Source organism: Somniosus microcephalus, unplaced genomic scaffold, assembly GCF_052327205.1.
Source record: "Somniosus microcephalus isolate GS21.2 unplaced genomic scaffold, FLI_Smic_1.0 unresolved_chr9, whole genome shotgun sequence".
Lineage (NCBI taxonomy): Eukaryota > Metazoa > Chordata > Chondrichthyes > Squaliformes > Somniosidae > Somniosus > Somniosus microcephalus.
Window position 1 is genome coordinate 15,130,982 of NW_028225187.1, and position 72,089 is coordinate 15,203,070.

Below are 72,089 nucleotides of genomic sequence, written 5' to 3' on the forward strand. Positions count from 1 at the left end.
ATAGGGGCATGAATTTAGATATATAAAGAGAAAGGTCAAGGCAATAGAGCAGTGCGGCGATTTGGCTAAAAATAAGCAGAGTGTGACAGGAAGGGACAGAGAGTTTAACGGTAGCAGTGCAGCAGAGAATAAGGTCAAAGCAGGGAATAATGGTAAAAAAATTAAATTAAAGTCTCTTTATCTGAATGCATGAAGCATTCGTAACAAGTCAGACGAACTAGTGGCACAAATAGAGATAAATGGGTTTGATCTAATAGCCATTACAGAGCCGTGGTTGCAAGGTGGCCTTGGTTGGGAACTAAATGTTCCAGGGTGCTTGACGTTTTGAAAAGACAGGCAGAATGGAAAAGGAGGGGGAGTAGCCCTGATAATAAAGGATGACATAAGGACAGTTTTGAGAAAGGATCTCCGCTCAGAAGATCAGGAAGTAGAATCAGTATGGGCGGAGATAAGGAATAACAAGGGGCAGAAAACACTGGTGGGAGTAGTATATCGGCCCCCTAACAGTAGCTGTACCATTGGACAGAATATTAATCAAGAAATAGTAGGCGCTTGTAACAAAGGTAATGCAATAATCTTGGGGGACTTTAATCTTCATATAGACTGGACAAATCACATTGGCAAAGGTAGTCTGGAGGACGAGTTCATGGAATGCATTCGGGACAGTTTCCTAGAACAATATGTCATGGAACCAACCAGGGAACAGGCTATTTTAGATCTTGTATTGTGTAAAGAGACAGGGTTAATTAGCAATCTCATAGTAAAGGATCCTCTGGGGCAGAGTGATCATAATATAATAGAATTTCACGTTAATTTTGAGAGTGACTTGCCCCTAAATCCGAAACTAGAGTCTTAAACTTAAATAAAGCCAATTACATAGGTATGAGGGGCGAGTTGGCTAAGGTAGATTGGAAAAATTGATTAAAAGGTATGGCGGTCGATAAGCAGTGGCTAGCATTTAAAGAAATATTTCATAATTCTCAACAAAAATACATTCCATTGAGAAACAAAAATTCCACGGGAAAAGTGATCCAACTGTGGCTAACTAAAGAAGTTAAGGATAGCATTAGATTGAAAGAAGAAGCTTATAATGTTGTAAAGAATAATAGTAAGCCTGAGGATTGGGAGTTTCAGAAACCAGCAAAGGTTGACCAAAAAATTGATAAAAAGGGAAAAAATGGAACGAGAGAAAACTAGCAAGAAATATAAAAGCAGATTGTAAGAGCTTCTACAAGTATGTAAAAAGGAAAAGAGTAGCAAAAGTAAACGTTGGTCCCTTAGAGGCTGAGACAGGAGAAACTATTATGGGGAATAAGAAAATGGCAGAAACGTTAAGCAAATATTTTGTATCTGTCCTCACACAAGAAGCATACCAAAAATGCTGGGGAACCAAGGGTCTAATGAGGGTGAGGAACTTAACGTAATTAATATAAGTAGAGAAAAAGTACTAGAGAAACTAATGGGACTAAAAGCCGACAAATCCCCTGGACCTGACGGCCTACATCCTAGGGTTCTAAAAGAGGTGGCTGAAGAGATAGTGGATGCATTGGTTTTGATCTTCCAAATTTCCCTAGATTCTGGAATGGTCCCAGCACCGCTATTCAAGAAAGGAGGGAGAGGAAAAACAGGGAACTACAGGACAGTTAGCCTGACATCAGTCCTCGGGGAAAATGCAGGAATCCATTGTTAAGGAAGTGGTATCAAGTCACTTAGAAAATCATAACATGATTAGGCCGAGTCAACATGGTTTTATGAAAGGGAAATGGTGTTTGACAAATTTATTAGAGTTCTTTGAGGATGTAACGTGCAGGGGAACCAGTAGATGTAGCGTATTTGGATTTCCAAAAGGCATTCGATAAGGTGCCAGATAAAAGGTTATTACACAAGATCATGGGGTTGGGGGTAATATAGTCGCATGGATAGAGGATTGGTTAATGGACAGAAAACAGAGAGTAGGGATAAACGGATCTTTTTCAGGTTGGCGGGCTGTAACTAGTGGGGCGCCACAGGGATCAGTGCCGGGGCCTCAACTATTTACAATCTGTATTAATGACTTGGATGAAGGGACCGAGTGCACTGTAGCCAAGTTTGCGGATGATACAAAGATGGGTGGGAAAGCAAGTTGTGCAGAGGACTCAAAGAATCTGCAAAGGGATATAGATAGGCTAGGTGAGTGGGCAAACTTTTGGCAGATGGAGTATAATGTGGGAAAGTGCGAGGTTATCCACTTTGGTAGGAAGAATTGAAAAGCAAAATATTATTTAAATAGCGAGAGACTACAGAATGCTGTGGTACAGAGGGATCTGGGGGTCCTCGTTCATGAAACACAAAAAGCTAGCATGCAGGTACAGCAAGTAATGAGGAAGGCAAATGGAACATTGGCCTTTATTGCAAAGGGGGATGGAATATAAAAGCAGGGAAGTCCTGTTACAACTGTACAGGGTATTGGCGAGACCACACCTGGAGTACTGCGTACAGTTTTGGTCTCCTTATTTAAGGAAGGATATACTTGCATTGGAGGCAGTTCAGAGAAGGTTCACTAGGCTGATTCCTGCGATGAAGGGGTAGTCTTATGAGGAAAGGTTGAGCAGGTTGGGCCTATACTCATTGGAGTTTTGAGAGGTGATCTTATTGAAACATGTAAGATTCTGAGGGGGCTCGACAGGGTAGATGCTGAGAGGACATTTCCCCTCGTGGAGGTATCTAGAACGCGGGGGCATAGTTTCAGAGTAAGGGGTCGCTCGTTTAAAACCGAGATGAGGAGAAATTTCTTCTCTCAGAGGGTTGTGAACCTTTGGAATTCTCTTCCCCAGAGAGCTGTGGAGGCTGGGTCATTGAATATATTGAAGGTGGAGATTGAGAGATTTTTGAACGATAAGGGAGTGAAGGGTCCTGGGGAGCGGGCAGGGAAGTGGAGTGGAGGCCAAGATCAGATCAGCTGTGATCTTATTGAATGGCGGAGCAGGCTCGAGGGGCCGAATGGCCGACTCCTGCTCCTATTTCTGATGTTTTTGTGTGTGGGTGTGGGTGAGGGGGGGAGCAGGACTTCAGTAAGGCTTTTGACAAAGTCCCGCATGGGAGACTGGTCAGGAAGGTAAGAGCCCATGGGATCCAGGGCAATTTGGCACGTTGGATCCAAAATTGGCTTAGTGGCAGAAGGCAGAGGGTGATGGTAGAAGGTTGTTTTTGCCACTGGAAGCCTGTGTCCAGTGGGGTACCGCAGGGATCGGTGCTGGGTCCCTTGCTGTTTGTCGTGTACATTAATGATTTAGATATGAATGTAGGAGGTATGATCAGTAAGTTCGCAGATGACACGAAAATTGGTGGAGTGGTAACTAGCGAGGAGGGAAGCCTCCAGATGGGCAAAACAGTGGCAAATGGAATTTAACCCTGAAAAGTGTGAGGTGATGCATTTTGGGAGGACTAACAAGGCAAGGGAATCCACAATGAATGGTAGGACCCTAGGAAGGACAGAGGATCAGAGGGACCTTGGTGTGCATGTACATAGATCCCTGAAGGCAGCAGGACAGGTAGATAAGGTGGTTAAAAAGGCATATGGGATACTTGCCTTCATTAGCCGAGGCATAGAATATAAGAGCAGGGACGTTATGATGGAGCTGTACAAAACGCTAGTTAGGCCACAGCTGGAATACTGTGTGCAGTTCTGGTCGCCACATTATAGGAAGGATGTGATTGCATTGGAGAGGGTGCAGAGGAGATTTACCAGGATGTTACCTGGGCTGGAGCGCTTCAGCTATGAAGAGAGACTGGACAGGCTGGGGTTGTTTTCCTTAGAGCAGAGAAGGCTGAGGGGGGGGCCTGATTGAGGTGTACAGAATGATGAGGGGCATAGATAGGGTAGATAGAAAGGAACTTTTCCCCTTAGTAGAGGGGTCAATAACCAGGGGGCATAGTTTCAAGGTAAGGGGCAGGAGGTTTAGAGGGGATTTGAGGAAAAACTTTTTCACCCAGAGGGTGGTTGGAATGTGGAACTCACTGCCTGAAAGGGTGGTAGAGGCAGGAACCCTCACAACATTCAAGAAGCATTTGGATGAGCACTTGAAACGTCATAGCATACAAGGCTACGGACCAAGTGCTGGAAAATGGGATTAGAATCGACAGGGCTTGATGGCCGGCGCGGACACGACGGGCCGAAGGGCCTCTCTCTGTGCTGTATAACTCTATGAATGTGGATATTATGGGCTGTGTGTGTGAGGGGGGGGGTGAATGTGGATATTATGGGCTGTGTTTGTGAGGGGGATGAATGTGGATATTATGGGCTGTGTGAGAGTGGGGGGGGTGGTGGTGAATGTGGATATGTAAACGTTGGTCCCTTAGAGGCTGAGACAAGCGAAATTATAATGGGGAATAAGGAAATGGCTGAAACGTTAAACAAATATTTTGTGTCTTGTCCTTGCAGTAGAAGACACAAAATGGTGGGGAACCAAGGGGTCAAATGAGGGTGAGGAACTTTAACGTGATTAATATAAGGAGAGAGAAAGCACTGGAGAAACTAATGGGACTAAATGAAAAACAGGGGAGCCGAGGGTGACGGGGAAAATGGAGCTGAGGCCAAGATCAGATCGGCCATGATCTCATTGAATGGCGGAGCAGGCTCGAGGGGCCGAATGGCCGACTCCTGCTCCAGTTTCTTGTGTGTGTGTGTGTGAGAGGGAGGAATGTGGATATTATGGGCTGTCGGTAACGGGTTGCGTCTGTTGCAGGAACGACCCATGGAGGAGGGGCAGCGGGAGTCGGCGCCACGGCCGAGGAAGATGCTCCCGGCGGAGATCCGGGCCATTTTCCGTCCCCCCGGGAGCGGGGGCATCCGCAGACGCTGCCGGCCGGGTCAGCGGGGGCTTCATTTGTTCGGATTGCGGCAAGACCTTCGAGCACTCGTGCCACTTCGAGCGCCACCTGCGGGTCCACACGGGCGAGCGCCCTTTCAAGTGCCCGACCTGCGAGAAGGACTTCAACCACAAGTCGAACCTGGTGCGGCACGAGCGCACCCACACGGGCGAGCGGCCGTTCCCCTGCCGGACCTGCGGCAAGGAGTTCAGCCAGCCCTCCAACCTGGTCAAGCACCAGCTGACCCACACGGGCGAGAAGCCCTTCTCCTGCCGGACCTGCGGCCGGGCCTTCAGCCGGCTCTCCAACCTGGCCACCCACCAGCGGGTTCACACCGGCGAGAAGCCCTTCTCCTGCCCCGTCTGCCACAAGGACTTCAGCCAGTCCTCCATCCTGCGGCGACACCAGCGCACCCACGCCCAGGAGAAGAAGCACCGGGGACGCTGCCGCCGGGCCGCCGCGCACGGGGACGGCGCGGGAAGGCACCTGCTGCTGCGGGCAGGCGACACGGACAGGTAACACCGCCGCGGGGCAATGGGAGGCGACCGACGGGCGAGAGACCGGGGAACGGCGATTGAGGGAGGGGGAATGGGAGGCGACCGACAGGAGAGAGACCGGGGAACACAGACTGAGGGAGGGGGACATGGGAACACAGACTGAGGGAGGAGGGGACAAAAGAAAATTAGGCTGCACTTAGTCAGAGTATTGAACAAGGCTTTAATCGACTGTTTCACAGCATGGAAGTCTAGTTGTCCTTCACTAGTTCCTGTTTACAAAATGTCCCTGAGCAAGCTGGGCCTGTGCCCGAGTATTTATACTCTCCCTGGACAGCGCCACCAGCAGGCCGCCCAGTATATTTCACAAGTCCTTTCTACATGAATGGCACGATTTATGTCGGGGGGGATGGGGAACACAGACTGAGGGAGGGGGGAATGGGGAACACAGACCGAGGGAGGGGGGAATGGGGAACACAGACTGAGGGAGGGGGACCGGGGAACACAGACTGAGGGAGGGGGGACCGGGGAACGAAGACTGAGGGAGGGGGGACCGGGGAACACAGACTGAGGGAGGGGGGAATGGGGAACACAGACTGAGGGAGGGGGGGACCGGGGAACACAGACTGAGGGAGGGGGGAATGGGGAACACAGACTGAGGGAGGGGGAATGGGGAACACAGACTGAGGGAGGGGGACTGGGGAACACAGACTGAGGGAGGGGGACCGGGGAACACAGACTGAGGGAGGGGGAATGGGGAACACAGACTGAGGGAGGGGGGGAATGGGGAACACAGACTGAGGGAGGGGGGAATGGGGAACACAGACTGAGGGAGGAGGGACTGGGGAACACAGACTGAGGGAGGGGGGAATGGGGAACACAGACTGAGGGAGGGGGAATGGGGAACACAGACTGAGGGAGGGGGGAATGGGGAACACAGACTGAGGGAGGGGGGAATGGGGAACACAGACTGAGGGAGGGGGGAATGGGGAACACAGACTGAGGGAGGGGGGAATGGGGAACACAGACTGAGGGAGGGGGAATGGGGAACACAGACTGAGGGAGGGGGGAATGGGGAACACAGACTGAGGGAGGGGGACCGGGGGAACACAGACTGAGGGAGGGGGGAATGGGGAACACAGACTGAGGGAGGGGGGAATGGGGAACACAGACTGAGGGAGGGGGAATGGGGAACACAGACTGAGGGAGGGGGGAATGGGGAACACAGACTGAGGGAGGGGGAATGGGGAACACAGACTGAGGGAGGGGGACTGGGGAACACAGACTGAGGGAGGGGGGAATGGGGAACACAGACTGAGGGAGGGGGAATGGGGAACACAGACTGAGGGAGGGAGGAATGGGGAACACAGACTGAGGGAGGGGGAATGGGGAACACAGACTGAGGGAGGGGGGAATGGGGAACACAGACTGAGGGAGGGGGGAATGGGGAACACAGACTGAGGGAGGGGGGAATGGGGAACACAGACTGAGGGAGGGGGAATGGGGAACACAGACTGAGGGAGGGGGAATGGGGAACACAGACTGAGGGAGGGGGGAATGGGGAACACAGACTGAGGGAGGGGGAATGGGGAACACAGACTGAGGGGAGGGGGAATGGGGAACACAGACTGAGGGAGGGGGGAATGAGGAACACAGACTGAGGGAGGGGGGGAATGGGGAACACAGACTGAGGGAGGGGGAATGGGGAACACAGACTGAGGGAGGGGGGAATGGGGAACACAGACTGAGGGAGGGGGGAATGGGGAACACAGACTGAGGGAGGGGGGAATGGGGAACACAGACTGAGGGAGGGGGGAATGGGGAACACAGACTGAGGGAGGGGGAATGGGGAACACAGACTGAGGGAGGGGGGAATGGGGAACACAGACTGAGGGAGGGGGAATGGGGAACACAGACTGAGGGAGGGGGGAATGGGGAACACAGACTGAGGGAGGGGGAATGGGGAACACAGACTGAGGGAGGGGGAATGGGGAACACAGACTGAGGGAGGGGGAATGGGGAACACAGACTGAGGGAGGGGGGAATGGGGAACACAGACTGAGGGAGGGGGGAATGGGGAACACAGACTGAGGGAGGGGGAATGGGGAACACAGACTGAGGGAGGGGGGAATGGGGAACACAGACTGAGGGAGGGGGGAATGGGGAACACAGACTGAGGGAGGGGGGAATGGGGAACACAGACTGAGGGAGGGGGGAATGGGGAACACAGACTGAGGGAGGGGGGAATGGGGAACACAGACTGAGGGAGGGGGGGAATGGGGAACACAGACTGAGGGAGGGGGAATGGGGAACACAGACTGAGGGAGGGGGAATGGGGAACACAGACTGAGGGAGGGGGGACGGGGAACACAGACTGAGGGAGGGGGAATGGGGAACACAGACTGAGGGAGGGGGGGAATGGGGAACACAGACTGAGGGAGGGGGGAATGGGGAACACAGACTGAGGGAGGGGGGAATGGGGAACACAGACTGAGGGAGGGGGGAATGGGGAACACAGACTGAGGGAGGGGGGAATGGGGAACACAGACTGAGGGAGGGGGGAATGGGGAACACAGACTGAGGGAGGGGGGAATGGGGAACACAGACTGAGGGAGGGGGGAATGGGGAACACAGACTGAGGGAGGGGGAATGGGGAACACAGACTGAGGGAGGGGGGAATGGGGAACACAGACTGAGGGAGGGGGGAATGGGGAACACAGACTGAGGGAGGGGGAATGGGGAACACAGACTGAGGGAGGGGGGAATGGGGAACACAGACTGAGGGAGGGGGGAATGGGGAACACAGACTGAGGGAGGGGGGACCGGGGAACACAGACTGAGGGAGGGGGAATGGGGAACACAGACTGAGGGAGGGGGGAATGGGGAACACAGACTGAGGAGGGGGGAATGGGGAACACAGACTGAGGGAGGGGGGAATGGGGAACACAGACTGAGGGAGGGGGAATGGGGAACACAGACTGAGGGAGGGGGAATGGGGAACACAGACTGAGGGAGGGGGAATGGGGAACACAGACTGAGGGAGGGGGGAATGGGGAACACAGACTGAGGGAGGGGGGAATGGGGAACACAGACTGAGGGAGGGGGGAATGGGGAACACAGACTGAGGGAGGGGGAATGGGGAACACAGACTGAGGGAGGGGGGAATGGGGAACACAGACTGAGGGAGGGGGGGAATGGGGAACACAGACTGAGGGAGGGGGGAATGGGGAACACAGACTGAGGGAGGGGGGAATGGGGAACACAGACTGAGGGAGGGGGGAATGGGGAACACAGACTGAGGGAGGGGGGAATGGGGAACACAGACTGAGGGAGGGGGGAATGGGGAACACAGACTGAGGGAGGGGGGAATGGGGAACACAGACTGAGGGAGGGGGGAATGGGGAACACAGACTGAGGGAGGGGGAATGGGGAACACAGACTGAGGGAGGGGGGTGGGGAACACAGACTGAGGGAGGGGGGACTGGGGAACACAGACTGAGGGAGGGGGGAATGGGGAACACAGACTGAGGGAGGGGGGAATGGGGAACACAGACTGAGGGAGGGGGAATGGGGAACACAGACTGAGGGAGGGGGGAATGGGGAACACAGACTGAGGGAGGGGGGAATGGGGAACACAGACTGAGGGAGGGGGGAATGGGGAACACAGACTGAGGGAGGGGGAATGGGGAACGAAGACTGAGGGAGGGGGGGAATGGGGAACACAGACTGAGGGAGGGGGAATGGGGAACGAAGACTGAGGGAGGGGGGAATGGGGAACACAGACTGAGGGAGGGGGGAATGGGGAACACAGACTGAGGGAGGGGGAATGGGGAACACAGACTGAGGGAGGGGGGACTGGGGAACACAGACTGAGGGAGGGGGGAATGGGGAACACAGACTGAGGGAGGGGGAATGGGGAACACAGACTGAGGGAGGGGGAATGGGGAACACAGACTGAGGGAGGGGGAATGGGGAACACAGACTGAGGGAGGGGGGAATGGGGAACACAGACTGAGGAAGGGGGAATGGGGAACACAGACTGAGGGAGGGGGAATGGGAACACAGACTGAGGGAGGGGGAATGGGGAACACAGACTGAGGGAGGGGGGAATGGGGAACACAGACTGAGGGAGGGGGAATGGGGAACACAGACTGAGGGAGGGGGGAATGGGGAACACAGACTGAGGGAGGGGGAATGGGGAACACAGACTGAGGGAGGGGGGAATGGGGAACACAGACTGAGGGAGGGGGGAATGGGGAACACAGACTGAGGGAGGGGGAATGGGGAACACAGACTGAGGGAGGGGGAATGGGGAACACAGACTGAGGGAGGGGGAATGGGGAACACAGACTGAGGGAGGGGGGACTGGGGAACACAGACTGAGGGAGGGGGAATGGGGAACACAGACTGAGGGAGGGGGAATGGGGAACACAGACTGAGGGAGGGGGGAATGGGGAACACAGACTGAGGGAGGGGGGAATGGGGAACACAGACTGAGGGAGGGGGGACTGGGGAACACAGACTGAGGGAGGGGGAATGGGGAACACAGACTGAGGGAGGGGGGAATGGGGAACACAGACTGAGGGAGGGGGGAATGGGGAACACAGACTGAGGGAGGGGGGAATGGGGAACACAGACTGAGGGAGGGGGGGAATGGGGAACACAGACTGAGGGAGGGGGGAATGGGGAACACAGACTGAGGGAGGGGGTAATGGGGAACACAGACTGAGGGAGGGGGAATGGGGAACACAGACTGAGGGAGGGGGGAATGGGGAACACAGACTGAGGGAGGGGGAATGGGGAACACAGACTGAGGGAGGGGGAATGGGGAACACAGACTGAGGGAGGGGGGAATGGGGAACACAGACTGAGGGAGGGGGGAATGGGGAACACAGACTGAGGGAGGGGGAATGGGGAACACAGACTGAGGGAGGGGGGAATGGGGAACACAGACTGAGGGAGGGGGAATGGGGAACACAGACTGAGGGAGGGGGGAATGGGGAACACAGACTGAGGGAGGGGGGAATGGGGAACACAGACTGAGGGAGGGGGGAATGGGGAACACAGACTGAGGGAGGGGGGAATGGGGAACACAGACTGAGGGAGGGGGGAATGGGGAACACAGACTGAGGGAGGGGGGAATGGGGAACACAGACTGAGGGAGGGGGGAATGGGGAACACAGACTGAGGGAGGGGGGAATGGGGAACACAGACTGAGGGAGGGGGAATGGGGAACACAGACTGAGGGAGGGGGGAATGGGGAACATAGACTGAGGGAGGGGGGAATGGGGAACACAGACTGAGGGAGGGGGAATGGGGAACACAGACTGAGGGAGGGGGGAATGGGGAACACAGACTGAGGGAGGGGGGAATGGGGAACACAGACTGAGGGAGGGGGGAATGGGGAACACAGACTGAGGGAGGGGGGAATGGGGAACACAGACTGAGGGAGGGGGAATGGGGAACACAGACTGAGGGAGGGGGAATGGGGAACACAGACTGAGGGAGGGGGAATGGGGAACACAGACTGAGGGAGGGGGAATGGGGAACACAGACTGAGGGAGGGGGAATGGGGAACACAGACTGAGGGAGGGGGAATGGGGAACACAGACTGAGGGAGGGGGAATGGGGAACACAGACTGAGGGAGGGGGAATGGGGAACACAGACTGAGGGAGGGGGAATGGGGAACACAGACTGAGGGAGGGGGAATGGGGAACACAGACTGAGGGAGGGGGAATGGGGAACACAGACTGAGGGAGGGGGGGAATGGGGAACACAGACTGAGGGAGGGGGGAATGGGGAACACAGACTGAGGGAGGGGGGAATGGGGAACACAGACTGAGGGAGGGGGGAATGGGGAACACAGACTGAGGGAGGGGGGAATGGGGAACACAGACTGAGGGAGGGGGGGAATGGGGAACACAGACTGAGGGAGGGGGAATGGGGAACACAGACTGAGGGAGGGGGGAATGGGGAACACAGACTGAGGGAGGGGGAATGGGGAACACAGACTGAGGGAGGGGGGAATGGGGAACACAGACTGAGGGAGGGGGGGAATGGGGAACACAGACTGAGGGAGGGGGGAATGGGGAACACAGACTGACGGAGGGGGGAATGGGGAACACAGACTGAGGGAGGGGGGGAATGGGGAACACAGACTGAGGGAGGGGGAATGGGGAACACAGACTGAGGGAGGGGGGAATGGGGAACACAGACTGAGGGAGGGGGGAATGGGGAACACAGACTGAGGGAGGGGGGGAATGGGGAACACAGACTGAGGGAGGGGGGAATGGGGAACACAGACTGAGGGAGGGGGGAATGGGGAACACAGACTGAGGGAGGGGGGAATGGGGATCACAGACTGAGGGAGGGGGGAATGGGGAACACAGACTGAGGGAGGGGGGAATGGGGAACACAGACTGAGGGAGGGGGGAATGGGGAACACAGACTGAGGGAGGGGGAATGGGGAACACAGACTGAGGGAGGGGGGACTGGGGAACCCAGACTGAGGGAGGGGGGAATGGGGAACACAGACTGAGGGAGGGGGGAATGGGGAACACAGACTGAGGGAGGGGGAATGGGGAACACAGACTGAGGGAGGGGGGAATGGGGAACACAGACTGAGGGAGGGGGGAATGGGGAACACAGACTGAGGGAGGGGGGAATGGGGAACACAGACTGAGGGAGGGGGGAATGGGGAACACAGACTGAGGGAGGGGGAATGGGGAACACAGACTGAGGGAGGGGGAATGGGGAACATAGACTGAGGGAGGGGGAATGGGGAACACAGACTGAGGGAGGGGGGGACTGGGGAACACAGACTGAGGGAGGGGGGAATGGGGAACACAGACTGAGGGAGGGGGAATGGGGAACACAGACTGAGGGAGGGGGGAATGGGAACACAGACTGAGGGAGGGGGGACTGGGGAACACAGACTGAGGGAGGGGGGAATGGGGAACACAGACTGAGGGAGGGGGAATGGGGAACACAGACTGAGGGAGGGGGGAATGGGGAACACAGACTGAGGGAGGGGGGGACTGGGGAACACAGACCGAGGGAGGGGGACTGGGGAACACAGACCGAGGGAGGGGGAATGGGGAACACAGACCGAGGGAGGGGGGAATGGGGAACACAGACCGAGGGAGGGGGAATGGGGAACACAGACCGAGGGAGGGGGGAATGGGGAACACAGACTGAGGGAGGGGGGAATGGGGAACACAGACTGAGGGAGGGGGGAATGGGGAACACAGACTGAGGGAGGGGGGACTGGGGAACACAGACTGAGGGAGGGGGAATGGGGAACACAGACTGAGGGAGGGGGGACCGGGGAACACAGACTGAGGGAGGGGGGAATGGGGAACACAGACTGAGGGAGGGGGGAATGGGGAACACAGACCGAGGGAGGGGGAATGGGGAACACAGACTGAGGGCGGGGGGGGGCTGGGGAACACAGACTGAGGGAGGAGGGCGGAGGGAGACCAAGGGGGGGAATGGGAGAACATCAGAATTAAGAGCAGGAGAAGGCCATTTGGCCCCTCGAGCCTGCTCCGCCATTCAATAAGATCGCGGCTGATCATCGACCTCAACTCCCCTTTCCCCGCCCGATCCCCGTATCCCTCGATTCCCCGAGAGTCCAATCATCTCTCGACCTCTGCCTTGAATATACTCAACGACTGAGCCTCCACAGCTCTCTGGGGCAGAGAATTCCAAAGATTCACCGCCCTCTGAGTGAAGAAATTCCTCCTCATCTCAGTCCTCAATGGCCGACCCCTTATCCTGAGACTGTGACCCCTGGTTCGAGACTCTCCAGCCAGGGGGAAACAGCCTCTCAGCATCTACCCTGTCAATCCCCCTCAGAATCTTGTGCGTTTCAATGAGATCACCTCTCATTCTCCTAAACTCCAGAGAGTATCGGCCCAATCTACTCAATCTCTCCTCATAGGACAGCTCTCTCATCCCAGGAATCAGTCTGGTGAACCTTCGTTGCACCGCCTCCAAGGCAAGTAGATCCTTCCACCTTCTCGAGGACAACTAGGGAAGGGCAATAAATGCTGGCCTTGCCAGCGACGCCCACATCCTATCAACGATTAAAAAAATGAGACCAAAACTGTGCACGGTGCTCCAGGTGTGGTCTCACCTGTACAATTGTAGCAAGACTTCCTCACTCTTATACTCCATACCCTCTTGCAATAAAGGCCAACATGCCATTTGCCTTCCTAATTGCTTGCTGTACCTGCATGCTAGCTCTCTGTGTTTCCTGTACGAGGACACCCAAATCTCTCTCAACACCGACATTTGAAAGTTTCTCACCATTTAAAAAATATTCTGTTTTTCTATTCTTCCTACCAAAGTGAATACCCTCACATTTCCCCACATTATACTCCACCTGCCACCTTACTGCCCACTCACTCAGTCTCTCTATATCCCTTTGCAGACTAGAGTCATAGAGTTGTACCGCACAGCGAGAGGCCCTTCGGCCCATTGTGTCCGCGCCGGCCATCAAGCCCTGTCTAATCTAATCCCATTTTCCAGCATTTGGTCCATAGCCTTGTATGCTATGGCATTTCAAGTGCTCATCCAATTCAATTCAATTCAATTCAATTTTATTTGTCATATATGCAGCAGACGTGTGTACTGCACAATGAAATGTTGATTTTCACGAGTCCTCCCGACATTGGATTTAATATGGTATAACAATGATAAAATACTCATAGAAAGACAGTTATAATAAATAAAACAACAGTAATAAATAATAATAAATTAATCGTTCATGAGTCTTATGGCCTTGGGGTAGAAGCTGTTTCGAAACCTGTTGGTACGAGACCGTATGCTTCGGTATCTCTTACTGGACGGGAGCAGGGCGAAGAGGTTGTGGCTGGGGTGGCTCGCGTCTTTAATGATTCTCAGGGCCTTCCCCCGGCACCTCTCGGGGTAGGTATCCTGCACAGCAGGTAGTTTAATTCCTATAGTGTGTTGTGCAGCTTTCACTACCATCTGTAGAGCCTTGCGGTCTGTCAAATGATTCTTGAATGTTGTGAGGGTTCCTGCCTCTACCACCCTTTCAGGCAGTGAGTTACAGATTCCAACCACCCTCTGGGGGAAAAAGTTTTTCCTCAAATCCCCTCTAAACTTCCTGCCCCTTACCTTGAAACTATGCCCCCTTGTTATTGACCCCTCTACTAAGGGAAAAAGTTCCTTTCTATCTACCCTATCTATGCCCCTCATCATTTTGTACACCTCAATCAGGCCCCCCCTCGGCCTTCTCTGCTCCAAGGAAAACAACCCCAGCCTGTCCAGCCTCTCTTCATAGCTGAGGCGCTCCAGCCCAGGTAACATCCTGGTGAATCTCCTCTGCACCCTCTCCAAAGCAATCACATCCTTCCTATAGTGTGGTGACCAGAACTGCACACAGTACTCCAGCTGTGGCCTAACCAGCGTTTTGTACAGCTCCATCATAACCTCCCTGCTCTTATATTCTATGCCTCGGTTAATGAAGGCAAGTATCCCATATGCCTTTTTAACCACCTTATCTACCTGTCCTGCTGCCTTCAGGGATCTATGTACATGTACACCAAGGTCCCTCTGATCCTCTGTCTTTCCTAGGGTCCTACCATTCATTGTGTATACCCTTGCCTTGTTAGTCCCCCCAAAATGCATCACCTCACACTTTTCAGGGTTAAATTCCATTTGCCACTGTTCCGCCCATCTGACCAACCCATCTATATCGTCCTGCAGACTGAGGCTACCCTCCTCGCTATTTACCACCCCACCAATTTTCGTGTCATCTGCGAACTTACTGATCATACCTTTTACATTCACATCCAAATCATTAATGTAGACCACAAACAGCAAGGGACCCAGCACCGATCCCTGCGGTACCCCACTGGACACAGGCTTCCAGTCACAAAAACAACCTTCGACCATCACCCTCTGCCTTCTGCCACTAAGCCAGTTTTGGATCCAATGTGCCAAGGCACCCTGGATCCCATGGGCTCTTACCTTCTTGACCAGTCTCCTATGCGGGACTTTATCGAAAGCCTTACTGAAATCCATGTATACCACATCCACTGCACTACCCTCATCCACACACCTAGTCACCCCCTCGAAAAATTCAATCAAATTAGTCAGACATGATCTTCCCTTGACAAAGCCATGCTGACTATCCCTGATTAATCCTTGCCTCTCCAAGTGGAGACTAATTCTGTCCCTCAGAATTTTTTCCAATAATTTCCCTACCACTGATGTTAGGCTCACTGGCCTGTAATTCCCTGGTTTATCCCTACTACCCTTCTTGAATAATGGTACTACGTTAGCTGTTCTCCAGTCCTCTGGCACATCCCCTGTGGCCAGAGAGGTTCTGAAAATTTGTGTCAGAGCCCCTGCAACCTCCTCCTTTGCCTCACACAGCAGCCTGGGATACATCTCGTCCGAGCCTGGGGATTTATCCACTTTTAAGCCTGCTAAAACCGCCAGTAATCCTCCCTCTCGATGCTAATATGTTCAAGTATATCACAGTCCCCCTGCCCGATTTCTATGTATACATCGTCCTTCTCCATAGTGAACACAGATGCAAAAAATTCATTTAAAACCCCACCTACATCTTCTGGCTCCACACACAGATTACCACTTTGGTCCCTAATGGGCCCTACTCTTTCCCTAGTTATCCTCTTGCCCTTAATATACTTATAAAACACCTTAGGATTTTCCTTTATTTTGCTCGCCAGTGTTATTTCATGGGCCTTCCTCGCTCTCCTAATTTATTTTTTAAGTATCCCCCTGCACTTTTTATACTCCTCTAGGGCTTCCTCTGTCTTTAGTCCTTTGTATCTGCCAAAAGCCCCCCTTTTTTCCCTAATCCATTCTCGTATATCCCTTGACATCCAAGGTTCCCTGGGTTTGTTGGTCCCACCCTTGACCTTTACGGGAACATGTTGCCATTGTACTCTCTCTATTTCCTTTCTGAAAGACTCCCATTGCTCCGATGTGGATTTTCCTACAAGTAGCTGATCCCAGTCCACTTTGGCCAGATCCTGCCTTATCCTATTAAAATTGGCCTTCCCCCAATTTAGAAGCTTTATTTCCGGTCCATCTCTGTCCTTTTCCATGACTACCTTAAATCTCACCGAATTATGGTCACTGTCACCAAAGTGCTCACCTACTAACACTTCTACCACTTGCCCGGCCACATTCCCTAGAATTAGGTCCAGTACTGCCCCCTCTCTTGTAGGACTTTCTGCATGCTGGCTCAAAAAGCTCTCCTGGATGCACTTTAAGAATTCTGCACCCTCTAAGCCTTTCACACTCTGACTATCCCAGTTAATATTGGGGAAGTTGAAATGCCCCACTATTATTACCCTATTGCACAGTTCTCTGAGATTTGCCTACATATCTGTTCCTCCATCTCCCCCTGACTGTTTGGGGGCCTATAGTACACTCCCAGCAACGTGCTTGCCCCCCTTTTTGTTTTTAAGTTCTACCCATATGGCCTCATTAGAGGAACCTGTTAATATATCAGTAGGAGACTCTTTGTGTTCTCCTCACAGCTTACTGTCCCACCTAGCTTTGTATCATCAGCAAACTTGGATACATTACACTCGGTCCCTTCATCTAAGTCATTAATATAGATTGTAAATAGCTGAGGCCCCAACACTGATCCTTGCGGCACCCCACTAGTTACAGCCTGCCAACCTGAAAAAGATCCGTTTATCCCTACTCTCTGTTTTCTGTCCGTTAACCAATCCTCTATCCATGTTACTATATTACCCCTAACCCCATGAGCCCTAATCTTGTGTAATAACCTTTTATGTGGCACCTTATCGAATGCCTTTTGAAAATCCAAATATACTACATCTACTGGTTCCCCTTTATCTACCCTGCTAGTTACATCCTCAAAAAACTCTCAAATTTGTTAAACACGATTTCCCTTTCATCAAACCATGTTGCCCTGTTACCACTTCCTTAACAATGGATTCCAGTATTTTCCCGATGAATGATGTGAGGCTAACTGGCCTGTAGTTCCCCGTTTTCTCTCTCCCTCCTTTCTTAAATAGCGGGGTTACACTTGCTACCTTCCAATCCGCTGGGACCGTTCTAGAATCTAGGGAATTCTGGAAGATCAAAACCAATGCATCCACTATCTCTGCAGCCACCTCTTTTAGAACCCAAGGATGCAGGCCATCGGGTCCAGGGGATTTGTCGGCTTTCAGTCCCATTCGTTTCTCAAGTTGATCTTAATTACTTTAATTTCCTCACTCTATTAGCCCCTTGGTGCCCCACTATTTTTGGTATGCTATTTACATAGAAGATAGTAGCAGGAGTCGGCCATTCGGCCCCTCGAGCCTGCTCCGCCATTCAATGCGATCATGGCTGATCATCCAAATTCAGTACCCTGTCCCTGCTTTCTCCCCATATCCCTTGATCCCTTTGGCCTTAAGAAATATATCTAACTCCTTCTGGAATATATTTAATGAATTGGCCTTCTGTGGTAGAGAATTCCACAGGTTCACCACTCTCTGGGTGAAGAAATTCCTCCTCATCTCAGTCCTAAATGGCTTACCCCTTATCCTTAGACTGTGACCCCTGGTTCTGGACTCCCCCAACCATCGGGAACATCCTTCCTGCATCTAGACTGTCTAGTCCTGTTAGAATTTTATAAGTTTCAATGAGATCCCCTCTCATTCTTCTAAACTCCAGCGAGTATAAGCCCAATCGACCCAATCTCTCCTCATACGTCATTCCTGCCATCCCAGGTATCAGCCTGGTGAATCTTTTCTGCACTCTCTCCATGGCAAGAACATCCTTCCTCAGATAAGGTTTGTGTCTTCTACTGCGAAGACAGATCCAAAATATTTGTTTAAAATCTCTGCCATTTCTTTATTCCCCATTATATTTTGTCCTGTCACAGCCTCTAAGGGACCAACGTTTACTTTTGCTACTCTTTTCCTTTTTACATTCTTGTAGAAGCTAGTGTGGGACTGAGGGGGGGGGAGGGAGACCGAGGGAGACCCGAGGGAGGGAGACCGAGGGAGGGGGGAGGGAGACCGAGGGAGGGAGACCGAGGGAGGGGGGAGGGAGACCGAGGGAGGGGGGAGGGAGACCGAGGGAGGTGGGAGGGAGACCGAAGGAGGGGGGAGGGAGGGAGACCGAGGGAGGTGGGAGGGAGACCGAGGGAGGGGGGAGGGAGACCGAGGGAGGTGGGAGGGAGACCGAGGGAGGTGGGAGGGAGACCGAGGGAGGTGGGAGGGAGACCGTGGGAGGGAGACCGAGGGAGGTGGGAGGGAGACCGAGGGAGGTGGGAGGGAGACCGAGGGAGGTGGGAGGGAGACCGAGGGAGATGGAGTGAGACAGAGGGACCGAAGCAGGCAGGAGGTACCGAGGGAGGGGAGTGGGAAACCGCGGGTTGGGGGGGAGACCGAGGGAGGTGGGAGGGAGACCGAGGGAGGTGGGAGGGAGACCGAAGGAGGTGGGAGGGAGATGGAGTGAGACCGAGGGAGGGGAGTGACTGAAGCAGGCAGGAGGTACCGAGGGAGGGGAGTGGGAAACCGCGGGTTGGGGGGAGATCGAGGGAGGGAGCGGGGGAAAGTCCTGAACAGATTCTACTGACAAAGTACCGGGAGTGTGGGCCCGGATTATGGGCTCGAGTCCCTGGACTGGGAGGTTAGAACACTCGGCCTCCTGAGCCAGTGCCGGGAGGTGGGGCGGTCACCCCGGTGATCGGTTGGATAGGGGGGTGTGGCTGGCTGCGCTGGCGCTGATCTGCCTCCCTTCTCTCTCTCACAGCGTGTTGGAGGTGGGCTGCCTCGACCTGAGCGGCTCGGAGCAGACCGAAGCTGCGATGCAGGATCAGTCCCGGGATTCCGACCCATCGGACGGGGAGTATCAGGAAGTGGCGGAACTCTTCATCTGCTCCGACTGTGGCAAGAGCTTCAAGACCATGTCGATGCTGGAGAAGCACCAGGAGGAGCACGGAGAGGAGAGCGCCTTGCCCAGCACTGACCGTTAGCCTCGCGGCCCCGGGAGGAACCTCGCCGGAGTGTCGGCGATCGCCATTACCAGCTCCGGGGCTCCCTCCCGGCTCCACCGTGTCTCCCAATGAACTCAAACTCCCTCCTTTTAGTCGTGCCGTGACGTGAAGCGGAGTGCAAGGCACGACCGCGCGCACTGTTACCACCCTTTTTTTACCGCAGCCAAGACGATCCGACCTCCTGTCGGCTCAAAGCCGCGCCGTCGCCTCCAGGTTAAGACAGTTAGTCGGATTTATTTACGAGTAGGTCGATTACACGGAAGCGGGCGCGAAACTAGTTTGTAGAATACTTGAATTAACGAGGGCAAACCGTTGCGAAACAATGAAGATTCCATTCCGGTTATTGTGAACCGTAGTCTCTGACTGAATGTTAATGCGAATAGGTGACCTACACCCCGCCCCCCTATCTCCGAGGCAGCTAGCGTCCGGGGCACTGATGGTCTTGGGGTTCAGTCCTGCGTTTCTTGGGAGTGTGGGGGGGGGGCCTCTCGTGCTCAGAATATTGCTCTGTTCATACCCCTCCAGTAACTAGGGCGTGAACCGCAATCTCTTCCAGCAGTCACTGTCGAAGGCACGTGGGACCCCCACCCACAGAAAACCCCAGCCTGACCTCATTCCGGCGCTGATTATGCCACCAGTGGTGGCTCGTTGGGGGCAGCGAGCCGGGCGGTTGACTCTCTCTCTCCCCGCTAGGATAAAGGGACCCTTGTCAGGGGGGGAAAAAAAGGTAGGCAGCAGACAGGCTGGAGATTGCGTCGGCTGGCCTGGCCATCTTAAGACGACCCAGAGGCATTCTCTGACGGTCTTTGCTTGGATCACATTGGACGGGTCTGGGGGAGGAGGGGTCTTGCCGCTGTCTGTCAGCCGGGAGTTGTTTGTAAAACGACTTTGCGCGCTCTGGGATGTCCCGAGTGTGCTAGTCGGCGGCCATTTTCTGCTCATCAAGATCCCACAGACAGCGGCGTGATGAATGACCCAGTTAATGTGGATTGTTTTTTTTTTAAGGTGGGGTGGGGCGCGGGTTGCTGGTTGAGAAAGTAATATTGGGCTCCAGGACACTGGGAGAATTCATTCCCCCCCCACCCCCAGCTCTGCTTCCAAGAGTGCCCTTGGGATCTGTAACACCCAGCCCAAGCCAGCAGACCTGGTGGGGTGGGCAGGGGGCCTCGGTTTAACGTCTCATCCGAATGACAGACCCTCCAACAGTGCAGTGCAGCGCTCCCTCAGTACTGCCCCTCCGACAGTGCCGTGCTCCCTCAGTACTGCCCCTCCCACAGTGCGGCGCTCCCTCAGTACTGCCCCTCCGACAGTGCCATGCTCCCTCAGTACTGCCCCTCCCACAGTGCGGCGCTCCCTCAGTACTGCTCCTCCGACAGTGCCGCGCTCCCTCAGTACTGCCCCTCCGACAGTGCCGTGCTCCCTCAGTACTGCCCCTCCCACAGTGCCGTGCTCCCTCAGTACTGCCCCTCCCACAGTGCCGTGCTCCCTCAGTACTGCCCCTCCGACAGTGCCGTGCTCCCTCAGTACTGCCACTCCCACAGTGCGGCACTCCCTCAGTACTGTCCCTCCGACAGTGCCGTGCTCCCTCAGTACTGCCCCTCCCACAGTGCCGTGCTCCCTCAGTACTGCCCCTCCCACAGTGCCGTGCTCCCTCAGTACTGCCCCTCCGACAGTGCCGTGCTCCCTCAGTACTGCCCCTCCCACAGTGCCGTGCTCCCTCAGTACTGCCCCTCCGACAGTGCCGTGCTCCCTCAGTACTGCCACTCCCACAGTGCGGCACTCCCTCAGTACTGTCCCTCCGACACTGCGGCGCTCCCTCAGTACTGCCCCTCCGACAGTGCGGGGCTCCCTCAGTACTGCCCCTCCGACAGTGCCGCGCTCCCTCAGTACTGCCCCTCCGACAGTGCGGCACTCCCTCAGTACTGCCCCTCCGACAGTGCCGTGCTCCCTCAGTACTGCCCCTCCCACAGTGCCGTGCTCCCTCAGTACTGCCCCTCCGACAGTGCCGTGCTCTCTCAGTACTGCCCCTCCGATAGTGCGGCACTCCCTCAGTACTGTCCCTCCGACAGTGCAGCGCTCCCTCAGTACTGTCCCTCCCACAGTGCGGCACTCCCTCAGTACTGTCCCTCCGACAGTGCCGTGCTCCCTCAGTACTGCCCCTCCGACAGTGCGGCACTCCCTCAGTACTGCCCCTCTGACAGTGCGGCGCTCCCTCAGTACTGCCCCTCCGACAGTGCAGCGCTCCCTCAGTACTGCCCCTCCGACAGTGCCGCGCTCCCTCAGTACTGCCCCTCCGACAGTGCCGCGCTCCCTCAGTACTGCCCCTCCCACAGTGCGGCACTCCCTCAGTACTACCCCTCCGACAGTGCCGTACTCCCTCAGTACTACCCCTCCCACAGTGCGGCACTCCCTCAGTACTGCCCCTCCGACAGTGCCGTGCTCCCTCAGTACTGCCCCTCCGACAGTGCCGTACTCCCTCAGTACTACCCCTCCGACAGTGCCGTACTCCCTCAGTACTGCCCCTCCCACAGTGCGGCACTCCCTCAGTACTGTCCCTCCGACAGTGCCGTGCTCCCTCAGTACTGCCCCTCCGACAGTGCCGTGCTCCCTCAGTACTGTCCCTCCGACAGTGCGGCGCTCCCTCAGTACTGCCCCTCCGACAGTGCAGTGCTCCCTCAGTACTGCCCCTCCGACAGTGCCGTGCTCCCTCAGTACTGCCCCTCCCACAGTGCGGCACTCCCTCAGTACTACCCCTCCGACAGTGCCGTGCTCCCTCAGTACTGCCCCTCCGACAGTGCCGTGCTCCCTCAGTACTGCCCCTCCGACAGTGCCGTGCTCCCTCAGTACTGCCCCTCCCACAGTGCGGCACTCGCTCAGTACTACCCCTCCGACAGTGCCGTACTCCCTCAGTACTGCCCCTCCCACAGTGCGGCACTCGCTCAGTACTGTCCCTCCGACAGTGCGGCGCTCCCTCAGTACTGCCCCTCTGACAGTGCCGTGCTCCCTCAGTACTTCCCCTCCCACAGTGCGGTGCTCCCTCAGTACTGCCCCTCCGACAGTGCCGTGCTCCCTCAGTACTGCCCCTCCCACAGTGCGGTGCTCCCTCAGTACTGTCCCTCCGACAGTGCGGCGCTCCCTCAGTACTGCCCCTCCGACAGTGCAGTGCTCCCTCAGTACTGCCCCTCCAACAGTGCGGCACTCCCTCAGTACTACCCCTCCGACAGTGTGGATCGCCCTCAGTACTGACCCTCCGACAGTGCGGCACTCCCTCAGTACTGCCCCTCCGACAGCGCGGCGCTCCCTCAGTACTGCTCCTCCGACAGTGCGGCGCTCCCTCAGTACTGCCCCTCCCACAGTGCGGCGCTCCCTCAGTACTGCCCCTCCGACAGTGCGGCACTCCCTCAGTACTGCCCCTCCGACAGTGCGGCACTCCCTCAGTACTGCCCCTCCGACAGTGCGGTGCTCCCTCAATACTGCCCCTCTGACAGTGCGGTGCTCCCTCAGTACTGCCCCTCCCACAGTGCGGCGCTCCCTCAGTACTGCCCCTCCGACAGTGCGGCGCTCCCTCAGTACTGGCCCCCTCCGACAGTGCGGTGCTCCCTCAGTACTGCCCCTCCGACAGTGCGGCGCTCCCTCAGTACTGGTCCTCCCACAGTGCGGCGCTCCCTCAGTACTGGTCCTCCCACAGTGCGGCAATCCCTCAGTACTGGTCCTCCCACAGTGCGGCACTCCCTCAGTACTGCCCCTCCCACAGTGCGGCGCTCCCTCAGTACTGGTCCTCCCACAGTGCGGCACTCCCTCAGTACTGCCCCTCCCACAGTGTGGCGCTCCCTCAGTACTGACCCTCCGACAGTGCCCCAAGCTCCTGGCGCGCCCACGTCTCCGTCTTTTAATGAATTAAGGCGCTGTGTCGCCCCCCAACATTGCTGACCTGCCGAGGGAGGAGGGGGACTTTGTCGCTGCTTCTGGGGAGAATCAAACGACCTTTCACCTCTGTGGGTCATGGGACAGCCCGGGTTAGTTACAGGACACGACAGTGCCCGCCCCCCTCTCACCGCCCTGCTGCTCCTGGGCGGGCTGTTGATTTGTTGGGGGCGGACATTTTGCGATGTGTTTTATACGATTCAGATTAATTCCCTGAAGGTGCAGAATTTCGGTTTCTCTCTCGATCTGGTCACAGAGGAGATTTGGGCGACTTGTTATGTTAACGAGCTCTCCCAAACGGAGAGGGGGGGGCGATCTGTGGACTCTGCCTTCTCCCCCCCCCCCCCGCATCAGCGAGGGACAATGGGGGAGATTGTACATCCCGGGACGTCTGCCGGTTCTCTGACCCGGGTGGGACGCAGGGAGGCGGCGTACTGGAGGGGAGGTCCACTCCCCACCCTTCGGCCTCCCTGTCCAGCTACGCGATCGACGGGGCGAGTCCGCGAGTGACGGTCAGTGCGCCGAGGAGGACGGGCGCTCTCTCCTCTTCCCCCCGCCCCCCACTCCCCGAACTCGATGCCGAGCGCACTCGCCGAACCCACTGGTCAAAAAGAGAGAGAGAGAGTGTGTGTGTGTGTGTGTGTGTGGCCACCAACTGGGGCAGTGTGGCGTATTCATTGTTTTTTTTTTGTTATGAGGTGTGTTATGAAGTAGGTTAGAAATCACTGTATGTGTTCCGCTCTTTTATTTTTCCCCCCCCTGTTCACACGTTATTTGTAAAATAAACCTGCTGGTTGGTTTACAGTCGGTCTTGCCGCACGAGAGTTTTCATGAACCGCCCCACGGGCTGGGACACGTCCGGTCCAGTCTGTACAACATCTGGCCGCTCGCAGCCTCGCACAGCTCGACATTGAAGGAAAGGTTCGCATTTCTCCAGCGCCTTTCACCACCTCGGGACGTCCCAAAGCGCTTCACAGCCAATGAAGTACTGTTTTTTTTGAAGTGTGGTCACTGTTGTAATGTAGGAAACGCAGCAGCCAATCTGCGCACAGCAAGCTCCCACAAACTGCAGTGCGATAATGACCAGATCATCTGTTTTTTTAGTGATGTTGGGTGAGGGATAAATATTGCTTTATGTCGACCTGAGAGAGTAGACGGGACCTTGGTTTAACATCTCATCCGAAAGATGGCACATCTGACAGTGCGGCGCTCCCTCAGTACTGCCCCTCCGACAGTGCGGCGCTCCCTCAGTACTGCCCCTCCGACAGTGCGGCGCTCCCTCAGTACTGCCCCTCCGACAGTGCGGCGCTCCCTCAGTACTGCCCCTCCGACAGTGCGGCGCTCCCTCAGTACTGCCCCTCCGACAGTGCGGCGCTCCCTCAGTACTGCCCCTCCGACAGTGCGTCGCTCCCTCAGTACTGCCCCTCCGACAGTGCGGCGCTCCCTCAGTACTGCCCCTCCGACAGTGCGGCGCTCCCTCAGTACTGCCCCTCCGACAGTGCGGCGCTCCCTCAGTACTGACCCCTCCGACAGTGCGGCGCTCCCTCAGTACTGCCCCTCCGACAGTGCGGCGCTCCCTCAGTACTGGCACCGAGTGTCGGCCTAGATTATGGGGCTCGAGTCTCGGGAGTGGGGCTCGAACCCACAATCTTCTATCTCGGAGGCGAGGGAGCGCTACCCCACTCAGCCACGGCTAACACCTAACTACATTCCTCGAGTTCGATTGCGGTTCTTTCTAGCTCGCCCATTCCGTGGGATCTCGTTCCCTGAACGGTTTGCTCTCGACGCCAATCCCCTGACTCCTGGCTGGTATAAAGAGAAGACTGGAGGGCAAGTGAGCGGTTTGTAACAAAGAAGGATTTTATTGTCGGGGCAGTGCAGTGGGGGGGAAGTTACAGAATCACAGCAAGAGCACAAACCAAACACACAGGACATCACGAGCCACAGGTTAGCAGACAGACTGAAGTCCCGAGGCGAGGCTAGACGGAGCGAGAGGGGGGAGGGAGTGGCTGGTCCCAGCGCCCCGAGTCCACGGGTCAGGGCGGAGAGGGAGAACTCCTGCCACCGCCCTCTCGCCAATTCACGGGAGGGGCATCACTGGCATGGGCTGCTTCGATTGCCCCCCACACGCCAGCTCCCTCCCACACGCGTCACGCTCCCGGATATCTCTGAAGGTGGCAGGACATGTGGAGAAGGCTGTTAGAAAAACACATGGGATCCTTGGCTTTATTAATAGAGGCAGAGAGTACAAAAGCAAGGAAGTTCTGCTAAACCTTTATAGAACACTAGTTAGACCACAGCTGGAGTATTGGGTCCAATTCTGGGCACTGCACTTTAGGAAGGATGTCAAGGCCTTGGAGAGGGTGCAGAGGAGATTGACCAGAATGGTACCAGGGATGAGGGACTTCAGTGATGTGGAGAGACTGGAGAAGCTGGGATTGTTCTCCTTAGAGCAGAGAAGGTTAAGGGGAGATTGACCAGAATGGTACCAGGGATGAGGGACTTCAGTGATGTGGAGAGACTGGAGAAGCTGGGATTGTTCTCCTTAGAGCAGAGAAGGTTAAGGGGAGATTGACCAGAATGGTACCAGGGATGAGGGACTTCAGTGATGTGGAGAGACTGGAGAAGCTGGGATTGGTCTCCTTAGAGCAGAGAAGGTTAAGGGGAGATTGACCAGAATGGTACCAGGGATGAGGTACTTCAGTGATGTGGAGAGACTGGAGAAGCTGGGATTGTTCTCCTTAGAGCAGAGAAGGTTAAGGGGAGATTGACCAGAATGGTACCCGGGATGAGGGACTTCAGTGATGTGGAGAGACTGGAGAAGCTGGGGTTGTTCTCCTTAGAGCAGAGAAGGTTAAGGGGAGATTGACCAGAATGGTACCAGGGATGAGGGACTTCAGTGATGTGGAGAGACTGGAGAAGCTGAGGTTGTTCTCCTTGGAGCAGAGAAGGTTAAGGGGAGATTTAAGAGAGGCGTTTAAAATTAGAATGAAAAACTTTCCAGTGGCAGGAGGGTCGGTGACCAGAGGACACAGATTGAAGATAATCGGTAAAAGAACCAGAGGGGAGATGAGGAGAATGTTTTTAACGCAGCGAGTTGTTGTGATCTGGAATGCGCTGCCTGAAAGGGCGGTGGAAGCAGATTCAGTGGGACCTTTCAAAAGGGGAATTGGATAGATACTGAAAGGGGAAAAATTTGCAGGGCTGTGGGGAAAGAGCGAGGGGGGAGTGGGACTAATTGGAGAGCTCGACCAAAGAGCCTGCACAGGAACAATGGGCAGAATGGCCTCCTCCTGTGCCGGGAGATCCGGTGAACTCCAAGATCGTCTCCCGGCCAGAGAACCGTCTTCATCCCATTCCTAAAATACATTGGGGGGGGGGGTGGGGGGGGGGGGAAGTTGGGAGCGGGAAAGGTGGGTCTAATCGCCGCCCAGGCACCGCAGCGGGACCAGCTCCTGCCCAAAGTGCGCCAGGCGGTGGTGGGCGAGGTGGGCGGACTGGGTGAAGGCCCGGTCGCAGAGCCGGCAGCGGAAGGGCCTTTCCCCAGTGTGGATGCGGCGGTGGACGGTCAGGCAGGACGAGCGGGTGAAGGCCTTGGGGCAGAAGGGGCAGGGGAAGGGGCGCTCCCCAGTGTGGGTCCGCTGGTGGCGCAGCAGCTCGGTGGAGTTGGTGAAGCCCTTGGCGCACTCGCCGCACTTGAAGGGCTTGTCGGGCGTGTGGATGCGCCGGTGGACCGTCAGATAGGAGGACTGGCTGAACGCCTTGCCGCAGTCGGGGCAGGGGAACGGGCGCTCGCCGCTGTGGACCCGCAGGTGCTTGATGAGGCTGGAGGAGTAGGTGAAGGTCTTGGCACACACCGAGCAGAGGTAGGGCTTCTCGCCGGAGTGGATGCGCCGGTGGGCGGACAGGTGCGAGGATTTGGTGAATTCCTTGCCGCACTCCCCGCAGAGGAAGGCCTTCTCCCCGGCCTGCCGGCACCGGTGCTCCGTCAGGGCGGAGGGTCTGCTGAAGCCCCTCTCGCACACGGGGCACTCATGCCGTCTCTCCGGAGCTGCCGTGCCCGTCGTTCTGCCCGTAACAGCTTCGTCCATCGTGTCGACGCCTGCTGCAAAGCAATAAACCGCCGTCAACGTTCGGTCTAGCTCCCGGAGCACGGGGTTAGATACAGAGTAAAGCTCCCTCTACAATGTCTCTTCAAACACTCCCAGGGCAGGTACAGCACGGGTTAGATACAGAGTAAACCTCCCTCTACACTGTCCCATCAAACACTCCCAAGACAGGTACAGCACGGGTTAGATACAGAGTAAAGCTCCCTCTACACTGTCCCATCAAACACTCCCAGGGCAGGTACAGCACGGGGTTAGATACAGAGTAAAGCTCCCTCTACACTGTCCCATCAAACACTCCCAGGGCAGGTACAGCACGGGGTTAGATACAGAGTAAAGCTCCCTCTACACTGTCCCATCAAACACTCCCAGGGCAGGTACAGCACGGGGTTAGATACAGAGTAAAGCTCCCTTGACACTGTCCCATCAAACACTCCCAGGGCAGGTACAGCACGGGTTAGATATAGAGTAAAGCTCCCTCTACACTGTCCCATCAAACACTCCCAGGGCAGGTACAGCACGGGTTAGATACAGAGTAAAGCTCCCTCTACACTGTCCCATCAAACACTCCCAGGGCAGGTACAGCACGGGTTAGATACAGAGTAAAGCTCACTCTACACTGTCCCATCAAACACTCCCAGGGCAGGTACAGCACGGGTTAGATACAGAGTAAAGCTCCCTCTACACTGTCCCATCAAACACTCCCAGGGCAGGTACAGCACGGGTTAGATACAGAGTAAAGCTCCCTCTACACTGTCCCATCAAACACTCCCAGGGCAGGTACAGCACGGGTTAGATACAGAGTAAAGCTCCCTCTACACTGTCCCATCAAACACTCCCAGGGCAGGTACAGCACAGGTTAGATACAGAGTAAAGCTCACTCTACACTGTCCCATCAAACACTCCCAGGGCAGGTACAGCACGGGGTTAGATACAGAGTAAAGCTCCCTCTACACTGTCCCATCAAACACTCCCAGGGCAGGTACAGCACGGGTTAGATACAGAGTAAAGCTCCCTCTGCACTGTCCCATCAAACACTCCCAGGGCAAGTACAGCACGGGGTTAGATACAAAGTAAAGCTCCCTCTACACTGTCCCATCAAACACTCCCAGGGCAAGTACAGCACGGGGTTAGATACAAAGTAGAGCTCCCTCTACACTGTCCCATCAAACACTCCCAGGGCAGGTACAGCACGGGTTAGATACAGAGTAAAGCTCACTCTACACTGTCCCATCAAACACTCCCAGGGCAGGTACAGCACGGGTTAGATACAGAGTAAAGCTCCCTCTACACTGTCCCATCAAACACTCCCAGGGCAGGTACAGCACGGGTTAGATACAGAGTAAAGCTCCCTCTACACTGTCCCATCAACACTCCCAGGGCAGGTACAGCACAGGATTAGAAACAGAGTAAAGCTCCCTCTACACTGTCCCATCAAACACTCCCAGGGCAGGAACAGCACAGGTTAGATACAGAGTAAAGCTCCCTCTACACTGTCCCGTCAAACACTCCCAGGGCAGGTACAGCACGGGGTTAGATACAGAGTAAAGCTCCCTCTACACTGTCCCCATCAAACACTCCCAGGGCAGGTACAGCACGGGGTTAGATACAGAGTAAAGCTCCGTCTACACTGTCCCATCAAACACTCCCAGGGCAGGTACAGCACAGGTTAGATACAGAGTAAAGCTCCCTCTACACTGTCCCCATCAAACACTCCCAGGGCAGGTACAGCACGGGTTAGATACAGAGTAAAGCTCCCTCTACACTGTCCCCATCAAACACTCCCAGGGCAGGTACAGCACGGGGTTAGATACAGAGTAAAGCTCCCTCTACACTGTCCCATCAAACACACCCAGGTCAGGTACAGCAAGGGTTAGATACAGAGTAAAGCTCCCTCTACACTGTCCCATCAAACACTCCCAGGGCAGGTACAGCAAGGGTTAGATACAGAGTAAAGCTCCGTCTACACTGTCCCATCAAACACTCCCAGGGCAGGTACAGCAAGGGTTAGATACAGAGTAAAACTCCCTCTACACTGTCCCCATCAAACACTCCCAGGGCAGGTACAGCATGGGGTTAGATACAGAGTAAAGCTCCCTCTACACTGTCCCATCAAACACTCCCAGGGCAGGTACAGCAAGGGTTAGATACAGAGTAAAGCTCCCTCTACACTGTCCCCATCAAACACTCCCAGGGCAGGTACAGCATGGGGTTAGATACAGAGTAAAGCTCCCTATACACTGTCCCATCAAACACTCCCAGGGCAGGTACAGCATGGGTTAGATACAGAGTAAAGCTCCCTCTACACTGTCCAATCAAACACTCCCAGGGCAGGTACAGCACGGGTTAGATACAGAGTAAAGCTCCCTCTACACTGTCCCATCAAACACTCCCAGGGCAGGTACAGCACGGGGTTAGATACAGAGTAAAGCTCCCTCTACACTGTCCCATCAAACACTCCCAGGGCAGGTACAGCACGGGTTAGATACAGAGTAAAGCTCCCTCTACATTGTCCCATCAAACACTCCCAGGGCAGGTACAGCACAGGGTTAGATACAGAGTAAAGCTCCCTCTACACTGTCCCATCAAACACTCCCAGGGCAGGTACAGCACGGGATTAGATACAGAGTAAAGCTCCCTCTACACTGTCCCATCAAACACTCCCAGGGCAGGTACAGCACGGGTTAGATACAGAGTAAAGCTCCCTCTACACTGTCCCATCAAACACTCCCAGGGCAGGTACAGCACGGGTTAGATACAAAGTAAAGCTCCCTCTGCACTGTCCCATCAAACACTCCCAGGGCAGGTACAGCACGGGTTAGATACAGAGTAAAGCTCCCTCTACACTGTCCCATTAAACACTTCCAGGGCAGGTACAGCATGGGGTTAGATACAGAGTAAAGCTCCCTCTACACTGTCCCATCAAACACTCCCAGGGCAGGTACAGCACGGGTTAGATACAGAGTAAAGCTCCCTCTACACTGTCCCATCAAACACTCCCAGGGCATGTACAGCACGGGTTAGATACAGAGTAAAGCTCCCTCTACACTGTCCCATCAAACACTCCCAGGGCAGGTACAGCACGGGGTTAGATACAGAGTAAAGCTCCCTCTACACTGTCCCCATCAAACACTCCCAGGGCAGGTACAGCACGGGGTTAGATACAGAGTAAAGCTCCCTCTACACTGTCCCATCAAACACTCCCAGGGCAGGTACAGCACGGGTTAGATACAGAGTAAAGCTCCCTCTACATTGTCCCATCAAACACTCCCAGGGCAGGTACAGCACAGGGTTAGATACAGAGTAAAGCTCCCTCTACACTGTCCCATCAAACACTCCCAGGGCAGGTACAGCACGGGATTAGATACAGAGTAAAGCTCCCTCTACACTGTCCCATCAAACACTCCCAGGGCAGGTACAGCACGGGTTAGATACAGAGTAAAGCTCCCTCTACACTGTCCCATCAAACACTCCCAGGGCAGGTACAGCACGGGTTAGATACAAAGTAAAGCTCCCTCTGCACTGTCCCATCAAACACTCCCAGGGCAGGTACAGCACGGGTTAGATACAGAGTAAAGCTCCCTCTACACTGTCCCCATCAAACACTCCCAGGGCAGGTACAGCACAGGGTTAGATACAGAGTAAAGCTCCCTCTACACTGTCCCATCAAACACTCCCAGGGCAGGTACAGCACGGGTTAGATACAGAGTAAAGCTCCCTCTACACTGACCCATCAAACACTCCCAGGGCAGGTACAGCACGGGTTAGATACAGAGTAAAGCTCCCTCTACACTGTCCCATCAAACACTCCCAGGGCAGGTGCAGCACGGGGTTTGATACAGAGTAAAGCTCCCTCTACACTGTCCCATCAAACACTCCCAGGGCAGGTACAGCACAGGGTTAGATACAGAGTAAAGCTCCCTCTACACTGTCCCCATCAAACACTCCCAGGGCAGGTACAGCACAGGGTTAGATACAGAGTAAAGCTCCCTCTACACTGTCCCATCAAACACTCCCAGGGCAGGTACAGCACGGGTTAGATACAGAGTAAAGCTCCCTCTACACTGACCCATCAAACACTCCCAGGGCAGGTACAGCACGGGTTAGATACAGAGTAAAGCTCCCTCTACACTGTCCCATCAAACACTCCCAGGGCAGGTGCAGCACGGGGTTTGATACAGAGTAAAGCTCCCTCTACACTGTCCCATCAAACACTCCCAGGGCAGGTGCAGCACGGGGTTTGATACAGAGTAAAGCTCCCTCTACACTGTCCCATCAAACACTCCCAGGGCAGGTGCAGCACGGGGTTTGATACAGAGTAAAGCTCCCTCTACACTGTCCCCTCAAACACTCCCAGGGCAGGTACAGCACGGGGTTTGATACAGAGTAAAGCTCCCTCTGCACTGTCCCATCAAACACTCCCAGGGCAGGTACAGCACAGGGTTAGATACAGAGTAAATCTCCCTCTACACTGTCCCATCAAACACTCCCAGGGCAGGTACAGCACGGGTTAGATACAGAGTAAAGCTCCCTCTACACTGTCCCATCAAACACTCCCAGGGCAGGTACAGCACGGGGTTAGATACAGAGTAAAGCTCCCTCTACACTGCCCCATCAAACACTCCCAGGGCAGGTACAGCACGGGGTTAGATACAGAGTAAAGCTCCCTCTACACTGCCCCATCAAACACTCCCAGGGCAGGTACAGCATGGGTTAGATACAGAGTAAAGCTCCCTCTACACTGTCCCATCAGACACTCCCAGGGCAGGTACAGCACGGGGTTAGATACAGAGTAAAGCTCCCTCTACACTGTCCCATCAAACACTCCCAGGGCAGGTACAGCACGGGGTTAGATACAGAGTAAAGCTCCCTCTACACTGTCCCATCAAACACGCCCAGGGCAGGTACAGCATGGGTTAGATACAGAGTAAAGCTCCCTCTACACTGTCCCATCAAACACTCCCAGGGCAGGTACAGCATGGGGTTAGATACAGAGTAAAGCTCCCTCTACACTGTCCCATCAAACACTCCCAGGGCAGGTACAGCACGGGTTAGATACAGAGTAAAGCTCTCTCTACACTGTCCCATCAAACACTCCCAGGGCAGGTACAGCACGGGGTTAGATACAGAGTAAAGCTCCCTCTACACTGTCCCATCAAACACTCCCAGGGCAGGTACAGCATGGGTTAGATACAGAGTAAAGCTCCCTCTACACTGTCCCATCAAACACTCCCAGGGCAGGTACAGCACGGGGTTAGATACAGAGTAAAGCTCCCTCTACACTGTCCCATCAAACACTCCCAGGGCAGGTACAGCACGGGGTTAGATACAGAGTAAAGCTCCCTCTACACTGTCCCATCAAACACTCCCAGGGCAGGTACAGCACGGGTTAGATACAGAGTAAAGCTCCCTCTACACTGTCCCATCAAACACTCCCAGGGCAGGTACAGCATGGGTTAGATACAGAGTAAAGCTCCCTCTACACTGTCCCATCAAACACTCCCAGGGTAGGTACAGCACGGGGTTAGATACAGAGTAAAGCTCCCTCTACACTGTCTCATCAAACACTCCATTACTCACCTCTCTCTCTCTCTCTCTTTCTCCATTACTCACCTTCTCTCTCTCTCTGTGCGCATGCGCACTCCCCGCTCCGGGATTGGCCGCTTTCCCCCGCGCGGTGCATGCCGGTCCCGCGCCGCCGCCATTGCACCGGAAGTCCAGCGGAAAACACTTCCGGTTCCTGGATAATCCCCCAAAATTAAACTAAAACCATAAAATAATAAAAATAACTAAATACAAAATAATATAACTACAGACAAAAATAATACAACTATAGACAAAATAATATAATATAACTACAGACAAAATAATATAATATAACTATAGACAAAATAATATAATATAACTACAGACAATATAATATAACTACAGACAATATAATATAATATAACTACAGACAAAATTAGATAACTACAGACAATATAATATAATATAACTACAGACAAAATAATATAATATAACTACAGACAATATAATATAACTACAGACAATATAATATAATATAACTATAGACAAAATAATATAACTACATATAATATAATATAATATAACTACAGACAAAATAATATAACTACAGACAATATAATATAATATAACTACAGACAAAATAATATAATATAAGTGCAGTCAAAATAATATTACTATAGATAAAATAATATAACTACAGACAATATAATATAATATAACTACAGACAATATAATATAACTACAGACAAAATAATATAACTAGACAATATAGTATAATATAACTACAGACAAAATAATATAACTACAGACAATATAATATAATATAACTACAGACAAAATAATATAACTACAGACAATATAATATATAAGAACATAAGAAATAGGAGCAGGAGTAGGCCAATCGGCCCCTCGAGCCTGCTCCGCCATTCAATAAGATCATGGCTGATCTGATCCTAACCGCCAATCTACTATCACAGAACCATCTCCTGAATCTAACAGAATTAGACACACGAAATAGGAGCAGGATCAGGCTACACGGCCCCTGGGCCCGCTCCGCTACCCACAGGGCCATGACCGATCCGAACCTAGACTCATGTCCAAATTCCTGCCCGCTCCCCGTAACCCTTAATTCCCTTTACTTCTAGGAAACTGTCTATTTCTGTTTTAAATTTATGTAATGATGTAGCTTCTGCAGCTTTTTGGGGCAGCATATTCCATGGGCCTACCACCCTCTGAGTGAAGTAGTTCCTCCTCATCTCAGTTTTGAAAGAGCAGCCCCTTATTCTAAGACTATGCCCCCTAGTTCTAGTTTCACCCATCATCGGGAACATCCTCCCCGCATCCACCTGATCCAACCCCTTCACAATCTTATATGTTTCAATAAGATCGCCTCTCATTCTTCTGAACTCCAATGAGTAGAGTCCCAATCTACTCAACCTCTCCTCATATGTCCATCCCCTCATCCCCGGGATTAACCAAGTGAACCTTCTTTGTACTGACTCGAGAGCAAGTATGTCTTTTTTTAAGTATGGACACCAAAACTGTACGCAGTATTCCAGGTGCGGTCTCACCAATATCTTGTACAACTGAAGCAATACCTCCCTATTTTTATATTCTATCCCCCTAGCAATGAAAGCCAACATTCCATTGGCCTTCTTAATCACTTGCTGCACCTGCATACTAACCTTTTGAGTTTCGTGCACCAGGACCCCCAGATCCCTTTGTACTTCAGTACTTTCCAGTTTCTTGCCATTAAGATAATAACTTGCTCTACGATTTTTCCTGCCAAAGTGCATAACCTCACACTTTCCAGTATTGTATTCCATCTGCCAAATCTCTGCCCACTTACTTAGCCTGTCTATGTCCCCTTGCAGGTTTTTTATGTCCTCCTCACTCACTACTTTCCCTCCCATCTTAGTATCATCTGCAAACTTTGATATGTTACACTCGGTCCCCTCCTCCAAATCATTAATATAGATTGTAAAGAGTTGGGGACCCAGCACTGACCCCTGCGGAACACCACTAGTTACTGATTGCCAGTCTGAGAATGAACCATTTATCCCAACTCTCTGCCTTCTGTTAGATAGCCAATCCTCTATCCATGCCAGAATATTACCCCCAATCCTGTAATTTTTTATCTTAAGCAATAATCTTTTGTGTGGCACCTTGTCAAATGCCTTTTGGAAGTCTAAATACACTACATCCACTGGTTCCCCTTTATCCACCCTATGTGTTACTTCCTCAAAGAACTCCAGCAAATTTGTCAAACATGACCTCCCCTTCATAAAACCATGCTGTCTTTGTCCTATTAAATTATGTTTATCCAAATGTCCTGTTACTGTCTCCTTAATAATGGACTCCAAAATTTTACCTACCACAGATGTTAGGCTAACCAGTCTATAGTTTCCAGCCTTCTGTCTACTGCCCTTTTTAAATAAGGGTGTTACATTAGCAGTTTTCCAGTCTGCCGGGACCTTTGCTGAGTCCAGGGAGTTTTGGAAAATTATTACCAATGTATCCACAATCCCTACCGCCACTTCCCTCAAGACCCTAGGATGTAAGCCATCAGGTCCAGGTGAGTTATTCGCCTTGAGTCCCATTATTTACCGAGTACCACTTCCTTAGTGATTTTGATCGTGTTTAGCTCTTCCCCCCCTGTTTGTCCAGTGTTGGGATATTGTTAGTGTCCTCTACTGTAAAGACTGATACAAAATATTCATTCAGTGTTTTTGCCATCTCCATATTTCCCACCATTAATTTCCCGGTCTCATCCTCTAAGGGACCAACATTTACTTTAGCCACCCTTTTTCTTTTTATATAACTGTAAAAACTCTTACTATCTGTTTTTATATTTTGTGCTAATTTACTTTCATAATCTATCTTCCCTTTCTTAATCAATCTTTTTGTTATTTTTTGCTGTCTTTTAAAGTTTTCCCAATCCTCTATCCTCCCACTAGATTTGGCTACCTTATATGCCCTTGTTTTTAGTCGAATACTATCCTTAATTTCTTTACTTAGCCACGGATGGCTGTCTTTTCTTTTACACCCTTTTCTTCTCAGTGGAATATATATTTTTTGGAAGTTGTAAAATAACTCCTTAAATGTACACCACTGATCATGTATCGTCTTACCCTTTAATCTATTTTCCCAATCCACTCTACTTAATTCCGCTCTCATACCTTCATAGTCTCCTTTATTCAAGCTTAGCACGCTTGTTTGAGATCCAACCTTCTCACCCTCTAATTGAATATGGAATTCAACCATGTTATGGTCACTCATTCCAAGGGGATCCTTTACTAGGACATTTTTAATTAATCCTGTCTCGTTACACAGGACCAGATCTAAGGTTGCTTGCCCTCTGGTCGGTTCAGTTACATACTGCTCAAGAAACCCATCCCTAATACACTCAATGAACTCATCCTCAAGGCAGCCCTGCCCAATTTGATTTGTCCAATTAATATGATAGTTAAAATCCCCCATAATTATAGATGTTCCCTTATTACAAGCCTCAACTATTTCCTGATTGATATTCCGTCCAACAGAGTTGCAACTGTTCGGAGGCCTATAGACTACGCCCACTAGTGTTTTTTTCCCCTTATTATTCCTTATCTCCACCCAAACTGTTTCATTATCCTGATCTTTTGACCCAATATCATTTCTCTGTATTACAGTGATTCCTTCCTTTATTAACATAGCCACCCACCTCCCCTTCCTTCCTGCCTGTCCTTCCTGATCGTTAAATAACCTGGTATGTTTAATTCCCAGGCATTGTCACCCTGCAGCCATGTTTCTGTAATGGCCACAAGATCATACCCATATGTAGTTATTTGTGCCATTAACTCGTCTATTTTGTTACGAATGCTACGTGCATTCAGATAGAGAACTTTCAAATATGTTTTGTGACACTTAGTTCCTGCTTTTGCCCTTTTTATTACTTTACCTTTTACTCCATACCTTCTGCCCCTTCCTGACACGCTCTGGTTTTTAATTTCCCCACTGCTACCTAAGTCTATGACCTTCTCTGTTGTCATTTTTATTATTTGCTCTCTAGGAACCTCCCCCCCACTAGTTAGTTTAAAGCCCTCTCTACAGCCCTAGTTATATGATTCGCCAGGACTCTAGTCCCAGCACTAGCCAAGTGAAGCCCGTCCCAACGGAACAGCTCCCTCCTGCCCCAGTACTGGTGCCAGTGTCCCAGGAAGCAAAACCCATTTCTCCCACACCAGTCTTTGAGCCATGCATTTAACTCTCTAATTTTATTTGTCCTAGCCAAATTCGCTCGTGGCTCAGGTAATAATCCAGAGATTATTACCCTTGAGGTTCTGTTTTTTAATTTGACCCCTAGCTGCTCATACTCCTTTAACAGAACCAGCTTCCTAGTCCTATCTACGTCGTTTGTACCAACATGGACCATGACAACTGGATCCACCCCCTCCCACTGCAAGTTTCTTTCCAGCCCAGAGGAGATGTCCTTAACCCTGGCACCGCGTAGGCAACACAGCCTTCGGGACTCTCGCTCTCGGCTGCAGAGAACTCTATCTATCCCCCTAATAATACTATCCCCTACCACTACAACATTTCTATTTACTCCCCCCTCTTGAATGGCCCCCCATTCCACGGTGCTGTGGCCAGGTTGCTCATCCTCCCTGCAGTCCCTGCTCCTGTCCCCACAGGGAGTAAGAACCTCGAACCTGTTGGACAAGAGCAAGGGCTCCTCCAACACTACCTCCTGGATCCCCGTACCTGCCTCACTCGTAGTCACACCGTCCTGTCCCTGACCATGGGCTACATCTGAATTAATTAACTTCATAGGTGTGACCACCTCCTGAAACACAGAGTCCAGGTACTTCTCCCCCTCCCTGATGTGTCGCAGTGTCTGAAGCTCAGACTCCAGCTCATCAACACGGAGCTGGAGTTCCTGTAGCAGCAGACACTTGTCACAGATGTAATCACCGTGAGCCTCAATGGGGTCCACCGGCTCCCACATCTCGCAACAGTAACACATCACCTGCTCCATTCTATGTAATTAATTAAAATTTTTATTGTTAGTTATGGACACCCTCTGCCCGATTATAGATGCTAGTATCCCCTTTAATTAATTGGATTTAAATTAAATCAATCCCTCTAATTACACCAGTTAAATGGTTTACCAACAGTCACTCTGCACCAGAAAGGCCTTATTAACTACAACCCACAGAGTTAAAGTTTGAAAAGAGCACCTAACACCCCACTTACCCTAACTCACACTTACCCAAACTCACAGCACTCTCTGCTGACTCGCACTCAGTGCTTGCTCACACTAGCACTGGTCTTTTTATACTGTTTGTTTGTTTACAGCCAAATGAGTCACCCCTGCTGGTTGGTTAGGGAATTGGTTTCCACTGCCTGCTGTGCCAATTTACTCCTACTGCAGTGTTACCTTGTTTTACTCTTCTTAAACCAACAGAATCCCAAATATTTAACTTTTCCCCTTTACTTAAACTGCTTAAGTAATCTTATCAAGAATGAGTTAAAGAGAAATAACAATTAAAGAACTCTCACACTTACCCAAACTCACAGCACTCTCTGCTGACTCGCACTACAGACAAAATAATATAATTATAGACAAAATAATATAACTATAGACAAAATAATATAATATAACTACAGACAATATAATATAATATAACTACAGACAAAATAATATAACTACAGTCAAAATCATATTACTATGGACAAAATAATTTAACTATAAACAAAATAATACAACTACAGACAAAATAATAACTATAGACAAAATAATATAACTACAGACAAAATAATATAATTATAGACAAAATAATATAATATAACTAGACAAAATAATATAATATAACTATAGACAATGTAATATAATATAACTATAGACAATATAATATAACTACAGACAATATAATATAACTATAGACAAAATAATATAACTATAGGCAAAATAATATAATATAACTAGACAAAATAATATAACTATACACAAAATAATATAACTAGTCAAAATGATATTACTATGGACAAAATAATTTAACTATAAACAAAATAATACAACTACAGACAAAATAATATAACTATAGACAAAATAATATAATTATAGACAAAATAATATAACTACAGACAAAATAATATAACTACAGACAAAATAATATAACTATAGACAAAATAATATAACTATAGACAAAATAATATAATTATAGACAAAATAATATAACTACAGACAAAATAATATAACTATAGACAAAATAATATAACTATAGACAAAATAATATAACTACAGACAAAATAATATAATTATAGACAAAATAATATAATATAACTAGACAAAATAATATAATATAACTATAGACAATGTAATATAATATAACTATAGACAATATAATATAACTATAGACAAAATAATATAACTATAGACAAAATAATACAACTACAGACAAAATAATATAACTATAGACAAAATAATATAATTATAGACAAAATAATATAACTATACACAAAATAATATAACTAGTCAAAATGATATTACTATGGACAAAATAATTTAACTATAAACAAAATAATACAACTACAGACAAAATAATATAACTATAGACAAAATAATATAACTACAGACAAAATAATATAATTATAGACAAAATAATATAATATAATTAGACAAAATAATATAATATAACTATAGACAATGTAATATAATATAACTATAGACAATATAATATAACTACAGACAATATAATATAACTATAGACAAAATAATATAACTATAGGCAAAATAATATAATATAACTAGACAAAATAATATAACTATACACAAAATAATATAACTAGTCAAAATGATATTACTATGGACAAAATAATTTAACTATAAACAAAATAATACAACTACAGACAAAATAATATAACTATAGACAAAATAATATAATTATAGACAAAATAATATAACTACAGACAAAATAATATAACTATAGACAAAATAATATAACTATAGACAAAATAATATAACTACAGACAAAATAATATAATTATAGACAAAATAATATAATATAACTAGACAAAATAATATAATATAACTATAGACAATGTAATATAACTATAGACAATATAATATAACTACAGACAATATAATATAACTATAGACAAAATAATATAACTATAGGCAAAATAATGTAATATAACTAGACAAAATAATATAACTATACACAAAATAATATAACTAGAGACAAAATCATATAATATAACTAGAGACAAAATCATATAACTATAGACAAAATAATATAACCATAGACAAAATAATATAACCATAGACAAAATAATATATTAGGAAGGTAGTGCAGGAGTCCCCTGGGCCCATCTCCCTCTCCAACAGATTTTCCTTTTTGGATACTGCTGGGGGAGATGGTTTCTCAGGGGAATGCAACAAGAGCCAAGTCCGTGGCACTACGAGTGGCTTAGCTGCACAGGAGGGGCGGAAAAAGAGTGGGAGAGCAATAGTGATAGAGGATTCTATCATAAGGGGAACAGATGTGGCCGCAGACGTGACTCCAGGATGGTCTGTTGCCTCCCTGGTGCCAGGGTCAAGGATGTCACTGAGCAGCTGCAGGACATTCTGAAGGGGGAGGGTGAACAGGCAGAGGTCGTGGTTCACATTGGTACCAACGACATGGGTAGAAAGAGGGATGAGGTCCTGCAACAAGAATTTAGGGAGCTAGGTAGCAGATCAAAAGGCAGGACCTCAAAGGTTGTAATCTCTGGATTACTCCTGATGCCACGTGCTAGTGAGTATAGGAATAGGAGGATAGAGCAGATGAATGCGTGGCTAAAGAGTTGGTGCAGGAGGGAGGGCTTTAGTTTCCTGGATCGCTGGGTCTGCTTCTGGGGAAGGTGGGGTCTGTACAAGTCAGACGGTTTGCACCTGAACGGGATGAACATCCTTGCGGGGAGGTTTGCTAGTATTGTTGGGGGGGGGGGGGGTTTAAACTAACTTGGCAGGGGAATGGGATACGGAGTCGAGCTATAGTAGGGGGTGATGCACAGCCAAATATAGAGGAAAACCAAGTCAGCCTGGAAGGCAGAGCAAATATGTAACGGCACAAGGGAGTATGGCAAGGCTGGATGGCATTTATTTTAATGCAAGGAGTCTTGCGAGTAAGGCAGGTGAATTGAAGGTGTTGATGAACACATGGGAGTATGATAATGGCCCAGAACTTGGTGTCGGGGGGCTTGCCGCACGTGCAAGCCCCCGATCTGCACTCACCCTGCGCGCTGACATCTGAAGCCCGGGCCTGCTTGCATTTCCTGTGACAGGCCCGGTTCAGATGTCAGCGCGCAGTGCTTACCTGATCCAGCGGCGTAGTTAGTGCGATGTGTCGGCTGGGATCAGGTGAGCACTGTACAACCAATCAGGGGAGGGGAAACTTCATTCATGAGTTTGAAAGTAAGAACTGTCAAACTCATGAAAACTACGGGGGCCCAAAACACTATTAAAACTTTAAATAAAAATTTAAAAAACATCCCAATCATTAAATTAAGTATAAATAAGTTTTAAAAAAAATTTAAACAATTTTTATTTTGAAAAAAATAAATATTTAATAAAAAGGGTCTAAAACTAAACTTACCTTATTGTAGATTCTTTCAAATAATAAACCTGTGGAAAAAAAAATTCTAAATTGCACTAAAACACCGCTTACCTGTAAAAATACTTACGTGTGCTTTTTACAAGCGTAAAGACCGGAGGCCTTTAGACATGCGCAAATCCCCCAAAACAGAGGAAATCCAAGACGCACGCGCTGCCCCCTACAGCGCACGCACTAGCCTCTTCACCTCTTGGGTTAGAGGAGAGGAAATGCCGGTTTTCAGCGCATGCGCTGTGTATGCTGAAAACCGGCATTTCCTCTGACCAGACGCGTGAGTACCCCTTCCGCACTCACGCATTTGGGGAGGAAGTTCTGCCCCATTGTTGCTATCACGGAGACATGGTTGAGGGAGGGTCAGGACTGGCAGCTCAATATTCCGGGGAATAGAATCTTCAGGCGAGACAGAGTGGGGTGTAAAAGAGGTGTCACAATATTAATCAAGGAGCCAATTACTGCTGTAAGGAGGGATGATATCTTAGCAGGTTCCTCTAATGAGGCCATATGGGTCGAACTTAAAAACAAAAAGGGGGCAAGCACTTTGCTGGGAGTGTACTATAGGCCCCCAAACAGTCAGGGGGAGATAGAGGAACAGATATGTAGGCAAATCTCAGAGAAATGTGCAAATAGGGTAATAATAGTGGGGGATTTCAACTTCCCCAATATTAACTGGGATAGTCAGAGTGTGAAAGGCTTAGAGGATGCAGAATTCTTAAAGTGCATCCAGGAGAGCTTTTTGAGCCAGCATGTAAAAAGTCCTACAAGAGAGGGGGAAAGTACTGGACCTAATTCTAGGGAATGTAGCCGGGCAAGTGGTAGATATGTCAGTAGGAGAGCATTTTGGTGACAGTGACTATAATTCGGTGAGATTTAAGGTAGTCATGGAAAAGGACAAAGATGGACCGGAAATAAAGGTTCTAAATTGGGGGAAGGCTGATTTTAATATGATAAGGCAGGATCTGGCCAAAGTGGACTGGGATCAGCTACTTGTAGGAAAATCCACATCAGAGCAGTGGGAGTCTTTCAGAAAGGAAATAGAGAGAGTACAATGCCAACATGTTCCCGTAAAGGTCAATGGTGGGACCAAGCCCAGGGAACCTTGGATGTCAAGGGATATACGAGAATGGATTAGGAAAAAAAGGGAGGCTTTTGGCAGATACAAAGGACTAAAAACAGTGGAAGCCCTAGAGGAGTATAGAAAGTGCAGGGGTTTACTTAAAAAAGAAATTAGGAGAGCGAAGAGGGGGCATGAAAAAACACTGGTGGGCAAAATAAAGGAAAATCCCAAGGTGTTTTATAAGTGTATTAAGGGCAAGAGGATAACCAGGGAAAGAGTAGGGCCCATTAGGGACCAAAGTGGCAATCTGTGTGTAGAGCCGGAAGATGTAGGTGAGGTTTTAAATGAATATTTTGCATCTGTGTTCACTATTGAGAAGGGTGATGTAGGCATAGGGATCAGGCAGGGGGTTTGTGATATACTTGAATAAATTAGCATTGAGAGGGAGGAGGTACGAACAGTTTTAGCAGGCTTAAAAGTGGATAAATATCCCAGGCCCAGACGGGATGTATCCCAGGCTGCTGTGTGAGGCAAGGGAGGAGATTGCAGGGGCTCGGACACAAATTTTCAGAACCTCTCTGGCCAAAGGGGAACTTATAAAATTCTAACAGGACTTGACAGACTAGATGCAGGAAGGATGTTCCCGATGACGGGGGAGTCCAGAACCAGGGGTCACAGTCTAAGGATAAGGGGTAAGCCAATTAGGACAGAGATGAGGAGGAATTTCTTCACCCAGAGAGTGGTGAACCTGTGGAATTCTCTACCACAGAAGGCAGTTGAGGCCAATTCATTAAATATATTCAAGGAGTTAGATATATTTTTTAAGGCTAAAGGGATATGGGGAGAAAGCAGGGACTGAATTTCTCATGTACCCGTGTTATACAGCAACAGATCCGTACCTACCCGTACTGTACTCCAGTATTATAGTGACAGACCTGTACCCACCAGTGCTGTACCCCAGTATTATAGTGACAGACCTGTACCCACCAGTACTGTACCCGTGTTATACAGTGACAGACCCATACCCACCAGTACTGTACCCGTTATAGTAACAGACCTGTGCCCACCATGTAATGTACCCTAGTGTTATAGTGACAGACCTGTACTCACCAGTACTGTACCCGTGTTATACAGCAACAGACCCGTACCTACCAGTACTGTACCCCAGTATTATAGTGACAGACCTGTACCCACCAGTACTGTACCCGTGTTATAGTGACAGACCTGTACCCACCAGTACTGTACCCCAGTGTTATACAGTGACAGACCTGTACCCACCAGTACTGTACCCGTGTTATACAGCGACAGACCCGTACCCACCATTGTGAACAGACAATGCGGAGGAGATAGCAGAGCGAGCGACTGAGATCAGAACATCGTAGCAAAGAGGACTTAATTCACGTTTGATTTTATTGAGGATAGAGTCACAAACATCGTTGACTAGGATCGTCCGGCTGTCTGCGGCTTCTGTTGCGATGAGATCTGTTCTGCGACGTGACTCAGCTTTTGGGTTGGCTCACACCTGAGGGGAGGGCTGCTGTCCTGGGACCTGCGCCACCGGGCTTCAAACAGGTGGGGGTTCGAGGGAGACAGAATAATCTAGGCAAACTGCCCACCTAGGGACCACCAGTCAATGCTCACACATTCACAGAGACCCATGTAAATATTAACACACTCCCGGAGACACCCTGTAAATATTAACACACTCCCGGAGACACCCTGTAAATATTAACACACTCCTGGGGACCCCCTGTAAATATTAACACACTCCCGGAGACCCCCTGTAAATATTAACACACTCCCAGAGACCCCCTGTAAATTATCACACACTCCCGGAGACCCCCTGTAAATATTAACACACTCCCGGAGACCCCCTGTAAATATTAACACACTCCCGGAGACCCCCTGTAAATATTAACACACCCCCGGAGACCCCCTGTAAATATTAACACACCCCCGGAGACCCTCTGTAAATATTAACACACTCCCGGAGACCCCCTGTAAATTATCACACACTCCCGGAGACCCTCTGTAAATATTAACACACTCCCGGAGACCCCCTGTAAATATTAACACACTCCCGGAGACCCTCTGTAAATATTAACACACTCCCGGAGAACCCCTGTAAATATTAACACACTCCCGGAGACCCTCTGTAAATATTAACACACTCCCGGAGACCTCCTGTAAATATTAACACACTCCCGGAGACCCCCTGTAAATATGAACCCACTCCCGGAGACCCTCTGCAAATATAAACACACACCCGGGGACACCCTGTAAATATTAACACACTCCCGGAGACCCCCTGTAAATATTAACACACTCCCGGAGACCCCCTGTAAATATTAACACACTCCCGGAGACCCCCTGTAAATATTAACACACTCCCGGAGACCCCCTGTAAATATTCACACACTCCCGGAGACACTCTGTAAATATTAACACACTCCCAGAGACCCCCTGTAAATATTCACACACTCCCGGAGACACTCTGTAAATATTAACACACTCCCGGAGACCCCTGTAAATATTAACACACTCCCGGAGACACCCTGTAAATATTAACACACTCCCGGGGACCCCCTGTAAATATTAACACACTCCCGGAGACCCCCTGTAAATATTAACAAACCCCCGGAGACCCCCTGTAAATATTAACACACTCCCGGAGACCCCCTGTAAATATTAACACACTCCCGGAGACCCTCTGTAAATATTAACACACTCCCGGAGACCCCCTGTAAATATTAACAGACTCCCGGAGACACTCTGCAAATATTAACACACTCCCGGAGACCCCCTGTAATTATTAACACACTCCCGGGGACGCCCTGTAAATATTAACACACTCCTGGGGACACCCTGTAAATATTAACACACTCCCGGAGACCCCCTGTAAATATTAAAACACTCCCGGAGACCCCCTGTAAATATTAAAACACTCCCGGAGACCCCCTGTAAATATTACCACACTCCCGGAGACACCCTGTAAATATTAACACACTCCCGGAGATCCCCTGTAAATATTAACACACTCGCGGAGACCTCCTGTAAATAATAACACACTCCCGGGGACCCCCTGTAAATATTAACACACTCCTGGAGACCCCCTGTAAATATTAACACACTCCCAGAGACCCCCTGTAAATATTAACACACTCCCGGAGACCCCCTGTAAATATTAACACACTCCCGGAGACCCTCTGTAAATATTAACACACTCCCTGAGACCCCTGTAAATATTAACACACTCCCGGAAACCCCCTGCAAATATTAACAGACTCCCGGAGACACTCTGTAAATATTAACACACTCCCGGGGACACCCTGTAAATATTAACACACTCCTGGGGACACCCTGTAAATATTAACACACTCCCGGAGACCCCCTGTAAATATTAAAACACTCCCGGAGACCCCCTGTAAATATTAAAACACTCCCGGAGACCCCCTGTAAATATTGCCACACTCCCGGAGACACCCTGTAAAGATTAACACACTCCCGGAGATCCCCTGTAAAAATTAACACACTCCCGGAGACCTCCTGTAAATATTAACAAACTCCCGGAGACCCTCTGTAAATATTAACACACTCCCGGGGACACCCTGTAAATATTAACACACTCCTGGGGACCCCCTGTAAATATTAACACACTCCTGGGGACCCCCTGTAAATATTAACACACTCCCGGAGACCCCCTGTAAATATTAAAACACTCCCGGAGACCCCCTGTAAATATTAACACACTCCCGGAGACCCCCTGTAAATATTAACACACTCCCGGGGACCCCCTGTAAATATTAACACACTCCCGGAGACCCCCTGTAAATATTAACACACTCCCGGAGACCCCCTGTAAATATTAACACACTCCCGGAGACCCCCAGTAAATATTAACACACTCCCGGAAACCCCCTGTAAATATTAACACACTCCCGGAGACCCCCAGTAAATATTAACACACTCCCGGAGACACCCTGTAAATATTAACACACTCCCGGAGACACCCTGTAAATATTAATACACTCCCGGAGACCCCCTGTAAATATTAACACACTCCCGGAGACACCCTGTAAATATTAACACACTCCCGGAGACCCCCTGTAAATATTAACAGACTCCTGGAGACCCCCAGTAAATATTAACACACTCCCGGAGACCCCCTGTAAATATTAACACACTCCCGGAGACACCCTGTAAATATTAACACACTCCCGGAGACCCCCTGTAAATATTAACAGACTCCTAGAGACCCCCTGTAAATATTAACACACTCCCGGAGACACCCTGTAAATATTAACACACTCCCGGAGACACCCTGTAAATATTAACACACTCCCGGAGACCCCCTGTAAATATTAACACACTCCCGGAGACCCCCTGTAAATATTGCCACACTCCCGGAGACACCCTGTAAATATTAACACACTCCCGGAGATCCCCTGTAAAAATTAACACACTCCCGGAGACCTCCTGTAAATATTAACAAACTCCCGGAGACCCTCTGTAAATATTAACACACTCCCGGGGACACCCTGTAAATATTAACACACTCCTGGGGACCCCCTGTAAATATTAACACACTCCTGGGGACCCCCTGTAAATATTAAAACACTCCCGGAGACCCCCTGTAAATATTAAAACACTCCCGGAGACCCCCTGTAAATATTAACACACTCCCGGAGACACCCTGTAAATATTAACACACTCCTGGAGACCCCCAGTAAATATTAACACACTCCTGGAGACACCGTGTAAATATTAACACACTCCCGGAGACCCCCTGTAAATATTAACACACTCCCGGAGACCCCCTGTAAATATTAACAGACTCCTGGAGACCCCCAGTAAATATTAACACACTCCCGGAGACCCCCTGTAAATATTAACACACTCCCGGAGACACCCTGTAAATATTAACACACTCCCGGAGACCCCCTGTAAATATTAACAGACTCCTAGAGACCCCCTGTAAATATTAACACACTCCCGGAGACCCCCTGTAAATATTAACACACTCCCGGAGACACCCTGTAAATATTAACACACTCCCGGAGACCCCCTGTAAATATTAACACACTCCCGGAGACCCTCTGTAAATATTAACACACTCCCGGAGACCCCCTGTAAATATTAACACACTCCTGGAGACCCCCAGTAAATATTAACACACTCCTGGAGACACCGTGTAAATATTAACACACTCCCGGAGACCCCCTGTAAATATTAACACACTCCTGGAGATCCCCAGTAAATATTAACACACTCCCGGAGACCCCTGTAAATATTAACACACTCCCGGGGACCCCCTGTAAATATTAACACACCCCTGGAGATCCCCAGTAAATATTAACACACTCCCGGAGACCCCCTGTAAATATGAACACACTCCCGGAGACCCCCTGTAATTATTAACACACTCCCGGGGACGCCCTGTAAATATTAACACACTCCTGGGGACACCCTGTAAATATTAACACACTCCCGGAGACCCCCTGTAAATATTAAAACACTCCCGGAGACCCCCTGTAAATATTAAAACACTCCCGGAGACCCCCTGTAAATATTACCACACTCCCGGAGACACCCTGTAAATATTAACACACTCCCGGAGATCCCCTGTAAATATTAACACACTCGCGGAGACCTCCTGTAAATATTAACACACTCCCGGGGACCCCCGGTAAATATTAACACACTCCCGGAGACCCCCTGTAAATATTAACAGACTCCTGGAGACCCCCTGTAAATATTAACACACTCCCAGAGACCCCCTGTAAATATTAACACACTCCCGGAGACCCCCTGTAAATATTAACACACTCCCGGAGACCCTCTGTAAATATTAACACACTCCCTGAGACCCCTGTAAATATTAACACACTCCCGGAAACCCCCTGCAAATATTAACAGACTCCCGGAGACACTCTGTAAATATTAACACACTCCCGGAGACCCCCTGTAAATATTAACACACTCCCGGGGACACCCTGTAAATATTAACACACTCCTGGGGACACCCTGTAAATATTAACACACTCCCGGAGACCCCCTGTAAATATTAAAACACTCCCGGAGACCCCCTGTAAATATTAAAACACTCCCGGAGACCCCCTGTAAATATTAACACACTCCCGGAGACACCCTGTAAATATTAACACACTCCCCGAGACCTCCTGTAAATATTAACACACTCCCGGAGACCCTCTGTAAATATTAACACACTCCCGGAGACCCCCTGTAAATATTAACACACTCCCGGAGACCCCCTGTAAATATTAACACACTCCCGGAGATCCCCTGTAAATATTAACACACTCGCGGAGACCTCCTGTAAATATTAACACACTCCCGGGGACCCCCTGTAAATATTAACACACTCCCGGACACCCCCTGTAAATATTAACACACTCCCAGAGACCCCCTGTAAATATTAACACACTCCCGGAGACCCCCTGTAAATATTAACACACTCCCGGAGACCCCCTGTAAATATTAACAAACTCCCGGAGACCCCTGTAAATATTAACACACTCCCGGAGACCCCCTGTAAATATTAACAAACTCCCGGAGACCCTTGTAATTATTAACACACTCCCGCAGACACCCTGTAAATATTAACACACTCCCGGAGACCCCCTGTAAATATTAACACACCCCCGGAGACCCCCTGTAAATATTAACACACTCCCGGAGACCCCCTGTAAATATTAACACACTCCCGGAGACCCCCTGTAAATATTAACACACTCCCAGAAACCCCCTGTAAATATTAACAGACTCCCGGAGACACTCTGTAAATATTAACACACTCCCGGGGACACCCTGTAAATATTAACACAATTCACAATTCACAATTCAAATCGCTTTATTGGCATGATAAGTTACATCTTATGTTGCCAAAGCATCAAAATACATTTATGGTTTAGCACATAAACGCAGTTCTATTCATACAGTGTATAAACAGGTATATCCCTGAGTGTATAAATATACATTCGCATTGTTTATATATATTCTTTTCTTAGTTTACTGGTTGTCCCTCTGTTCATGGCAAGCTGTAACATAGTGTGCCGCCAGTGTTATACAGTTTCTCTCCTCTCCCAGTAGGAATGGGAGTTTTTGGTTGTCATTCAGATTTCTGAAATCAGGGCATATTTGTGAGAATTTTTGGTAGAAATTCTCCCTGATGCCCTGATATTTTCCACAAGCTGTGAGGAAGTGCATCTCTGTCTCCACCACTCCCTGACTGCAGTGAGAGCATATCCTGTCCTCTCTTGGCTGCCTGGTCTGCCTGTGTCTGCCTTTTTCGATCGCTAGGCTATGTTCGCTAAGTCTGTACCTTGTCAAGGTTCTTCTCAGTTTGTTATCCTTTACCATGGTCAGGTAATCAGCTATGTAAATATTAACACACTCCCGGAGACCCCCTGTAAATATTAACACACTCCTGGAGACCCCCTGTAAATATTAACACACTCCCGGAGACCCCCTGTAAATATTAACACACTCCCGGAGGACCCCCTGTAAATATTAAAACACTCCCGGAGACCCCCTGTAAATATTAAAACACTCCCGGAGACCCCCTGTAAATATTAACACACTCCCGGAGACACCCTATAAATATTAACACACTCCCGGAGACCCCCTGTAAATATTAACACACTCCCGGAGACCCCCTGTAAATATTAACACACTCCCGGAGACCCCCTGTAAATATTAACACACTCCTGGAGACCCCCAGTAAATATTAACACACTCCCGGGGACACCCTGTAAATATTAACACACTCCCGGGGACCCCCTGTAAATATTAACACACACCTGGAGATCCCCAGTAAATATTAACACACTCCCGGGGACCCCCTTTAAATATTAACACACTCCCGGAGAGACCCTGTAAATATTAACACACTCCCGGGGACCCCCTGTAAATATTAACACACTCCCGGAGACCCCCTGTAAATATTAACACACTCCCGGGGACCCCCTGTAAATATTAACTCGCTCCCGGAGACCCCCTGTAAATATTAACACACTCCTGGAGACCCCCTGTAAATATTAACACACTCCCGGAGACTCCCTGTAAATATTAACACACTCCCGGGGACCCCTGTAAATATTAACACACTCCCGGAGACCCCCTGTAAATATTAACACACTCCCGGAGACCCCCTGTAAATATTAACACGCTCACGGAGACCCCCTGTAAATATTAACACACTCCCGGGGACCCCCTGTAAATATTAACACACTCCCGGGGACCCCCTGTAAATATTAACACACTCCCGGGGACCCCCTGTAAATATTAACACACTCCTGGAGAACCCCTGTAATTATTAACACACTCCCGGGGACCCCCTGTAAATATTAACACACACCTGGAGATCCCCAGTAAATATTAACACACTCCCGGGGACCCCCTTTAAATATTAACACACTCCCGGAGAGACCCTGTAAATATTAACACACTCCTGGAGAACCCCTGTAAATATTAACACACTCCCGGGGACCCCCTGTAAATATTAACACACTCCTGGAGAACCCCTGTAAATATTAACACACTCCCGGGGACCCCCTGTAAATATTAACACACTCCCGGAGACACCCTGTAAATATTAACGCACTCCCGGAGACACCCTGTAAATATTAACACACACCCGGGGACACCCTGTAAATATTAACACACTCCCGGAGACCCCCTGTAAATATTAACACACTCCCGGAGACCCCCTGTAAATATTAACACACTCCCGGAGACCCCCTGTAAATATTAACACACTCCCGGAGACCCCCTGTAAATATTAACACACTCCCGGAGACACACACACTCCCGGAGACCCTCTGTAAATATTAACACACTCCCGGAGACCCCCTGTAAATATTAACACACTCCCGGGGATACCCTGTAAATATTAACACACTCCCGGGGACCACCAGTAAATATTAACACACTCCCGGAGACCCCCTGTAAATATTAACACACTCACGGAGACCCCCTGTAAATATTAACACACTCCCGGGGACCCCCTGTAAATATTAACAGACTCCCGGAGACACCCTGTAAATATTAACACACTCCCAGGGACACCCTGTAAATATTAACACACTCCCAGAGACCCCCTGTAAATATTAACACACTCCCGGAGACCCCCTGTAAATATTAACACACTCCCGGACACCCCCTGTAAATATTAACACACTCCCGGGGACCCCCTGTAAATATTAACACACTCCCGGAGAACCCCTGTAAATATTAACACACTCCCGGGGACCCCCTGTAAATATTAACACACTCCCGGAGACCCCCTGTAAATATTAACACACTCCCGAAGACACCCTGTAAATATTAACACACTCCTGGAGACCCCCTGTAAATATTAACACACTCCCGGAGACACCCTGTAAATATTAACACACTCCTGGAGACCCCCTGTAAATATTAACACACTCCCGGAGATCCCCTGTAAACATTAACAAACCCCCGGAGACCCCCTGTAAATATTAACACACTCCCGGAGACCCCCTGTAAATATTAACACACTCCCGGAGACCCTCTGTAAATATTAACACACTCCCGGAGACCCCTGTAAATATTAACACACTCCCAGAAATCCCCTGTAAATATTAACAGACTCCCGGAGACACTCTGTAAATATTAACACACTCCCGGGGACACCCTGTAAATATTAACACACTCCTGGGGACACCCTGTAAATATTAACACACTCCCGGAGACCCCCTGTAAATATTAAAACACTCCCGGAGACCCCTGTAAATATTAAAACACTCCCGGAGACCCCCTGTAAATATTAACACACTCCCGGAGACACCCTGTAAATATTAACACACTCCCGGAGATCCCCTGTAAATATTAACACACTCCCGGAGACCTCCTGCAAATATTAACACACTCCCGGAGACCCTCTGTAAATATTAACACACTCCCGGAGACCCCCTGTAAATATTAACACACTCCCGGAGACCCCCTGTAAATATTAACACACTCCCGGAGATCCCCTGTAAATATTAACACACTCGTGGAGACCTCCTGTAAATATTAACACACTCCCGGGGACCCCCTGTAAATATTAACACACTCCCGGAGACCCCCTGTAAATATTAACACACTCCCAGAGACCCCTTGTTAATATTAACACACTCCCGGAGACCCCCTGTAAATATTAACACACTCCCGGAGACCCCCTGTAAATATTAACAAACTCCCGGAGACCATTGTAAATATTAACACACTCCCGGAGACCCCCTGTAAATATTAACACACCCCCGGAGACCCCCTGTAAGTATTAACACACTCCCGGAGACCCCCTGTAAATATTAACACACTCCCGGAGACCCTCTGTAAATATTAACACACTCCCGGAGACCCCTGTAAATATTAACACACTCCCAGAAACCCCCTGTAAATATTAACAGACTCCCGGAGACACTCTGTAAATATTAACACACTCCTGGGGACACCCTGTAAATATTAACACACTCCCGGAGACCCCCTGTAAATATTAAAACACTCCCGGAGACCCCCTGTAAATATTAAAACACTCCCGGAGACCCCCTGTAAATATTACCACACTCCCGGAGACACCCTGTAAATATTAACAGACTCCTGGAGACCCCCAGTAAATATTAACACACTCCCGGAGACACCCTGTAAATATTAACACACTCCCGGAGATCCCCTGTAAATATTAACACACTCCCGGAGACCTCCTGTAAATATTAACAGACTCCCGGAGACCCTCTGTAAATATTAACACACTCCCGGAGACCCCCTGTAAATATTAACACACTCCCGGAGACCCCCTGTAAATATTAACACACTCCCGGAGATCCCCTGTAAATATTAACACACTCCCGGAGACCTCCTGTAAATATTAACACACTCCCGGGGACCCCCTGTAAATATTAACACACTCCCGGAGACCCCCTGTAAATATTAACACACTCCCAGAGACCCCCTGTAAATATTAACACACTCCCGGAGACCCCCTGTAAATATTAACACACTCCCGGAGACCCCCTGTAAATATTAACAAACTCCCGGAGACCCCTGCAAATATTAACACACTCCCGGAGACCCCCTGTAAATATTAACAAACTCCCGGAGACCCCTGTAAATATTAACACACTCCCGGAGACACCCTGTAAATATTAACACACTCCCGGGGACCCCCTGTAAATATTAACACACTCCCGGAGACCCCCTGTAAATATTAACACACCCCCGGAGACCCCCTGTAAATATTAACACACTCCCGGAGACCCCCTGTAAATATTAACACACTCCCAGAGACCCTCTGTAAATATTAACACAATTCACAATTCACAATTCAAATCGCTTTATTGGCATCATAAGTTACATCTTATGTTGCCAAAGCATCAAAATACATTTATGGTTTAGCACATAAACGTAGTTCTATTCATACAGTGTATAAACAGGTATATCCCTGAGTGTATAAATATACATTCGCATTGTTTATATATATTCTTTTCTTAGTTTACTGGTTGTCCCTCTGTTCATGGCAAGCTGTAACATAGTGTGCCGCCAGTGTTATACAGCTTCTCTCCTATCCCAGTAGGTATGGGAGTTTTTGGTTGTCATTCAGATTTCTGAAATCAGGGCATATTTGTGAGAATTTTTGGTAGAAATTCTCCCTGATGCCCTGATATTTTCCGCAGGCTGTGAGGAAGTGCATCTCTGTCTCCACTACTCCCTGACTGCAGTGAGAGCATATCCTGTCTTCTCTTGGCAGCCTGGTCTGCCTGTGTCTGCCTTTTTCGATCGCTAGGCTATGTTCGCTAAGTCTGTACCTTGTCAAGGTTCTTCTCAGTTTGTTATCCTTTACCATGGTCAGGTAATCAGCTATGTTGTATTGTCTGTTTAGGGCCAAGTAGCAATTGAGTTTGCTTTGGGTTTTTGTTGTTTCTGCCCAATATGTCAGATATTTTTCCTTTTGCTTAGCGACGATTGTGTTGGGTCGAATTCTTTGTGTTACCCTGTCACTGTCCTGGTGCTGGTTATTGTTAGTATTGTTAGTAGTTACTTCACTGAGTCCCAGGACTAGTTGACTGAGGGTATTCTTCTTTATGGTCAGTTCTTGGCATTTCAGGGCGTCGTAGTGATAGCATTGGGGATTGCTCATTTGTAGGTGATTCCAAAATTTGGTGGCTCTTTTTTGGATAGTGATTATTAATGGATATTGGCCTAGTTCCGCCCTGCATGCATTGTTTACTGTTTTCCTTTGAGTCCGGAGGATACTTTTACAGAATTCTGCATGTAGGATCTCAATTGGGTGTTTGTCCCATTTTGCAAATTCTTGTTGAGTTAGCGGTCCCCATACTTCACTGCCATAGAGTGCAATTGGTTCAATTACTGATTTGAAAATTTTGAGCCAAATGCTAATTGGGATTTCTATTTGGATTGATTTTTTGATGGCATAGAAAGCCCTTCTTGCTTTCTCTTTCAGTTCATTCACAGCCAGTTTGAAGTTTCCCGTAGAACTGATTTTTAAGCCCAAGTATGTGTAGTGAGTGGTTTGTTCAATTTTGGTTGTTCCTACTGTGAAATTTATTTTGGGTCCCTGATGTTTGGATCTTTGCTGGAACACAAGGACTTTGTTTTTTTGGGGATTTATTGTCAGGGCCCAAGTCTGGCAGTACGACTCCAGCAGGTCCAGGTTTTGCTGTAGCCCCTCTTTAGTAGGTGACAGCAGAACCAGGTCGTCTGCATAGAGGAGGAATTTAACCTTGGATTCATATAGGGTGAGGCCGGGTGCTGTAGATTGTTCAAGTAGTTTTGCCAATCCATTTATGTAAATATTAAAGAGTGTCGGTGAGATTGGCGAGCCCTGCGTCACCCCCCGCCGCTGTGGGAAGTATGTTGTTTGTTTGTCTCCAATTTGAACTGCACATTTGTTGTTTGTATACATTGATTTAACACACTCCCGGAGACCCCTGTAAATATTAACACACTCCCAGAAACCCCCTGTAAATGTTAACAGACTCCCGGAGGCACTCTGTAAATATTAACACACTCCCGGGGACACCCTGTAAATATGAACACACTCCCAGAGACCCCCTGTAAATATTAACACACTCCCTGAGACCCCTGTAAATATTAACACACTCCCGGAGACCCCCTGTAAATATTAACACACTCCCGGGGACCCCCTGTAAATATTAACACACTCCCGGGGACCCCCTGTAAATATTAACACACTCCCGGAGACCCCCTGTAAATATTAACACACTCCCGGGGACACCCTGTAAATATTAACACACTCCCGGAGACCCCCTGCAAATATTAACAGACTCCCGGAGACACTCTGTAAATATTAACACACTCCCGGGGACACCCTGTAAATATTAACACACTCCTGGGGACACCCTGTAAATATTAACACACTCCCGGAGACCCCCTGTAAATATTAAAACACTCCCGGAGACCCCCTGTAAATATTAAAACACTCCCGGAGACCCCCTGTAAATATTGCCACACTCCCGGAGACACCCTGTAAATATTAACACACTCCCGGAGATCCCCTGTAAAAATTAACACACTCCCGGAGACCTCCTGTAAATATTAACACACTCCCGGAGACCCTCTGTAAATATTAACACACTCCCGGAGACTCCCTGTAAATATTAACACACTCCCGGAGACCCCCTGTAAATATTAACACACTCCCGGAGACCCTCTGTAAATATTAACACACTCCCGGAGACCCCCTGTAAATATTAACACACTCCCGGGGACCCCCTGTAAATATTAACACACTCGCGGAGACCTCCTGTAAATATTAACACACTCCCGGGGACCCCCTGTAAATATTAACACACTCCCGGAGACCCCCTGTAAATATTAACACACTCCCGGAGACCCCCTGTAAATATTAACACACTCCCAGAGACCCCCTGTAAATATTAACACACTCCCGGAGACCCCCTGTAAATATTAACACACTCCCGGAGACCCCTGTAAATATTAACAAACTCCCGGAGACCCCTGTAAATATTAACACACTCCCGGAGACCCCCTGTAAATATTAGCAAACTCCCGGAGACCCCTGTAAATATTAACACACTCCCGGAGACCCCCTGTAAATATTAACACACCCCCGGAGACCCCCTGTAAATATTAACACACTCCCGGAGACCCTCTGTAAATATTAACACACTCCCGGAGACACCCTGTAAATATTAACACACTCCCGGAGACCCCCAGTAAATATTAACACACTCCTGGGGACCCCCTGTAAATATTAACACACCCCCGGAGACCCCCTGTAAATATTAACACACCCCCGGAGACCCTCTGTAAATATTAACACACTCCCGGAGACCCCCTGTAAATTATCACACACTCCCGGAGACCCTCTGTAAATATTAACACACTCCCGGAGACCCCCTGTAAATATTAACACACTCCCGGAGACCCTCTGTAAATATTAACACACTCCCGGAGACCCCCTGTAAATATTAACACACTCCCGGAGACCCCCTGTAAATATTAACACACTCCCGGAGATCCCCTGTAAATATTAACACACTCCCGGAGACCTCCTGTAAATATTAACACACTCCCGGGGACCCCCTGTAAATATTAACACACTCCCGGAGACCCCCTGTAAATATTAACACACTCCCAGAGACCCCCTGTAAATATTAACACACTCCCGGAGACCCCCTGTAAATATTAACACACTCCCGGAGACCCCCTGTAAATATTAACAAACTCCCGGAGACCCCTGCAAATATTAACACACTCCCGGAGACCCCCTGTAAATATTAACAAACTCCCGGAGACCCCTGTAAATATTAACACACTCCCGGAGACACCCTGTAAATATTAACACACTCCCGGGGACCCCCTGTAAATATTAACACACTCCCGGAGACCCCCTGTAAATATTAACACACCCCCGGAGACCCCCTGTAAATATTAACACACTCCCGGAGACCCCCTGTAAATATTAACACACTCCCAGAGACCCTCTGTAAATATTAACACAATTCACAATTCACAATTCAAATCGCTTTATTGGCATCATAAGTTACATCTTATGTTGCCAAAGCATCAAAATACATTTATGGTTTAGCACATAAACGTAGTTCTATTCATACAGTGTATAAACAGGTATATCCCTGAGTGTATAAATATACATTCGCATTGTTTATATATATTCTTTTCTTAGTTTACTGGTTGTCCCTCTGTTCATGGCAAGCTGTAACATAGTGTGCCGCCAGTGTTATACAGCTTCTCTCCTATCCCAGTAGGTATGGGAGTTTTTGGTTGTCATTCAGATTTCTGAAATCAGGGCATATTTGTGAGAATTTTTGGTAGAAATTCTCCCTGATGCCCTGATATTTTCCGCAGGCTGTGAGGAAGTGCATCTCTGTCTCCACTACTCCCTGACTGCAGTGAGAGCATATCCTGTCTTCTCTTGGCAGCCTGGTCTGCCTGTGTCTGCCTTTTTCGATCGCTAGGCTATGTTCGCTAAGTCTGTACCTTGTCAAGGTTCTTCTCAGTTTGTTATCCTTTACCATGGTCAGGTAATCAGCTATGTTGTATTGTCTGTTTAGGGCCAAGTAGCAATTGAGTTTGCTTTGGGTTTTTGTTGTTTCTGCCCAATATGTCAGATATTTTTCCTTTTGCTTAGCGACGATTGTGTTGGGTCGAATTCTTTGTGTTACCCTGTCACTGTCCTGGTGCTGGTTATTGTTAGTATTGTTAGTAGTTACTTCACTGAGTCCCAGGACTAGTTGACTGAGGGTATTCTTCTTTATGGTCAGTTCTTGGCATTTCAGGGCGTCGTAGTGATAGCATTGGGGATTGCTCATTTGTAGGTGATTCCAAAATTTGGTGGCTCTTTTTTGGATAGTGATTATTAATGGATATTGGCCTAGTTCCGCCCTGCATGCATTGTTTACTGTTTTCCTTTGAGTCCGGAGGATACTTTTACAGAATTCTGCATGTAGGATCTCAATTGGGTGTTTGTCCCATTTTGCAAATTCTTGTTGAGTTAGCGGTCCCCATACTTCACTGCCATAGAGTGCAATTGGTTCAATTACTGATTTGAAAATTTTGAGCCAAATGCTAATTGGGATTTCTATTTGGATTGATTTTTTGATGGCATAGAAAGCCCTTCTTGCTTTCTCTTTCAGTTCATTCACAGCCAGTTTGAAGTTTCCCGTAGAACTGATTTTTAAGCCCAAGTATGTGTAGTGAGTGGTTTGTTCAATTTTGGTTGTTCCTACTGTGAAATTTATTTTGGGTCCCTGATGTTTGGATCTTTGCTGGAACACAAGGACTTTGTTTTTTTGGGGATTTATTGTCAGGGCCCAAGTCTGGCAGTACGACTCCAGCAGGTCCAGGTTTTGCTGTAGCCCCTCTTTAGTAGGTGACAGCAGAACCAGGTCGTCTGCATAGAGGAGGAATTTAACCTTGGATTCATATAGGGTGAGGCCGGGTGCTGTAGATTGTTCAAGTAGTTTTGCCAATCCATTTATGTAAATATTAAAGAGTGTCGGTGAGATTGGCGAGCCCTGCGTCACCCCCCGCCGCTGTGGGAAGTATGTTGTTTGTTTGTCTCCAATTTGAACTGCACATTTGTTGTTTGTATACATTGATTTAACACACTCCCGGAGACCCCTGTAAATATTAACACACTCCCAGAAACCCCCTGTAAATGTTAACAGACTCCCGGAGGCACTCTGTAAATATTAACACACTCCCGGGGACACCCTGTAAATATGAACACACTCCCAGAGACCCCCTGTAAATATTAACACACTCCCTGAGACCCCTGTAAATATTAACACACTCCCGGAGACCCCCTGTAAATATTAACACACTCCCGGGGACCCCCTGTAAATATTAACACACTCCCGGGGACCCCCTGTAAATATTAACACACTCCCGGAGACCCCCTGTAAATATTAACACACTCCCGGGGACACCCTGTAAATATTAACACACTCCCGGAGACCCCCTGCAAATATTAACAGACTCCCGGAGACACTCTGTAAATATTAACACACTCCCGGGGACACCCTGTAAATATTAACACACTCCTGGGGACACCCTGTAAATATTAACACACTCCCGGAGACCCCCTGTAAATATTAAAACACTCCCGGAGACCCCCTGTAAATATTAAAACACTCCCGGAGACCCCCTGTAAATATTGCCACACTCCCGGAGACACCCTGTAAATATTAACACACTCCCGGAGATCCCCTGTAAAAATTAACACACTCCCGGAGACCTCCTGTAAATATTAACACACTCCCGGAGACCCTCTGTAAATATTAACACACTCCCGGAGACTCCCTGTAAATATTAACACACTCCCGGAGACCCCCTGTAAATATTAACACACTCCCGGAGACCCTCTGTAAATATTAACACACTCCCGGAGACCCCCTGTAAATATTAACACACTCCCGGGGACCCCCTGTAAATATTAACACACTCGCGGAGACCTCCTGTAAATATTAACACACTCCCGGGGACCCCCTGTAAATATTAACACACTCCCGGAGACCCCCTGTAAATATTAACACACTCCCGGAGACCCCCTGTAAATATTAACACACTCCCAGAGACCCCCTGTAAATATTAACACACTCCCGGAGACCCCCTGTAAATATTAACACACTCCCGGAGACCCCTGTAAATATTAACAAACTCCCGGAGACCCCTGTAAATATTAACACACTCCCGGAGACCCCCTGTAAATATTAGCAAACTCCCGGAGACCCCTGTAAATATTAACACACTCCCGGAGACCCCCTGTAAATATTAACACACCCCCGGAGACCCCCTGTAAATATTAACACACTCCCGGAGACCCTCTGTAAATATTAACACACTCCCGGAGACACCCTGTAAATATTAACACACTCCCGGAGACCCCCAGTAAATATTAACACACTCCTGGGGACCCCCTGTAAATATTAACACACCCCCGGAGACCCCCTGTAAATATTAACACACTCCCGGAGACCCTCTGTAAATATTAACACACTCCCGGAGACCCCTGTAAATATTAACACACTCCCGGAGACACCCTGTAAATATTAACACACTCCCGGAGACCCCCTGTAAATATTAACAGACTCCCGGAGACACTCTGTAAATATTAACACACTCCCGGGGACACCCTGTAAATATTAACACACTCCTGGGGACCCCCTGTAAATATTAACACACTCCTGGGGACCCCCTGTAAATATTAACACACTCCCGGAGACCCCCTGTAAATATTAAAACACTCCCGGAGACCCCCTGTAAATATTAACACACTCCCGGAGACCCCCTGTAAATATTAACACACTCCCGGGGACCCCCTGTAAATATTAAAACACTCCCGGAGACCCCCTGTAAATATTAAAACACTCCCGGAGACCCCCTGTAAATATTAACACACTCCCGGAGACACCCTGTAAATATTAACACACTCCTGGAGACCCCCAGTAAATATTAACACACTCCTGGAGACACCGTGTAAATATTAACACACTCCCGGAGACCCCCTGTAAATATTAACACACTCCCGGAGACCCCCTGTAAATATTAACACACTCCCGGAGACCCCCAGTAAATATTAACACACTCCCGGAAACCCCCTGTAAATATTAACACACTCCCGGAGACCCCCAGTAAATATTAACACACTCCCGGAGACACCCTGTAAATATTAACACACTCCCGGAGACACCCTGTAAATATTAACACACTCCCGGAGACCCCCTGTAAATATTAACACACTCCCGGAGACACCCTGTAAATATTAACACACTCCCGGAGACCCCCTGTAAATATTAACAGACTCCTGGAGACCCCCAGTAAATATTAACACACTCCCGGAGACCCCCTGTAAATATTAACACACTCCCGGAGACACCCTGTAAATATTAACACACTCCCGGAGACCCCCTGTAAATATTAACAGACTCCTAGAGACCCCCTGTAAATATTAACACACTCCCGGAGACCCCCTGTAAATATTAACACACTCCCGGAGACACCCTGTAAATATTAACACACTCCCGGAGACCCCCTGTAAATATTAACACACTCCCGGAGACCCTCTGTAAATATTAACACACTCCCGGAGACCCCCAGTAAATATTAACACACTCCTGGAGATCCCCAGTAAATATTAACACACTCCCGGAGACCCCCTGTAAATATTAACACACTCCTGGAGACCCCCAGTAAATATTAACACACTCCTGGAGACACCGTGTAAATATTAACACACTCCCGGAGACCCCCTGTAAATATTAACACACTCCCGGAGACCCCCTGTAAATATTAACACACCCCTGGAGATCCCCAGTAAATATTAACACACTCCCGGAGACCCCCTGTAAATATGAACACACTCCCGGAGACCCCCTGTAATTATTAACACACTCCCGGGGACGCCCTGTAAATATTAACACACTCCTGGGGACACCCTGTAAATATTAACACACTCCCGGAGACCCCCTGTAAATATTAAAACACTCCCGGAGACCCCCTGTAAATATTAAAACACTCCCGGAGACCCCCTGTAAATATTACCACACTCCCGGAGACACCCTGTAAATATTAACACACTCCCGGAGATCCCCTGTAAATATTAACACACTCGCGGAGACCTCCTGTAAATATTAACACACTCCCGGGGACCCCCTGTAAATATTAACACACTCCTGGAGACCACCTGTAAATATTAACACACTCCCAGAGACCCCCTGTAAATATTAACACACTCCCGGAGACCCCCTGTAAATATTAACACACTCCCGGAGACCCTCTGTAAATATTAACACACTCCCTGAGACCCCTGTAAATATTAACACACTCCCGGAAACCCCCTGCAAATATTAACAGACTCCCGGAGACACTCTGTAAATATTAACACACTCCCGGAGACCCCCTGTAAATATTAACACACTCCCGGGGACACCCTGTAAATATTAACACACTCCTGGGGACACCCTGTAAATATTAACACACTCCCGGAGACCCCCTGTAAATATTAAAACACTCCCGGAGACCCCCTGTAAATATTAACACACTCCCGGAGACACCCTGTAAATATTAACACACTCCCGGAGACCCCCTGTAAATATTAACACACTCCCGGAGACCCTCTGTAAATATTAACACACTCCCGGAGACCCCCAGTAAATATTAACACACTCCTGGAGATCCCCAGTAAATATTAACACACTCCCGGAGACCCCCTGTAAATATTAACACACTCCTGGAGACCCCCAGTAAATATTAACACACTCCTGGAGACACCGTGTAAATATTAACACACTCCCGGAGACCCCCTGTAAATATTAACACACTCCCGGAGACCCCCTGTAAATATTAACACACTCCTGGAGATCCCCAGTAAATATTAACACACTCCCGGAGTCCCCTGTAAATATTAACACACTCCCGGGGACCCCCTGTAAATATTAACACACCCCTGGAGATCCCCAGTAAATATTAACACACTCCCGGAGACCCCCTGTAAATATGAACACACTCCCGGAGACCCCCTGTAATTATTAACACACTCCCGGGGACGCCCTGTAAATATTAACACACTCCTGGGGACACCCTGTAAATATTAACACACTCCCGGAGACCCCCTGTAAATATTAAAACACTCCCGGAGACCCCCTGTAAATATTACCACACTCCCGGAGACACCCTGTAAATATTAACACACTCCCGGAGATCCCCTGTAAATATTAACACACTCGCGGAGACCTCCTGTAAATATTAACACACTCCCGGGGACCCCCTGTAAATATTAACACACTCCTGGAGACCCCCTGTAAATATTAACACACTCCCAGAGACCCCCTGTAAATATTAACACACTCCCGGAGACCCCCTGTAAATATTAACACACTCCCGGAGACCCTCTGTAAATATTAACACACTCCCTGAGACCCCTGTAAATATTAACACACTCCCGGAAACCCCCTGCAAATATTAACAGACTCCCGGAGACACTCTGTAAATATTAACACACTCCCGGAGACCCCCTGTAAATATTAACACACTCCCGGGGACACCCTGTAAATATTAACACACTCCTGGGGACACCCTGTAAATATTAACACACTCCCGGAGACCCCCTGTAAATATTAAAACACTCCCGGAGACCCCCTGTAAATATTAAAACACTCCCGGAGACCCCCTGTAAATATTAACACACTCCCGGAGACACCCTGTAAATATTAACACACTCCCGGAGACCTCCTGTAAATATTAACACACTCCCGGAGACCCTCTGTAAATATTAACACACTCCCGGAGACCCCCTGTAAATATTAACACACTCCCGGAGACCCCCTGTAAATATTAACACACTCCCGGAGATCCCCTGTAAATATTAACACACTCGCGGAGACCTCCTGTAAATATTAACACACTCCCGGGGACCCCCTGTAAATATTAACACACTCCCGGACACCCCCTGTAAATATTAACACACTCCCAGAGAGCCCCTGTAAATATTAACACACTCCCGGAGACCCCCTGTAAATATTAACACACTCCCGGAGACCCCCTGTAAATATTAACAAACTCCCGGAGACCCCTGTAAATATTAACACACTCCCGGAGACCCCCTGTAAATATTAACAAACTCCCGGAGACCCTTGTAATTATTAACACACTCCCGCAGACACCCTGTAAATATTAACACACTCCCGGAGACCCCCTGTAAATATTAACACACCCCCGGAGACCCCCTGTAAATATTAACACACTCCCGGAGACCCCCTGTAAATATTAACACACTCCCGGAGACCCCTGTAAATATTAACACACTCCCAGAAACCCCCTGTAAATATTAACAGACTCCCGGAGACACTCTGTAAATATTAACACACTCCCGGGGACACCCTGTAAATATTAACACACTCCTGGGGACACCCTGTAAATATTAACACACTCCCGGAGACCCCCTGTAAATATTAACACACTCCTGGAGACCCCCTGTAAATATTAACACACTCCCGGAGACCCCCTGTAAATATTAACACACTCCCGGAGGACCCCCTGTAAATATTAAAACACTCCCGGAGACCCCCTGTAAATATTAAAACACTCCCGGAGACCCCCTGTAAATATTAACACACTCCCGGAGACACCCTGTAAATATTAACACACTCCCGGAGACCCCCTGTAAATATTAACACACTCCCGGAGACCCCCTGTAAATATTAACACACTCCCGGAGACCCCCTGTAAATATTAACACACTCCTGGAGACCCCCAGTAAATATTAACACACTCCCGGGGACACCCTGTAAATATTAACACACTCCCGGGGACCCCCTGTAAATATTAACACACACCTGGAGATCCCCAGTAAATATTAACACACTCCCGGGGACCCCCTTTAAATATTAACACACTCCCGGAGAGACCCTGTAAATATTAACACACTCCCGGGGACCCCCTGTAAATATTAACACACTCCCGGAGACCCCCTGTAATTATTAACACACTCCCGGGGACCCCCTGTAAATATTAACTCACTCCCGGAGGCCCCCTGTAAATATTAACACACTCCTGGAGACCCCCTGTAAATATTAACACACTCCCGGAGACACCCTGTAAATATTAACACACTCCCGGGGACCCCTGTAAATATTAACACACTCCCGGAGACCCCCTGTAAATATTAACACACTCCCGGAGACCCCCTGTAAATATTAACACGCTCACGGAGACCCCCTGTAAATATTAACACACTCCCGGGGACCCCCTGTAAATATTAACACACTCCCGGGGACCCCCTGTAAATATTAACACACTCCTGGAGACCCCCTGTAAATATTAACACACTCCCGGAGACCACCTGTAAATATTAACACACTCCCGGGGACCCCCTGTAAATATTAACAGACTCCCGGAGACCCCCTGTAAATATTAACACACTCCCTGAGACCCTGTAACTTTTAACACACTCCCAGAGACCCCCTGTAAATATTAACACACTCCCGGACACCCCCTGTAAATATTAACACACTCCCGGGGACCCCCTGTAAATATTAACACACTCCTGGAGAACCCCTGTAAATATTAACACACTCCCGGGGACCCCCTGTAAATATTAACACTCTCCCGGAGACACCCTGTAAATATTAACGCACTCCCGGAGACACCCTGTAAATATTAACACACACCCGGGGACACCATGAAAATATTAACACACTCCCGGAGACCCCCTGTAAATATTAACACACTCCCGGAGACCCCCTGTAAATATTAACACACTCCCGGAGACCCCCTGTAAATATTAACACACTCCCGGAGACCCCCTGTAAATATTAACACACACCTGGAGATCCCCAGTAAATATTAACACACTCCCGGGGACCCCCTTTAAATATTAACACACTCCCGGAGAGACCCTGTAAATATTAACACACTCCCGGGGACCCCCTGTAAATATTAACACACTCCCGGAGACCCCCTGTAATTATTAACACACTCCCGGGGACCCCCTGTAAATATTAACTCACTCCCGGAGACCCCCTGTAAATATTAACACACTCCTGGAGACCCCCTGTAAATATTAACACACTCCCGGAGACACCCTGTAAATATTAACACACTCCCGGGGACCCCTGTAAATATTAACACACTCCCGGAGACCCCCTGTAAATATTAACACACTCCCGGAGACCCCCTGTAAATATTAACACGCTCACGGAGACCCCCTGTAAATATTAACACACTCCCGGGGACCCCCTGTAAATATTAACACACTCCCGGGGACCCCCTGTAAATATTAACACACTCCTGGAGACCCCCTGTAAATATTAACACACTCCCGGAGACCACCTGTAAATATTAACACACTCCCGGGGACCCCCTGTAAATATTAACAGACTCCCGGAGACCCCCTGTAAATATTAACACACTCCCTGAGACCCTGTAACTTTTAACACACTCCCAGAGACCCCCTGTAAATATTAACACACTCCCGGACACCCCCTGTAAATATTAACACACTCCCGGGGACCCCCTGTAAATATTAACACACTCCTGGAGAACCCCTGTAAATATTAACACACTCCCGGGGACCCCCTGTAAATATTAACACTCTCCCGGAGACACCCTGTAAATATTAACGCACTCCCGGAGACACCCTGTAAATATTAACACACACCCGGGGACACCATGAAAATATTAACACACTCCCGGAGACCCCCTGTAAATATTAACACACTCCCGGAGACCCCCTGTAAATATTAACACACTCCCGGAGACCCCCTGTAAATATTAACACACTCCCGGAGACCCCCTGTAAATATTAACACACTCCCGGAGACACACACACTCCCGCAGACCCTCTGTAAATATTAACACACTCCCGGAGACCCCCTGTAAATATTAACACACTCCCGGGGATACCCTGTAAATATTAACACACTCCCGGGGACCACCAGTAAATATTAACACACTCCCGGAGACCCCCTGTAAATATTAACACACTCACGGAGACCCCCTGTAAATATTAACACACTCCCGGGGACCCCCTGTAAATATTAACAGACTCCCGGAGACACCCTGTAAATATTAACACACTCCCAGGGACACCCTGTAAATATTAACACACTCCCAGAGACCCCCTGTAAATATTAACACACTCCCGAAGACACCTTGTAAATATTAACACACTCCTGGAGACCCCCTGTAAATATTAACACACTCCCGGAGACACCCTGTAAATATTAACACACTCCTGGAGACCCCCTGTAAATATTAACACACTCCCGGAGACCCCCTGTAAACATTAACAAACCCCCGGAGACCCCCTGTAAATATTAACACACTCCCGGAGACCCCCTGTAAATATTAACACACTCCCGGAGACCCTCTGTAAATATTAACACACTCCCGGAGACCCCTGTAAATATTAACACACTCCCAGAAATCCCCTGTAAATATTAACAGACTCCCAGAGACACTCTGTAAATATTAACACACTCCCGGGGACACCCTGTAAATATTAACACACTCCTGGGGACACCCTGTAAATATTAACACACTCCCGGAGACCCCCTGTAAATATTAACACACTCCCGGAGACCCCCTGTAAATATTAACACACTCCCGGAGACACCCTGTAAATATTAACACACTCCCGGAGACCTCCTGCAAATATTAACACACTCCCGGAGACCCTCTGTAAATATTAACACACTCCCGGAGACCCCCTGTAAATATTAACACACTCCCGTAGACCCCCTGTAAATATTAACACACTCCCGGAGATCCCCTGTAAATATTAACACACTCGTGGAGACCTCCTGTAAATATTAACACACTCCCGGGGACCCCCTGTAAATATTAACACACTCCCGGAGACCCCCTGTAAATATTAACACACTCCCAGAGACCCCTTGTAAATATTAACACACTCCCGGAGACCCCCTGTAAATATTAACACACTCCCGGAGACCCCCTGTAAATATTAACACACTCCCGGAGACCCCCTGTAAATATTAACACACTCCCGGAGACCACTGTAAATAATAACACACTCCCGGAGACCCCCTGTAAATATTAACAAACTCCCGGAGACCCCTGTAAATATTAACACACTACCGGAGACACCCTGTAAATATTAACACACTCCCGGGGACCCCCTGTAAATATTAACACACTCCCGGAGACCCCCTGTAAATATTAACACACTCCCGGAGACCCCCTGTAAATATTAACACACTCCCGGGGATACCCTGTAAATATTAACACACTCCCGGGGACCACCAGTAAATATTAACACACTCCCGGAGACCCCCTGTAAATATTAACACACTCACGGAGACCCCCTGTAAATATTAACACACTCCCGGGGACCCCCTGTAAATATTAACAGACTCCCGGAGACACCCTGTAAATATTAACACACTCCCAGGGACACCCTGTAAATATTAACACACTCCCAGAGACCCCCTGTAAATATTAACACACTCCCGGAGATCCCCTGTAAATATTAACACACTCCCGGACACCCCCTGTAAATATTAACACACTCCCGGGGACCCCTTGTAAATATTAACACACTCCCGGAGAACCCCTGTAAATATTAACACACTCCCGGGGACCCCCTGTAAATATTAACACACTCCCGGAGACCCCCTGTAAATATTAACACACTCCCGAAGACACCCTGTAAATATTAACACACTCCTGGAGACCCCCTGTAAATATTAACACACTCCCGGAGACACCCTGTAAATATTAACACACTCCTGGAGACCCCCTGTAAATATTAACACACTCCCGGAGACCCCCTGTAAACATTAACAAACCCCCGGAGACCCCCTGTAAATATTAACACACTCCCGGAGACCCCCTGTAAATATTAACACACTCCCGGAGACCCTCTGTAAATATTAACACACTCCCGGAGACCCCTGTAAATATTAACACACTCCCAGAAATCCCCTGTAAATATTAACAGACTCCCGGAGACACTCTGTAAATATTAACACACTCCCGGGGACACCCTGTAAATATTAACACACTCCTGGGGACACCCTGTAAATATTAACACACTCCCGGAGACCCCCTGTAAATATTAAAACACTCCCGGAGACCCCTGTAAATATTAAAACACTCCCGGAGACCCCCTGTAAATATTAACACACTCCCGGAGACACCCTGTAAATATTAACACACTCCCGGAGATCCCCTGTAAATATTAACACACTCCCGGAGACCTCCTGCAAATATTAACACACTCCCGGAGACCCTCTGTAAATATTAACACACTCCCGGAGACCCCCTGTAAATATTAACACATTCCCGGAGACCCCCTGTAAATATTAACACACTCCCGGAGATCCCCTGTAAATATTAACACACTCGTGGAGACCTCCTGTAAATATTAACACACTCCCGGGGACCCCCTGTAAATATTAACACACTCCCGGAGACCCCCTGTAAATATTAACACACTCCCAGAGACCCCTTGTAAATATTAACACACTCCCGGAGACCCCCTGTAAATATTAACACACTCCCGGAGACCCCCTGTAAATATTAACAAACTCCCGGAGACCACTGTAAATAATAACACACTCCCGGAGACCCCCTGTAAATATTAACAAACTCCCGGAGACCCCTGTAAATATTAACACACTACCGGAGACACCCTGTAAATATTAACACACTCCCGGGGACCCCATGTAAATATTAACACACTCCCGGAGACCCCCTGTAAATATTAACACACCCCCGGAGACCCCCTGTAAGTATTAACACACTCCCGGAGACCCCCTGTAAATATTAACACACTCCCGGAGACCCTCTGTAAATATTAACACACTCCCGGAGACCCCTGTAAATATTAACACACTCCCAGAAACCCCCTGTAAATATTAACAGACTCCCGGAGACACTCTGTAAATATTAACACACTCCTGGGGACACCCTGTAAATATTAACACACTCCCGGAGACCCCCTGTAAATATTAAAACACTCCCGGAGACCCCCTGTAAATATTAAAACACTCCCGGAGACCCCCTGTAAATATTACCACACTCCCGGAGACACCCTGTAAATATTAACAGACTCCTGGAGACCCCCAGTAAATATTAACACACTCCCGGAGACACCCTGTAAATATTAACACACTCCCGGAGATCCCCTGTAAATATTAACACACTCCCGGAGACCTCCTGTAAATATTAACAGACTCCCGGAGACCCTCTGTAATATTAACACACTCCCGGAGACCCCCTGTAAATATTAACACTCTCCCGGAGACCCCCTGTAAATATTAACACACTCCCGGAGATCCCCTGTAAATATTAACACACTCCCGGAGACCTCCTGTAAATATTAACACACTCCCGGGGACCCCCTGTAAATATTAACACACTCCCGGAGACCCCCTGTAAATATTAACACACTCCCAGAGACCCCCTGTAAATATTAACACACTCCCGGAGACCCCCTGTAAATATTAACACACTCCCGGAGACCCCCTGTAAATATTAACAAACTCCCGGAGACCCCTGCAAATATTAACACACTCCCGGAGACCCCCTGTAAATATTAACAAACTCCCGGAGACCCCTGTAAATATTAACACACTCCCGGAGACACCCTGTAAATATTAACACACTCCCGGGGACCCCCTGTAAATATTAACACACTCCCGGCGACCCCCTGTAAATATTAACACACCCCCGGAGACCCCCTGTAAATATTAACACACTCCCGGAGTCCCCCTGTAAATATTAACACACTCCCAGAGACCCTCTGTAAATATTAACACAATTCACAATTCACAATTCAAATCGCTTTATTGGCATCATAAGTTACATCTTATGTTGCCAAAGCATCAAAATACATTTATGGTTTAGCACATAAACGTAGTTCTATTCATACAGTGTATAAACAGGTATATCCCTGAGTGTATAAATATACATTCGCATTGTTTATATATATTCTTTTCTTAGTTTACTGGTTGTCCCTCTGTTCATGGCAAGCTGTAACATAGTGTGCCGCCAGTGTTATACAGCTTCTCTCCTCTCCCAGTAGGTATGGGAGTTTTTGGTTGTCATTCAGATTTCTGAAATCAGGGCATATTTGTGAGAATTTTTGGTAGAAATTCTCCCTGATGCCCTGATATTTTCCGCAGGCTGTGAGGAAGTGCATCTCTGTCTCCACTACTCCCTGACTGCAGTGAGAGCATATCCTGTCTTCTCTTGGCAGCCTGGTCTGCCTTTTTCGATCGCTAGGCTATGTTCGCTAAGTCTGTACCTTGTCAAGGTTCTTCTCAGTTTGTTATCCTTTACCATGGTCAGGTAATCAGCTATGTTGTATTGTCTGTTTAGGGCCAAGTAGCAATTGAGTTTGCTTTGGGTTTTTGTTGTTTCTGCCCAATATGTCAGATATTTTTCCTTTTGCTTAGCGACGATTGTGTTGGGTCGAATTCTTTGTGTTACCCTGTCACTGTCCTGGTGCTGGTTATTGTTAGTATTGTTAGTAGTTACTTCACTGAGTCCCAGGACTAGTTGACTGAGGGTATTCTTCTTTATGGTCAGTTCTTGGCATTTCAGGGCGTCGTAGTGATAGCATTGGGGATTGCTCATTTGTAGGTGATTCCAAAATTTGGTGGCTCTTTTTTGGATAGTGATTATTAATGGATATTGGCCTAGTTCCGCCCTGCATGCATTGTTTACTGTTTTCCTTTGAGTCCGGAGGATACTTTTACAGAATTCTGCATGTAGGATCTCAATTGGGTGTTTGTCCCATTTTGCAAATTCTTGTTGAGTTAGCGGTCCCCATACTTCACTGCCATAGAGTGCAATTGGTTCAATTACGGATTTGAAAATTTTGAGCCAAATGCTAATTGGGATTTCTATTTGGATTGATTTTTTGATGGCATAGAAAGCCCTTCTTGCTTTCTCTTTCAGTT

At 49.1% G+C, this 72,089-nt stretch overlaps 1 protein-coding gene and 1 pseudogene across 4 annotated transcripts; one reads left to right on the forward strand and one right to left on the reverse strand.

Annotated features, from left to right (window-relative positions):
• Positions 1 to 4,733: 4,733 nt before the first annotated feature.
• Positions 4,734 to 20,507, forward strand: LOC147084808 (uncharacterized; annotated as a pseudogene). The gene is made up of 2 exons (XR_015075860.1): positions 4,734 to 5,363; positions 19,123 to 20,507. The product of XR_015075860.1 is annotated as an uncharacterized LOC147084808 (transcript).
• Positions 20,508 to 25,128: 4,621 nt separating this feature from the next.
• Positions 25,129 to 33,171, reverse strand: LOC147084809 (uncharacterized). 3 transcript variants are annotated; one of them, XM_085979526.1, is made up of 2 exons: positions 33,010 to 33,171; positions 25,129 to 27,395 (listed from the first exon to the last, which is right to left on the reverse strand). In XM_085979526.1, exons 1-2 carry the CDS (start codon positions 33,077 to 33,079, stop codon positions 26,710 to 26,712), a joined length of 756 nt encoding a protein of 251 aa, XP_085835652.1. In that variant the 5' UTR covers positions 33,080 to 33,171; the 3' UTR covers positions 25,129 to 26,709. The 3 variants fall into 3 exon arrangements, with proteins under 3 accessions (XP_085835652.1, XP_085835653.1, XP_085835654.1); XM_085979527.1 differs by having other exon boundaries at positions 25,129 to 27,392; positions 33,010 to 33,168; XM_085979528.1 differs by having other exon boundaries at positions 32,977 to 33,050.
• Between the last annotated feature and the right edge of the window lie 38,918 nt (positions 33,172 to 72,089).

Bases quoted from the DNA above. Each gene is read 5' to 3' on its own strand.
- LOC147084809 (XM_085979526.1), bottom strand. From the start codon at position 33,079: ATGCACCGCGCGGGGGAAAGCGGCCAATCCCGGAGCGGGGAGTGCGCA. The intron at 27,396-33,009 runs GTGAGTAATGGA...ATTGCTTTGCAG, and splicing joins CGCACAGAGAGAGAGAGAAG to CAGGCGTCGACACGATGGAC.